At 44.6% G+C, this 61,528-nt stretch overlaps 3 protein-coding genes across 5 annotated transcripts; 2 read left to right on the top strand and 1 right to left on the bottom strand.

Moving 5' to 3' along the window:
• The first annotated feature begins 3,268 nt into the window (after window positions 1-3,268).
• On the top strand, window positions 3,269-10,799 carry OVOL2 (ovo like zinc finger 2). The gene is made up of 4 exons (XM_018085445.2): window positions 3,269-3,371; window positions 4,033-4,223; window positions 6,404-6,593; window positions 10,307-10,799. Exons 1-4 carry the CDS (start codon window positions 3,272-3,274, stop codon window positions 10,615-10,617), a joined length of 792 nt encoding a protein of 263 aa, XP_017940934.1. The 5' UTR covers window positions 3,269-3,271; the 3' UTR covers window positions 10,618-10,799.
• A 3,136-nt stretch (window positions 10,800-13,935) lies between these two features.
• Window positions 13,936-23,764, bottom strand: MGME1 (mitochondrial genome maintenance exonuclease 1). The gene is made up of 8 exons (XM_008922724.2): window positions 23,703-23,764; window positions 22,780-22,831; window positions 22,431-22,594; window positions 20,952-20,998; window positions 18,490-19,090; window positions 17,147-17,369; window positions 16,556-16,688; window positions 13,936-15,366 (listed from the first exon to the last, which is right to left on the bottom strand). Exons 5-8 carry the CDS (start codon window positions 19,010-19,012, stop codon window positions 15,232-15,234), a joined length of 1,014 nt encoding a protein of 337 aa, XP_008920972.1. The 5' UTR covers window positions 19,013-19,090; window positions 20,952-20,998; window positions 22,431-22,594; window positions 22,780-22,831; window positions 23,703-23,764; the 3' UTR covers window positions 13,936-15,231.
• A 298-nt stretch (window positions 23,765-24,062) lies between these two features.
• Window positions 24,063-42,771, top strand: SNX5 (sorting nexin 5). 3 transcript variants are annotated; one of them, XM_008922917.3, is made up of 13 exons: window positions 24,063-24,193; window positions 32,129-32,233; window positions 32,723-32,833; window positions 33,418-33,539; window positions 33,859-33,982; window positions 37,213-37,308; window positions 38,164-38,269; window positions 38,348-38,423; window positions 39,172-39,211; window positions 39,306-39,392; window positions 40,470-40,629; window positions 41,385-41,470; window positions 42,474-42,771. In XM_008922917.3, exons 1-13 carry the CDS (start codon window positions 24,107-24,109, stop codon window positions 42,519-42,521), a joined length of 1,248 nt encoding a protein of 415 aa, XP_008921165.3. In that variant the 5' UTR covers window positions 24,063-24,106; the 3' UTR covers window positions 42,522-42,771. The 3 variants fall into 3 exon arrangements, with proteins under 3 accessions (XP_008921165.3, XP_017940969.1, XP_017940968.1); XM_018085480.2 differs by lacking the exon at window positions 24,063-24,193 and adding an exon at window positions 25,062-25,080; XM_018085479.2 differs by lacking the exon at window positions 24,063-24,193 and adding an exon at window positions 25,878-25,897.
• Window positions 42,772-61,528: the final 18,757 nt, after the last annotated feature.

Raw genomic sequence — 61,528 nt, 5'->3', positions numbered from 1 at the left:
GTGATGGCTGGGGGCAAGATCCCACTGGGGGCTGAGCGTGAAGGTCCCTTTGCTGGATTCCATGCTCTAAGACATCGCCATGGCATTGCTGAGGGACTGTGCCTTTCAACAGTGTTCATCTCTGCTGGGCTGTGCAATCAAACCCACGTTCCTGCCCAGGCCATGTCCCTCTGCAGCTGCATCATGCTGATCATGATGAAAAGTAGCCCAGGCAAGAAGAAGAAAGGACAGGACTTCTCAGGATCACAGCTAAAATATTCATTACACCTCTTTTACTGAACATCTCTCCTCTGCTCTTCTCAAGCCTCCTTCTCTTGCTCCCTGCACCCAGGTCCTTGCCCCCAAGCATGCTTTCCCCACTTCTTTCTAGGTGCCGTATCAATAGGGGTGAGGCTGGCAGTGAGATGGGGTCCTACAGAAGGGACAAGTCCCCCTGCTCCTCGCACATGGCCATCAATTCAATCTCCCCACAGGGTTAGCTTGGTAAGGAGTGGGGTTTGATTGTGACTGCAACACATGGCTGATTCATTGTTTGATTCCATCTCTCTCTCCTCACTCACAAATTATTTGAGTGAAATGAAATAAATTTTAGTAGTCAAATCTGTAAGGGGGGGTGTGTCCCACTGTGCTTTGACTCTACAGGACGTTCTGTACGCTTAATTTGATTTACATCCATCACTTCAGTGGGTGCATGGAGAAGGACACCAGCAGCCCACAGACACAGATAGTGACATGTCCGTGGGCTGCCTTGCCGAAGACAGTGTGGCCCCAAGGATTCCACTTCATGCTGCTGCATGTGGCTCCCTGCAATAGTGTTGGTGGGGTCGAGCTGTGAGCATGCTCCCCAGGCTCTTCCAGGTTAGAAAATACCAAGGAATGGTACTTTTAGGAAAGGCAGTATGGTTTTCTTATGGGCTCTGGCCAAGCAACAACAAGGCTTGGTCAACAGTCTGTATTTCTACCTGCTAGCTCAGGGGGAAGGCAGCCTACCACCACTGAGATGCTCTACTTCATGTAGCTGATGTCTCTCCATCCAGCTCTTCTTGCCTTGCCAGAGGCTGCAAGACTTTCTCCACTCTGTGTCTACAGTGGTGGTGGGCACACCTCAGCACTGACCACTCATGTCAAGGCTCCAGAGCTCATAATAATAATTTAGTTCCTGATTCAGCTGTGCTTGTGAGTGCACATCTGAATTGTAAGTGAAGTGTGTCTTCCAGGACCTCATTAAATAGGAACCTCAAAGCAGGATTTGAGAAAGCCCAGATGGCAGCGAAGTTGTCTCTTGGTTTGGGAGCATTGTGATTAATGTCATTTACTCCCTCTTTTGCCTTAAAAGACAAGGAATCATTAAAATAAAAGAAATCTCAAGTTGAAAGCATTGCAAAAAATCAATTAAACCCCACATAGCTGCATTTTGTCCTGGAGCAAAATCTCAGACATAACAGAGAAATTACACAGCCTTCAAGAGAAAGAAAGAGAAGGTTTTACTTGTGGTATTGCTGAGGTATTGCTGGAAGGCATGCTGAGGTGGCTTCTTACTGGTACCTGCAGAGACTGTAACTCCCTGCAAGGAGTAGGGGCAGCAAGTAAGTGCCCCCAGTCCTTGCCGCCACTCCCAGGGCCTATCTCGTGGGTCAGCGGTCAGGGCTTAAAAGCCTTTCTAGAGGACAAAGTGCTGAGCGGTGGGGTAACTCCTCTGCTGGGATAAAGATGTCTGTGCCTGTGTGTTGCTCAATTAGACCTTATCAAAACAGTGGGTAGGGCTGATGTGGCTCATGGCTGAGATTTCCTGGCTGGAAATACCAATTGTTGGAGGAGATCTCTGACAATGTGTCAGCTGATGCGGCACTCGGGGCTGGAGCTAGGGCTTCTCCAGCTCTGGCGGTCCAGCCAGTCCCACACCCCCATGTCTCAGACCCACACAAGAGCTCACACCTCTTTGCCCCTGGAGCCCAAAAGAGTAATGAGGACCTGAGTCAAGCTGAAGTCTTTCACTTGGCTTCGACATTTGAAGGTGTGTCCTTTCCAGAGGCTCCAGGTCCAGCCCCTGAAGTTAAACTTTTGTCTGGAGGAAACAAATGGTGAAACTCCCATCAATTCCCCCTGGCCTGTGCTTTGCCCTTAGGGAGGAGAGCCGAAACCTTAAAGAAGAGCGACCAAGTTTGAAGGGAAACCAAGCTGGGGAAACAGCTCTTGGTGCTCAGTCCCACCAGCCTCAACTGCTCCATCCCTGTGCTGGCTTTGCTGCAAAGATGTGCTTGGGGAGGAAGGCACCAAGTGTGTTTCCACTGCATTTAATTAAAAAGCAGATTGAATATTAGGCAGGAGAAGGTACTCCTGTTAAATACCCAAGGCCACACCAGGCATAGGATTTGCTACGCTTGCAGACTTTTCAGTGCAGTTTTGTGGGTTTTCTTCTGCTTCTTTTGCTTCCTTCCCCAACCCCCAGCCTCTTGTCTTTATTTCATTTCCACTTCGGGAAGAGGGGTAGAGGACAAGAGGCAAATAAAAAAACAAGGGGGGGGGAGACATTTTTAATTTTAAATCAATGACTGAAAAAGAATAAAACTTTTTTTTAACAGAAGAAGGGCTTGTCATTAAGAAAAATAGTAACAACTTTCTCTTCCGGCTGCTGCCCCGAGGGCCTCTTCCCCGGCGCCCTCGGGAGTCTTCCCCTCGACGGGCTGTCCCGGGGGCTCTCAGCGCAGCCCCCCGTGGACGGCGGGACCCGCACACGATAGTGGTGAGCACTCTAGGCTTCCCGCGGCATCCCAGTGCGGGGGGTTGGCAGTGGGTCCGACTCCATGGGGTCCCCGCCGGCAGGGTGGCAAGCAAGCGGCAGCGGCGGGGCTCCCCTCCTCGTGTGTTTGGTTTTTTTTGTTTTTTTTTTTTTTAATTTTCAGACGTTAAATTCTTTTGCAAACATTCATGCCTTAGGAAGGGCTGGAACAAAGCTCAACGCTTGCTCCACCGTCGGACCAGTAAGCAGACTTGTGAACATCGGTTATGTTTGCAGGCACGCATGCTCCCTTCCCAAGTTTTCCTGGTGGCATTTTTTCTAATTCACTTATGAAACTTTCCTCCCCCCCCGCCCACCTCTCCCCTCTCCTCTCCTCCCTTCCGCCTCCCCGTGCCTCGGCGGCTCCTGCCGGTGCGTGGGTCCCGCTCCCTCGACGGCAGCGCAGCTCCCTGCGCCCTGCCGGGCTGCGGGCCGGCGCAAGGTGAACGCCGCCGCTTCGCTCCGTGCCGGCCGTGCCCCCTTGCCCTCACTATGCCCAGAGCCTTCTTGGTGAAGCGCCGGAGCCCGCAGCCGGCAGTGCGCAGCTGGGATGGGCTGCCCGACGAGGAGAGAGCCGACACCTACATCCCAGGTACGGCGCCGGCGGGCTGCCTGCCCGCACCCGTCGCTGCCGGGAGGAACGGAGGGAGCGGGGTCCTCGCCAGCCCCCGCGGGCTGCGGACGGTTAGAGTTGGGGAGAGGGCTTTGCTGGGACGAGGGAGCCACGAAGGAGCGGGCGTGCGGGCGGGCGGTGGCTTGGAGAGAAACTGTACTAAACGCGGGAGGGGGGGAAGTGGCCAACACTTGGGGGAAAACTCCCCTCCCATCGGCAGGGGGGCTGCCCCCGCCGGGAGATGCCTCCCCTATGACTGGCACCGTCTCCAACCCCGGGGATGGCGGGGCGGGGGGAATGTGTGTGTGCCTGGGAAGGTGGGAAACTTCGTTTGCATGAGAAAGGTGGCGGGGGGAGGACAAGGACGGACCCAGGGCGGCGGGGGTGATGTACTCTAGGCCTCCTCCTCCTGCCCTTGTCCGGGGTATAACGGGAAGGCGGCGGAGCTGGCTTGTTTGAACTTTGGGACCGTTCGTGTTTGAGTTTCCGATTGCAGCGTGAGCCTCGGATCCTCCCCCGCCGCTCGCGGGCCCGCCCGCAGGTTAAACACCGGGGCCCGGCGGCTCCCGCCTTCTGCGTCCCCTCCCCTGCCCCTGGCTCCGTGGTCCCCCCTCTTTATCGCGTCCTCACCTCGCTGCAGGGGGGATCGGCTGCGTGATGCTGGGCTATGAGGACAGCTGCAGCCTGGAGAGCAGCGGGAGCAGCGGGACCCGGGATGCTGAGCCCAGCGACCCCCCGACGCCCCAGCCTACCTGCGGCGACCTGGGCATGGCCGGAGGGATGCTGCTGGACCTGGCCGTCAAGCGCCCCGTGGTCAGGTCGAAAATCAAGGTAACCTCCTGCAACCCAACCATCTTACCACCCGTGATGGGGTGACCACAGTTCAAGGTCAAGGCTTCTGCTGATCGGGGACACCAGGTGCCAGCAGTCCCTTGGGCTGTCTCTGCAAGAGATGACAGCAAGAGGTCCGTGAACATGCTGGCCATAAGATGGCAGCTGCAGGGCAAGCTTCATAAGTGATATACTGTAATCTTCCAGTGCCCTTTGCCTTCTCTTATCCTTGCCTGGGACATGCTGCCCCTGACCTGCTTGGCTCGGGTCCCGCAGGAGCTCTGAACCCAGCCAGGAAGGACCAGCCCTGGCAGCTAGGAGTCATGCCCCATGGTGCGTGGGTGGATCTCATTCCTTAACATGGGGCCTCCTTAAAGACTGCCTTCTAGGTTGTAGTCAAGCCTTCACCAAGGGGGGCTGGGGTGAAGCTTCACACTGCTCCCCTACCCTCTTAACTTATCAAGATAGCAGCTAGTTAAAGGTTCTCCTCTGAAGCTGTGAAAGGCTGTTTCCACCCTGAGGTCGACTGGTGGCCTAGGGTGAAATGAAGCAATTATCTATCCACTGACTTTGTTGAAGAGCCGCTCTGCTGCAAGGGCAGGATCTCTGGGTGTCCCTTGGACAGAACCAGGAGAACAGAGCCGTGATTTCCCTCCCAAGGCTGAGAAGGCAAATTACTCATGGTGCCTCAGGTCCCCATGGTACTGAGAACTTAACACTGACCTCCCAAACAGCACTGAACATCCAGGGTCCCCTCAGCAGAAGTGGAGACAGGCCAACCCAGCCTAGGAAGGAGATGTGTTCACCGCTGGTAGTTAACGCCTCCTTAAACCCTGGCTATTGCTTCGCTGGACAGAGCTGTAAAAATTCCCATTGTCTCTGTGAGATGACAGACTTTCAATCATCATATTCTCATGATTAACATTATGTTTTCACCCTGGTTATATGCAGCTGCTTGAGGAGGAGTTATACCCCTGTTGCCCAACAGATTCTTCCCAGATGGCTCCTCCTCTAGTTTCACACCTCATGGTTTCACAGCTGCCGTTTTTTACAATTTCAAGTAGCACTGCTTCAGTAGTAAGCAAAGGAGGAGGACTAGGAAAAATAATTGGCTCTTCAGGAAAAAAAAACAACCAAATGTATTCCTGTCTTTGTGAAGAGCTTGCCCTGCTGCTGTTTGATTTTAACCTACTCTGTATAATTTAACCTGGGCTACGAGTAACTGTCACAGCATTCAACCCATTTCAGCAGAGTTGGGTTTTTCTCAGAGTTTCACAGAAACTCCTCAAAAGCACCATGAGGGCTGATGGATGTGTGTGCATGGTGCTGCCTGCTCTGCTGGCTTTCTCACATCCTGAGTGTCTATCAGTGAGCATGTCTCTATGTTCTCTCATGAATGGGTAAACTAGCAGCGAAGTATTTGCAACTTCCAGAAATTGAGCTTTCCCTCTGAGGAACGATCTTCCCCAGAGCTGAATCATCAATGTCTGCCTTCGTCAAGTTAGGTCATGGTGTTGGCACAATACTTTTGGTGCTAGGAGCGGGAATGAGATTACCCCTTAATGTCACTCTGCTGTTAATTAACGAGCCAGGGAGACCAACGGAAGGAAATTAGTGCCATTGTTTCAGTCTCTATTGAGTTAGCACAAGGTGCCTTAGGTTTATCTCTCCAACCCACTCTTTTTATCACTGCTGGGACCCATAGCAGCTGGAAGCATGATTAGCAAAGGCATTGCATGATACAACTTTCTCATACCTTGGAGGACTTCCCATCTCCATCCGGGATATTAGCTGAGTGCAGGAGCAAACATACAGGCGGCCCCACAGAAAGATGCTTGTAGCCTAAGCCCTTGTGCTTATGGATGTGACTGGACAAAGGTTGTTGCCTCTGGAAGGTATCCACTACACAGGCTTTGTTTTAATCACTGATTCTGAGCTGGTGAGCGTTGCATCAGTCCCACTGCACATTGATTGCAAATACCCCACTTGATTGCAAGGAAAATGTGAATGTTTCGTCCAGCAGGAATCTCCTGAATACTTTCACTTTTCATTTTTAATATATCCCAAGATTTTTTTTAATGCCACAACAAGCCATCCCTCCTTATTTTGGTTTTTTTCTTCTGCTGGTCTTCTGTTGTTCATCTCGATGCCCACTCACCCAGTCATCTTCCATTCCTCAGTTTACCACTGGCACCTGTAACGATGCTGCACTGCATAGCTGCGAGCTGTGTGGCAAAGGCTTTCGCTTGCAGCGAATGCTCAACCGTCACATCAAGTGCCACAGCCAAGTGAAGAGACACTTGTGCACCTTCTGTGGAAAAGGCTTCAATGACACCTTTGATCTGAAAAGACATGTCCGGACCCATACTGGTGAGAATGCGTTCCCTGGGGACTCACGGGAGGCTCTGAGGAGTAGGAGGTGGGAGAAGGGGTGAGATGGAATAAGGACAAGGAGAGGGTGAGGGTAAGCTATCAAGACCATGATACAAAGCCCAGGTTGACAACGTTTGCAAAAAATAGTGGAGTTGCAGTGGAGGAAAGGGGAAGACATGAGTGTGGACAGAGAAAAATCCTGGGAATGATGAAATCTGAGAACAGCTAGTGAAATCTATGTGAAGTAGTGCGGGTGTACGCCTGACATCCAGACTCAATGCAGACACAGCCACATGCTGCAATGCCTGGGTCAGCAAGAGTGGGATAACCCACTGAGGATAACCTGCCTGGGATAACACGCCCGGGATAGCAAATCACCACACGTTATTGTGAGACCAGTGCACAAAGACAAGCAGAGGCAAGAGGTGGATGAAAGTGCTTTGCCCTCTAGAGGCAGTGAGCAGCAGTTTCCTGGTTATTTTTTTTTTTTGCTGTTGAGAACTTTCCCCGCTGGCTATTCCACAGGATGGGGTTGTGGCTTGCTTTTGGCACTGTCTGGAGAAACCAGAGTGTTGGTCATGCTGTGCCTGCAGCTTCTTTAGGGAAACTAGGCAACACACCTGACTTCTGCTAACCCTATATGCTGCATCCCTTCCTGATTTGGGCTACCAGCTCCTCCAACTCCCTTTTGGAGCTGTTTCCTTCTGCACGTCATGCTGTCCAGATCACTTTGACCACTGGCCTAAACCGTTTTTATTCACTTGTCATGTGGGGTCACAGCATGCATTAAAAATCAGGAGCAGTTGGTTGAAAATCACCTGACAGTGGTTCCTGCTCTTGCTCTTGTATTGCTCTCTCAGGCTGGAGGGATATGCTTTCTGTGGCCACTCTGCTGTGGATTGAGCTCCCGAGTCCATCCCAAATAGTGGTGGTTGTGTTTCTTTGAACCGGATCTGTTGCCTCAAATCCAGCTCACTGCTACAGGAGTGCTTATCCCAGCCTGGGGCAGGGAGAAGGCTGCCATTTTGATTTGCTTCCTTTTTCTTGGTGGAAGCAATGGCTTAAATAAATGTCAACCCCCATCCTCACCAAGGGTGCTGCTTTCTGGCAGGTCAGGTTGGCTGTGCTCAGCAGGCTTAGACTTTGCACTGCTGGGCACCCAGAAGGTGCATCCACCACATCTCACAGGCACATTCCATCTTTCCAGATATGTGGTTACCCAATGGGAGCTGGAGACTATGTGGGCTTGCTCTGCAGTGCCCTTTCTTTGGCTTAGACACCATTAACCAGGTGTCTAAACTGCTAGAGGTGGCACAAGTATAGTTAGTAGGTAGGAGCTGTTTCTTAGCAGTAGAACAATAGAACTCATAAAAATTATGCCCATTTCAATGGGAAGGCGTTGGCTAGAAGCCAATGTTTTGGGCTGTTTTGGTTTGTTTGCAAAGCTTTCATTTGGAAAGTAAAGCTGCTGGGTGTGAGCAGGGAACTACCACTGGGATATGGCTGAAGTGGGGAGTCAGTGCTTCTAAAAGAAGTGATTTTTTGATCTGTATCCTCATCCTTTGAGGCTAAGAAACTTAATCCAAGACAGTCTCTGTTCAGAAGCTGTGGTAGGTAAAGTAAAAATCTCTTTGCAGGATTAGAACCAATTTTGTGAAACACTGGAAGGGGAGAAGGATCCTTTTACTGGACAGGAGTGAAAACCCTGGAAATGTGAATCTTTTAGTTAGATTGTCCCCAAATTTACTAGAAGAAATCTGCTGTCACTATTTCTCCTCTCCATCTTAAAACTAGGATGAATGCACACATACACCGTATTTGCCTGGTGCCTTGGGTGATGGCAGGGGTGAGGGCTGGCTGCAGCAGTGGTACCAATACTGTATTGATGTGTATCTTTTCCAGGCTGAGATATGGCATCTCTGAAAGCAGTGACCTTCTTCATATCAAAATTGGTTGTTGTTCAGGAAAGCTGGGCTATATTTGAATATTAAAAAGAAGGCAAATGGACTGGAAGTGGTAGTTTGGGCTTTATTGTGTAGCTACAGGTGATCATCTACATGTGCTTTACTGGGTGTGGGTGTTTTCAGTGGAAACTGTAATGTAGCATTTGAAATGAGACTGTGCAACAGTAGTGTCAGAGAGAGTAAAGGCATCCCAGTCTAGCTTCAAGGTATGAGCAGACTTAAACATTAAAAAGCATCTAAGATACATGGTAAAAGAAAATTTTAAAATGATTCCTAATTGATGAAGAGGTTCCCACAGTCCCGATGGGCTGTGCCATCCTGGCACTATCTTTTTTGTGCTTGTATGCATGCCTGTGGAGCACTGGAGCAGGCACCAAGGATGGTGCCTGCAGTTTAAACCTAATTGCCTTCAGAGGAGCATAAAACTGCACCCAGACTACCGTTTGTAAAAAATACATTTTTGTGTGTGAATCCTAATGAAGGTTTGGGCTTTCTCTCCAATTGCAGTTTAATGTAACTGAAGCAGTCTTACAGCAGTAGGCATTAGGAAACTTCAGTGTTGATAGTTAAATCCGGTGCACTGGGATGACCTCTTTTTACAAGACTTGCAAAAATGCAGTTGAGATGCTGCTTACTGGAACTTCTGTTTAGCTTGGATTTTTGGTAGAAGCATCAGCAACTGAGCGGTAACACAGTGCAATCACAAAGTTACATCTGTCTGAATGGACACACGTGCTTTGCCCATTTCTGCCTGGCTCACCATAGGTCTGATCTTCCAGATCGTCATGTATCACCTTCCATGGGGAAAAAAGGAGGTTAGGTAACTCCTTATATCAGTTTTAAGGCTGGTCTTTGCTTGAAAACTTACTGAGTCTACTAAGTCTACTAAGTAAAATTCCAGCTGGTTTAGGTTCTCTCAAGTATTGCTTAATCCTCAGCTATTTAAGTACTGGAGGGTTGTTGTTAAATCAGTGTTGATTGGTGGTAAAATGGATGTCCTTTACTGCTCAGTATTTCTGTAATGTTGGTTGTTTGTACTGAACGAAATTGCCCAGGCATTCAAATCACAAGCCAGCTCCTTCTGCCTCCTCTGGACACACACAGATTTATTTCACAGATTTATTTTGCAGAACATGCTGAGTTGGAAGGGACCCACTAGGATGATTGAGTCCAACCCTTCTTTCAACTTACTGAGTTTCTCTTCTAGAATTTGAGCTTGTAGTCTCAGTCATTGTACTTATTGTACAAAAGTGCTCTCACTCCTTTGAAGCACTGCAATAGCTGGGCATTCACAGTAGGCTGCCATTCACTGAAGCCTCAGTAAGTTTTGCTCACTAAAAGAGAAAAATCAAAATCTTACCAAGATAGAAGTTTTCATTCATTATAAAACCCAAAATGACAGGTTAGCTGAAATTTTTACCTAATCACAGGACTTCAAAAAGTCAAGAGGTCTAAGAGTAAGTTTTGCAAGAGCTGTAATGGCGTCCTTAGGACCAAAGCACAGTTGGGACCCTGTTATCATCAGCATCTGCCTACACCTTTTCAAAACATTTCTAGGTTTTCTATACCTAAATATGTCAACCCATTTCTGAAAATCTTAGCCTGAAAGTAGGATGTTTTATTTAGATAGGTAGTTCCTTGGGCTAGTAGCTCCCCGCTGCTACATATGTGCTCAGTAGCTGCCAGAGCCTTGCTCCTAAGCCAGTTTTAAGAAACGTAAATCAGAACAATCTTTTACTGTTGCAGGAATTCGTCCTTACAAATGTGAGGTTTGCAACAAAGCCTTCACCCAGCGCTGTTCCCTGGAGTCCCACCTCAAGAAGATTCACGGTGTGCAGCAGCAATATGCCTACAAACAGAGGCGAGATAAACTTTACGTGTGCGAAGACTGCGGCTACACAGGCCCCACGCAAGAGGACCTATACCTGCACGTTAGTAACGTTCATCCTGGAAGTGCTTTCCTGAAAAAAACCTCAAAAAAACTTGCAGCAGTTTTGCAAAACAAACTGAGCCCTGTCCTGCAGAGGAACTCCAAGGATGATGACAAAGATGAGTAATGCAGTGGATTACAGTGGTCTACAGGAATGAAGTTTACATGTAGGATGAGATATATATATATATTATTTTTTTAAAAACAATTCTGAAAAAAGTACCTGCAATTAAAGGGATGCTTTAGTTAATGGGACTCTCTTGTTGCTAGTAGAACCTCAACTGGAAAGAAATATTCCCATTTATGATGGAAACATCAAACTTTTTTTATCTGGTCAATAAAAATGGAAAGCTTGGAAGAGGCTGTCTGTCACCTCTCAGATGGAGTATTTACTGAACTGACATTTGGGCAATCTGTCTTCCGTTTCAGCTCTACCACACATCAGCTGCCACTAAGTTCACCTTTCCCCAGTGTATTTTGTAAAGTTAATTTCTGTTACCTCCTGTACCAATTACTTTTGAGAGGTTTGAGTGAAAAGTGCCAGGTAAGAACAGCTACTAGTACATTGTTCTATGCAAATTTAATTAAAGTGTCTTAAGAACAGGAGTACATTGTATTGGTAAATAAGTTAAAATGTGCAAATAACCTTAACTCTGCCCCCTGTGCAGTAGCTAACAATTTATGGAAGGGTGATCCAAGGTGAGTTGAAACTCTTCTGAAAGGATGCAGAACTTTTCCTCCCAAACTTTCTCTGCTGGCAAATTACATTATTCCAGGGCAGACTTTTGGTTTTGATTTAGGTATTTTAAGCCATGAACTTACTATTATGTTTAGATGCAAGTGGAACCTTAACTCTGATGTTCCTGGTCTTGTCTTGCTTTGAGGATTATTACCACATCCTTTTAACATACATCAATATCGACCTAGAAACCCAAAGAAAACTTGAAGATAAGTATTTTCTGTCATGATGAAATGCAGTTTTGTCTCTATTTTGTGGGGGGGGGAGGGATGTTTGGGGATTTTTTTTGTTTTATAATCAAATGCTTCTTCACTAATACAACAGAGCAGTGCAATGCAGTGAAAAGGGGGACTTAGCCTGTCTCTGCTTCACGAGATCACTGCAAAACTGCAGGCATGAATCTGGCTGGTCATCTGTATCCACTGTCAGTTTAGAAGGGTCCTAGTGAGACTGATGCTACCAGGGAAGGATATGATGATGATGAGGGACTGGTACTACCTCTCTGTGCTTTTGGATTTCTGTAGTCCCACTCCAGCTCCTATTGACCCAGGACAGTTAGGGTAGCCTGTGGGGACTATTGAGTGTGAATTTAGAGATTTAAAAAAAAAAATAAAGCTGTACATTTGGGGAGGATATGCTGTATTCTATATATGTTGAAACAACAGCTGAAATTAAGCCACGTAAAATACAGAGTCCAGCATAGCCAGTACTTTCATAGTCATTACTGCTAAAATGAGAGATTCTGAGCAATTTTGCAAGAATTTTAAAAAGCTTTTCCATTTGCTTCAGTTTTCTAAGGCATCTGCTTGGGTTTTTGTGGGGAAAAGATTCTAAGGGTTTTAAAGCATTCCTAATGATATTAATACTTTATTCAGCACAACTGTTGGTGCCTGGGACCTTGAAAGCAAGGATAATAAAGTGATGCTACTGTGTTAAGAACAAACTTGTCATTCTATGTAGCAGGAAAGTTCACAGGATAATAAATGAGAAGTTGCTGGGAAAAAAAGCATCTGAGGTAAAGTAGAAGATCCTGACTTTGCAAAAAGCTTATGCACTGATCCCCAGTTCTTTGGATATCATGCCATTACAACTGAACAGTATAAAGAGAAGGTTGCTCGCTCTGAACAAAGCTTGCTTGATGGCAAATAGTCACAAAACTGCTGGGCTAAGGAAAGCATTAACAGCTAGTTCAGCCAGTTGTGCTGGTGGGACTCCTCCATAACCTGCTCAGTGAGGCCTCAGTCATGAAACTGCTGAGTTCTGCTCCAGGGCAGGACTGTTTAGGACAGTCCCTCTGAGCAAAGAGACTAGTGTTCACCTAACTGCACAGGATTTGTGTGCTCAGCTCTGCTGAAACCTCAGTCCTTACACTGGTGCAGTGGAGCCAGGGCTGAAACTCTCCCTTTGCAACTAGAGACACATTTTGTGTGTGTACGTATGTGCATGGGTTGTTTTTTAACCCCTCCTGTAGCACATACTGGTTTTGGTCTCCCTCCTGTATCACTGCCAGGGCAAATCCCTGTGGAAAGAACCACAGGCACACTGAGGTGGCCACAGAAAGCACTCACAGTAACAGAGAAAGGGAGAAGTTAAAAAAGTAAAAAAACCCTCTCTGGATGGAGAGCAAAGCTCTGAAAAGCTGCATGTTGTAGCTGAAGTAACTGCCCTGATTGCCTGGCAAGTTTTTCTGCAGAGGATAATGCCCTGTGCACATCAATTTAACAGTCTGGCAAGTCAGTTTAAACTGATCACAAAGTGGGTTTGGGTTTGCGTGACACTTGCAATGGCCACCTGCCAGTTCTGTTACGGGACAAACCAGTGCTAGCCTGTGCCACTACAGAAATGCTCCAGAGCTTACCCAGGGATGCCTGAGGCAGCCACGCTTTCAGAAGTGCCTGACACGAGTGACTTCGACCACTGCTGTCTTTGAAGACTGCCTGCCTTCTCCTGGGTCTCTGAGGGTATAGACTCAGCCAAGACTTGATAGGTTTACAAACCAACACTGCTGGCAGCCTTCCACAGACAAGGCTTTTGTTAAACAAACAAACACAGACGAAGCCAACAGGTGCCCACACTGCCCAGGCTCCAGACTTGTCCTTATTTGTTAGGGGGCAGGATGAGTTTGAACATTTACATGGTTCAGAGACATCTAACGGCTGTATGACACACTGACAGAGAAAGCAATCCCACCCAAACATTGCCCAACTGTTCCCTACTAGCCTGATCTATCAAATCTCAATCAACACAGGGATTTCAGCCCATTTTATCACCTCCTGCTACTGCCCAGGGATCTTATCTCTTGCTTAAACCCACCCTCTTTGTATCTATGGAGCTATCTTTCACAGAAAACTGGCAGTGTTCGGTGACACTGAACCATCCACTTGCTAAAATTCTGTGATCTGGGAAGACACTTGTAAAACAGGTAGAACTTCTGAGAGCTTGTGCTGTGTCTTCCTGGTTAGTCATCTCTGAACCCAGTTTTTCCATCCCCATGGTTTGACTTTTTAGATAGAAATCTAATTAAGCACAGAGTAATCATAACATCACTAGACCAGGTTTGAATAAGTAAGTACCACTATAAGTTTCATTGACACATTTCCCTGGATCAGTAGTATGGAGGAGCACCAGATCACTATAGCTATTTAAGTTTCTTCAGCAGCAAGCCTGTCCATTTTTTTTTTAGGTATCATTCTGGCTGATTTTTTTGAAGCTTATGGGTTGGTCATATTTTTATTTGTAATCTGCAGTGGTATTGTGAAAACTCATACATACAATTTGGATAAAACAATGAGAATGAGGGAAAAAGCTTTCCAGGTGTATAACACACAAAGCAATACTGCCTGACATCATCAAGGCTTATTCTATGTCTTACAGACTTGATTTTATAAGCTTAAAAATTAACTTCTGTTTCAAAATATTTATTCAGAAACTTATCTGAAAAAAAAAACAAAACAACAAACACAAACCCACAAAAAAACCACCCTCCAAAAACCAACCAGCAGCTCTTCATCCCTCAGAATGCCTGGCTTCACAGCCACAAGCCTGCTTTTATACAAAAACCCATGTGCACTGGCGTACACACTCACTTGACACTGGAGATCCTTCCACCTGGGTGGGCTCATTGTCGGCTCAGACCCACACAAAGTCAGGAGAGCTCAAGGCAGTTGCAGCCTCGGCCTGCACAGAGCTCACAAGCCTAAGTACAGAGCCCATTTCTTCTGTGGGCTGCACAGGCTGTACGTTAAGAAACCTGTAGGAGGAGCCACTACGAATAGCCAAACTCCCCACCTTTCAGAAAACTTGCTGGAAATTTCTAAGAGTATTGTTTACAATTCTGCTCCTCTCTTACTGAGCCACTTCTGTTAAATTATCATTTTGCTGTAGTATATTAAACAAGACTTAATGAGAACTTTCATTATAATTCTTAGCACAGGTCTTCCAGTTGTGGTTGTAAGAAAATCCACAAATAGTAACAAGCCTGTTAATAGAGACCTTTGACATGAGCAAGAACTAAACTGACTGAAATCCAGTCTACTATATCAATTCTTTATCATTTGCATTTCCCTCAGCTCAGACAATGCAGATGTCCTTTTGCTTTAGTTCACCAACACTTTCCAAAGTTTTAGTTCTGCAACAATTTTTTTCTCAAAAATTACCAAAGAAGGATGACTTCATTGAACAGTTTTACTTGATAATAAAAACTTTTCTATAAACCTTAGATTGTATAAACTGTGGGGGGGGGAAAACACAGGCTAAGTAAGTTGACTTTGTCCTGCACGGACCATTGAAGTCACCTACAACATAAGCAAATACATATTCTCCATTCGAAATTCACACATGGATTTTTTTTGGTTTTTGGTTTTCTTTATGGTGGAAAAATTTCTTACCCCTGATGGTAAGAAATTAGCCAAAGTTATTAAAAAAAGAATAAAAGTGGTATACATAAACAAAAGTCTTGTTTTGTCTCTGTGCTCAGACCACTTGCTGCTTCTTCGTTTCTTCTCAGTTTCTGTCCATGTACTCTTCAAGGCGCAAAAGCCACTTATTCCAGTACTGTGAGCACAGATCAGGATCCATGAAGTGTGGATGCGCAGGGGAGCCATTCTTATAGGCAACCACGATGAGTCCACAGCGAACCTACATTCAAAAACAGAGTGCTGTCAGAAATTCAACATTCAGATAACATTCTAAGAACTAAACCTAACTACAAAACATAACAACACATACATTTGTTTCTTAAATAAGAAATGGGGAATAAAAAAGGGCAATAATTCACCATAAAATACTTGGAGACTAACAGTCAAATGCTCCAAAAACCCAGAGACCAAAGCTCCAACCAGAGGACATGAACTTTGACTATGAATGATATTTAAACCTTGTAGATGGTGGTAAAATCCCCAGTGACTGATGAGGTTTTGCCTGGGGCCACATAACCAGACTGATGCAGTCTCCGGCATCAGTCTGAATGGAAACAGGTACTTAGGTATGTTCAGACATTCTTCATACCTGACAAATCCAAAATCCCAAATCAATCCCAAACAGCCAGTGCTAGTGGGGGGGCAGGAGGCTAATAGCAGAATTCCAGAATTACTGCCCACACTTCCCTCTGTTAAGTGCTTGTGTTTACTGACCTCTGCACTATTCTAGAAAGTCTTTTGCACAACCTATGAATTAACCTGCTCTCTTCTGCTTCATATTTTCCCTCTTCAATGTTTGTATTGAATCCTTCAGGCCAAGCAGGCTAGAATTGCATTTGGAGTCTTTAAAAACATTATTCCACTGTCTTCTGATTAAGTGATTCACAACACACTGCTTTCCCCAGATGAAACACGGTACAGCTTCCAAAGACCAAGTCCATCATTTAGTCCCTCATTTGTTAGTGCGATACAGCAACACATGATGCAAGCAAGGCCCTCCCACACCATTTTCCTGTTTGCAGGCTCTTTTGCTTTATTACTTCTCCTGCCCCTTCCTACTCTTGACACAAGTAAAAACCACACAGAACAAAGCACAGGGGACTGCCCACATGCCAAGTCACTGTGAGTTCATCTGACCTCCTAAGACTCTGAGCTTCCCTTGGTCCCACTGAGCAGGTCCTTAAAATCACTGAAAATACACTGCTGACAGCCAAAGGCAGCAGAATTAGCAGGAGTAGCAGAATTATTTCACAGTATGTCAGCTTAACCTGATCTAAGACTGGGCTCCTTTGTCACAAATCCTACCAACAATTCCATGATGGACAGCAGGTTCTAAAGGCAGTAGGCAGGGACAAATGAAGATGACGTGGGTGCTGCTACTTGTCTTGGGAGGTAGTAGGCCTACTGACCTGGAAGTCATAGTTGGCATCATGATTTATGGCTCCAATATATGCTGCAACCTGTAATGGGTTGTCATAAGTATTCTTCAGAAACGGCTTTGGTTTCTCTGAAGTTTTCCAGTCAATCACACACAATTGGCCTCTGCATAAGAGAACAAGATAGGACAATGTTTTAAACTTAAGTAGTCACAAGTAAGAAATGAGGGATGAGACAGCACATAAAGACCTATCACACTCAGCCTGTTTCACCCTGATGTCATGTTGCTCATTCTTATGTCTAAATATTTCTCTTCACACTGGCAGTTTAGATCTCAAAAACTAACACTTACTAATATCTGCTGCAGTTCCTGGCAAATGCTGACAATCAATTAACCCTGTCCCACTCACACCCTACTCCAGTAAGGAACTCTCCACAAGAAAAAACCAGCACTTCTGGTACTTCTGTCATCAGGTTCATCCAGGGGAGTTAATCTGTTTTGCTGGTCCTGGAGATCTGCCAAGCTTCCCCCCAGCCATTCAACAACATACCAGCTGCAGCCTGGGACATGGCTTCCCATACACCACAGACATTACAGGTGCCTTAGGGTAGAGGAACCTCACCGATACTTCGCCACGCAGTCTACCAGGCCCAGATACTGAAGGGTCCCGTGATGAACTCCACTTTCCAGAGCTTTCACTTCGCTGATATCTTCTAAGACATGTTCCACACTTGATAAGTAACCAGAAATAACACCATCTTCGCTCTTCTCCTTAACTGCCATCTCTTCAGACAGGAATATAGATTCCAAAGCTGAATGAAAGAGTTCTCCTTGGAGGAAAAGATCTGAGAAAAATAGGAAAAAACACATTTTAGACACTACTTTAGATTCATATTCTACATATTATACAATGAAGCTCTTAAATCAGTCCTGTTTTTTGTGCTGAAAGCTTGAGGATGTGGGGAGAAGGGAGACAAAATAAATTGTCAACAGTGAAATTAGTATCTCTTATATTAATATTACTTTACTTTTTTAGTCTCACTAATTACTCAGAAACAAAATACGAGTTTTAATTTATTGTATACAAAAGCATTTGTGAATTTCTAGGAATTAAAAACATTCTTGGCTGCTTTTGCTGCACTTGCTTATTCTGCTGTATCAGTTCATTTGAATGGAACTGATCTCATGAAACGAGTGGGCACAGTTCTAGGAGTAAGGGCTTATCTCAGAAAGATAAATTTTCAACTGTTATATAAGGTTTGTTATGCCACCTTATCCATTGACGTGCTTAGTAATTAAAAAAGCATAATCACAGGATATTAGTTTTAAAAAGCAAAAAGCATAATAATTCATGTAAGGAGCACTTGGGTACTTATCAACCTCACTACTTACTATCCCCTAGGTCCTCCCAGATCCCTTTCAGTCCTGTAGCTTGGAGGAAATCACCTTTGTATGTCTTATGAAATGAAAACCTCTAAATGCATGGAAATTTCATGGAAGAGGCTGCGCAGACTGGATGAACTAAACAGGTAATGAAAAACTTCACCATAAATAGCAGGATATATTGGTTTTTAAACACTCAAGATATAATTTCAAAATGCCTATTTCCATCTTGTTACAAAGTAGCTTTGTATCTGCAAAGAGGCTCAGTAATATCAGCTGGAAAATATCTACTTGTAAATAGGTATTGGCAAATAGAGAAACAGAGGCAGACAGGATCGAGTCTACAGTCTAATACTCATTTCCCACAGATTTCTAAATCCATTTTAATGGTTTTAGAACAAAGACCAGAGTTTAGGCTCATTGGTAACAGGTACACTCACAACATGCTCTCATGAAATGGAAACAACTTAAAGAATTTCCAAAATGCTTGACCTGTAGGGCCTGATACTGCCACTGTTAGAATATACCTGCCAGTTAAATTCTAATGCTTCTACTTTGCAATGGCACTGTGGTTAGACTTACTTTTGGTATACTTTTCAAAACCATCTTTTCCAAGTTCCACTATCATTTTCTGCTTCCATCTTTCTAGATAAAAGACTTGCTGTGGAGAGAGAGTTTGTTGAAGAATATGGGTAACACTGGGCATTTTCATTTTTTGTAACATGATTTTCCTGGGCAGGTTTGAATCACTGTTGAGAGGGGAAATTCTCTTGTCGGTGTTTATTAAAGGAACCCAGTTCTTGGGAGTCTTTGTTCCAGCTTTAGCTGGAGGTCTGTGTTTATCCGGTGGCCCATATAACAAATTGTCTTCTTCAAATATTGTCTCTGGTGTTTGGGCGCTGGTTTTGTAAGATGTAACAGAGTAGACCAAGTTTTTGTACTTTTCTTGGTCAACTTGTTCATAACTGTTTGCTTTTTTCTTTTTACTACAAATACATGCAGAAGTAGCCAGACATGAATATGGGAATTGCTTTTGACAAAATGGTATTTGAAAAAGCATTTCCAGTTTCCCTGGTTTCCTGGACAGTATCTGTAGGAATTGCATTCTGACAAGAAGTGTTTGTGAATGGTTAGAGTTTTCTTTCTTCTGTCAGGAACATCTGGAGGTTACAATATTTTCCCCCTGTAGAAAAAGACATATTTGATTTCCAGAATCATAAAACTTTACCACCATCTTATTTTTGCCCTTGGCCAAACAAAGAATTGCTACAGTCAAAGTGTCCTCATATACTTCATGCCACCAAAACATCTTCAGATAAATAAGAGAAAGAACCAATAAGCAATGAAAAGAGGAAACAGTCCTGAAAAGAACAGGTACTGGTCTGCAAAATCTGAAACGGGGCAAGCACATAAGGATGTTGCAAGTAGCAAAAGCTGCAGCAGAGTGCATTCCGACAGGAACCGTATCATAACTGCCATGAAAGTAAATACAAAAACCAGATCTGCCACAAACAACCCCTCAAAAGAGGGAGAGTGAAATTAAAAAAAAACTACACAGAAGAGAATGAAGCAAATCTATTGCTATGAGGTTTAAAAACTTTTACATTTATAGTGAATGCCCAGCTTAAGGGGACTGTGGGGACAAGGTACCTTATGGAGAATAAAACCATGTTTTTCTTTTGTAGGAGAAAGCAGACAGCAGCAGTACATACAATTGTGAGACCTGAGACTAAGAAAGCCAAAAGAGAAACCATATGTACTTCAAATATCTTCAGACTCAAAGAAATCTTTTAAAGTTCAGAATAAAATACAAAAGTATTTTTCTAAAGTGAGTTTCAAATATAGTTCTGTTTTGAGACACTTAGGAAATTTAAAGGCAAGAACAGTATACCAGCAATACTGTACTGCATGGTAACTGCAGTGCTAAGTCCTAGGAAAGTTTTTGCACATGGCTAAAATATAACACCTGCATAGTGGCATTTCACTCAACATTAAATATATGCAGAACTGAGGCCCTACTCTCCTACTGAAAGTTATCTGCTTACCATTAGAAAGCTCCCTCCACCCACTGCAAAGAAAGAATCTGCCAGCTACCATCAGCATTCTGTTCCAGACAATACTTTCACGTTATTCTTTACCTTCCCCACACTCCTTAAACAGCACTTCACACACTGCCCGAGCTGTGCATGCCACAGAAAACAAAAATGCACTATGGGGAGTTATTTTGTATGGACAGATCCCATGCTCATGCACAACTGCTGTGGGGGTGTACGCATCTGTCACACAGAACAGTTTCCAAAAATGGGTTTGTACTGGCTGCAGCTGATTAGATCAAAGCATCTCATAGCAAGAGGTTGAGACTTTGGACTTGGTTTCCATAAATATTGTTGTTCATCTGTAAAGGACAAAACCATCCAGCTGAACAAATTTAATCAGGAGTAGGCAGATACACTGCTCTTTTTCTTCACTGGCTTTACATTTTCACACTGACCTAGTATGATCCAGGCAAATCAAAACTGTTCTGTAACCTGATGGCATGCAACCTGATACAAAAGTAACCTCTCAAAAGCAAATCCAAACCAGGAAAACACAATAAGAACTTTGTCTCCTGTAGCCCTAGCATTTGTGACCCAGTACCAGGTGCCCTGTAGGCAAATTTGCCATCCTGTTGTCAAACGGTCTCACTCAGTCTTTAGTAAGGGCTTCCTGTAATTACAATGCATATCAATCAAAACAGTTAATGATTTTAAAACTGCATCAAGGTCCATAAGAGAATAATAGAGGAAAATAATGAAAGTACCAACTAGTTAGTTCTGCTACTGACTTTTTACAGTCTGATTAGGCATAAAGCAAGCCACCTCACAAGGGAAACCTTACCAGTTAAGATACTTTGAATATATCACTTCCCTTTTTTAATAATTACATTATATTTAATATCAAAGAAATTCTAAAACTGCTTTCCTTATCCAGCAGAACTGGGTTGGGTAGAGTTGCACTTGTTCTCTCATTTTTCAATATTCAACAGCAAGAATGGATATGATCACCTGAGCATCCTCTGACCTTCAGATTCCTGTAAAAACTACTCTCCTGCCTGCACAACAGAAAAGCATAGTTAGGTGCACTATGAAAGGACAAACGAGACAATTAAAACCATTTTACTGCCACAAAAGTATGCAAGTTCTGCCAAAAAATAGAAATACCTGCTTTAGACAGTTTACACAGCAGTAAGAAATTGGACTATGTGTTTTGTAACTGAAGTCCTGCCCTGCTTCATTTTATGGACATGTGAGGAAGTTTTACAAATTTTTGTGAAACATAACCAAATATCATGTTTCCTGTAATTTCTTAAATGATGTCATAAACTGTTTCTACAGCTCAGCTTGCTAAAAATTTGTAACAGCATAAAGAGGTAGTTTTTACATTATACATGTCTCAGTTCTTCAGTTCACCCTGGCTTTTCAGTCAGTGAATTTTGTGTGTCTTCACTATTACTGCCAATTGATTCAAAAAATATAAGAAGCTCCCCATGTTTTGTCATTTCACTATCATGAAGCAGCTCTCTTCTGCAAACCTGCTACACCAGGATTTGCAGCAACTCATTCTTCTCAGAGACTATCACATTTTTAATAGATTTTTCAGTGTTGGAATGGGATTGGTTACCTGGCAGAATGTGCCCTTTGCTAAAAAAGAAATAATGAATGATGGTATCACATTTCAACAGGTGTCAGTTTGCTGTAGGAGGTAACAAAAAACAGTAGAAGCAGCAAAGAGATATATAAAGGTGAGGCTTTAATACTGTAAGAATATTGCTTCACTGTATTTTTTAATCATAAAAAGCAGTGCAAAAAAATTAATCTCTCCTCTCCTGAGATTTACCTCTAAATAAAGCTTTGATTTAAAATAAACCAGGAAAAATATACTCTTTTTCCAATGTAATAGTGTCCAAGCTTGTAGTTTCTTGGGCTATTGTTTGAAGACCATTAACATGTGCATTAATGGTCATTGTGTATGTGCATTAATCAGAACAGAACACATGTTGGGCCAATGACTGTGTATTTGTTACATCAGCCAGAGCACAAAAAAAAAAGTTTATTCTGGCTTTTTGTCAGCTGCAGGAAGCAAGATGATACCTGATTTAGCATAAAGTTCATTTGCAGTAAGCTGCCCCCTCAACATTTTTTAAGGAATACATTTATACCAGCTCAGTGTTTTGAACCATGGGGCTATTGAAATATGGAATATTATGAGCTCTACAGCTAATTAACTGCAACACTGATGCAGTGCCTCAGTGATTAGTATAAATTTTGATTTAACAGCATATATTACACTGGAGTAATACCTGTGGAAATGTTTGTGCACTCTATGAACTGAACCACCAGGAGAGTCTGTCTGCTGCTGTCCTGTTTTACAAAAAGAAAGAGGTTCTAGGATTGCTAAGAAATAAGGAACACTTGTGTCCAGCTAAATAAAAAATCATGTGCTTTTCAATAAATCACAGTGGCATTTCTGTGCAAATAACTTACATTTACAAGAAAGAAATGGAGTTGGAGTGGTTTGGATCTACTCTTGCCCCTGAAGAACAGAATTTAATTGATATTTCCCTCTGGGGAAGTGTCTCCCTTCTCTCTGAAAGGGTTTGTGGTTGAAGCCTGGCAGAATTACTTCAAGTGTTGCATGATGAGCCACACTGGAGGAAAGAAAAGAGGAAAAAAAAAGCAGGACTTAACTTTCCCAAGCAAGTTGACTTTGCAGCTCCAACAATAACTGAGCTAACAAAACTGAGGAAATTTTTCCCCGGATAGGAATGAGTGGCTTAACAGAAGAAAATAAAAAAGATTATTTAAGAAAAATTTCACATCTATAAAAACCTACCTCTAATTATGGTTTCGGAAAATAACCACCATGGTTTTCTCTCCACAGCCACCTGTCCAGCAAACAAAAGCACTAGCTTACTTCAGAGATAAGAAAGAGCCCCACTAAACGCAGCTACAGATCTGTTGCCCTGTGTCCCTAACTCCAGGAGAACAGATGCACTGATGAAGGTATAACTTTAAGTTAACATCACAGGCTTTTCTCTTGAAGAAGTATTACTAAGTCATGTAGAAAGGCAACAGTACCCTACATTCTCTTTCTCTTTTTTTCTGGCTACAACTTAATAAGGCAGGGCTTTGACAGTTGTATCACTTTTAGAACCTTACACACTTGCCCAGTCCCTGCCCCCAACCTCTTCTCCTTGGTTCCCTGCAGTTTGTAAACTAAATTATTGAACCTATCCAGGTTAAAAATACACCTCCCTCTTTTGGGACGTTTAAAGCATGGAGAGAGAAAATTTAGCAACCCAGTTTAAAGCACAAGCCCACAGAGCTACACCGAAAAAAGTTCAAGCTTCATTCCCAGCTCAGCACTGGGAATGGAATTAGTGGGAAACAGGGCTGTAACACGACGTCAGCGTTTCTGGCGATCTGTGAGAGCTGAGCTAACACCGGTGACCACCGGCAACGTTTCTACATGGGCACCAGACGTCCGGAAACGCGACAGGGCCAGATAGCCCACTCTTGTGCAGGGCTTCTCTCTCGGACAAGTCACTCGGGACAAGAATTCCCGCTGAACGCGGGCATACCCACCTAGCCACGGCAGCCCGGCCATGCGGCCCCCTCGGTGAAAGACCCGGGGGCAGGGCGAGCAGGGTTCACCCGCCAGGGGTGCAGGGTGGGCTAGGCTCGCCTTCCTTTCACTCGCTCTCATGACCCCCCGGCCCAGCCCCAAGGCGCTCACGACCCACGGACCCGCGTTACCTCAGACACACTTCCCGCCACCGCCGCGGGAAGCAGCACGCAGGCGCGCTCCGCCCGACGCCGCCGTCGCGCTCACCGCGCACTGCGCCGCCCTCCGCCTCATGGGAATTGTAGTTCTCCTGCGCCCCCGGCCCCTTCCCCTTCGCTGGAGCACCTCGAAAAGGCACCTGCGAGAGAGGCATGCCTGCTCTGTCTCGATCTCTTTGGGTGTTATTTGAAAGGCTCTGAAGAAAACAACCCAAATCTCTAAATGCAAGGAAAAAATATAGCGTTTTGCCGCCATCTTGGATGAAGGCAAGCAGCGCCCTGCCCTCACCCCAGATGGCGGCCCCCCGGGGGTGTGGCGCGGCGGCGCGGGAGGCGGTGGCGGCGGCGGGGGCGGTGGCGGCTCCGCCTCGGGGTATATGACGAAGCGGCGGCGGGGAGGAGACGGGCAGTGCTTGTTCGTGATCGGAGACATGGCTCTGCGCGGCGGGGACGCGCAGGACAAGGTAGGCGGCCCGGCTGGGGCAGGCCGCGGGGGCGCAGCCGGGCTGGCCCCGTGGGGTGAGAGGGAGCTCCCCGCTCCCTTTGCCCCCGACAGCGCTGGGACAGTGACAGGTTTTTATTTCTGCTCCGTTTAGAGTTTGTTTTTTAAATATTAGTTACCTTAGTCGCACTGAGCTCTCCTGAGGGCAGGTGGTCAGGGTGCCCAGGGTGAACGCGGGGTGTAGCTCCTGAAGGAAGAGGCCCAGGGGGAGATAAGTGGGTGGGGCAGGCTTAAAGCCGGAGTGGGAAGGAGGAGGATGGAGGGAAGGGCTGTGCAGCTGCCGTGAGGCGGTACGGGCTGCACTCCTGGGCTGTGGCAGGAGCAGGATGACAGCCAGGGCTCTGGACCTGCAGGAACGGGGCCTGGCAAGGAAAGCAGGAGCAGGACCTGCTCATGAGGACCTGTCTCTGGGCACTAGCGGCGAAGTGCTGTAGGCAATTGTGCTGCCGAGGGTTCAACTTGCTCTTTCTCAATGGGTCAGCTGCCTAGTGTGTCTGTGACCAGCCTTCCTGGTTATGTGCTCTAGGTCAGCTGTCACATCAGCTGCTGTGCCTCTTTCCCTTGGCTGTCACATCAGCAGCTGACTTAGTTTTCCTTTCTCTGTAGTAGCGTTCGAACCTTTAAGTGCCAAGGAGCCTTTAAAGCAGTGTGGGGTGTTACCTAATGTTCTAAGACTCTCAACTTCTCTGAGGAAATACAAGTTAAATGCTAAAACAGAAACTTTGTGAATTAATGTGTATGTAATGTAGACAGTGATTGAAATTATTTCTCCTACTGGGCAAACTACCTGGCTTAATCTACCTAAACTACCTGATTTAATAACTATCCTCAACACACCTTGAATAGAAGGTAAGGCAGCCCTGTAACAGTCAGTGAATTGCCTATTTGTCTTTCATGTTGTTGCATCTTAATGCAGTTTTGCATTGTGATTAAGCTTAATTCACTTTCAGGAAGATGACTTTGTTTCAAACTGTTAGGTGTGCTTAAGTCTCTTCAGTCTGTGTTTTCTCCAGCTTTTTGCAACATATATATTAGCTGACTTAAAGGCTAGAAATATGCCAGGCTTGTTTACTAGTTTAGTAACTTCCTATAGATACTTTCTTTTCATGTCTTTCCCTTCCATATGAATCTCATTTTGAAACAATCCTGACAAAGTAGAACAGGCAAAAGTTTGCAGAGCAAGTGTTCTCTAGTAGTTTGCTGTGAGCTGGCCAGTGCTTTAACTGTTTTCTGGTGCATGTGAAACTATTTGTATTAAAATGTCTGCACTTTGAGAATAGTGAGTCTTTATAGTCTTGCACGATCTGCAGGTGATGGGGTGGAGGGGGAAGGTCAAATATCAACTCTCTTGCAGCAACTGGTAACTTTTGATGTGCCTTTTTAACTTAGCAGGCAGGAATATTGGGGGAGGGGAAAACGTTCCCATGGTGAGGGTTGGAGTAGCTTTAAACTCTGATGTTCAGTGGACATATATTAACTAGTTTGTTTCAGGTTTTAGGGCTGTCTTGGGATTCCAGCAGCACGGGGGAGGATAGAAATACTCCTGTCTTGTCTGTTCCTGTCTAGGTAAAGAAACACCAACAGGGAACTGGTATGTGGCCAGTAGATAAAGCCTGTGCCTGTAAAGAAAGCTTCGTTAGGTATTAACCTTGAATAGGAACCACTGGTAAGTATAAACTAAAAACTGACCCTGAGGTGGCAAAGCAGCAGAGGATCAGGATATGTAGGAAGAGGAAGGGAGGGTAGGATAAGGGTGATTGGAAGTGCAGTGGGAAAGAAGGTGTAATTGGTCATGGGGGAGGAAAAGGCACTTCAGAATGTGAAACAAGTAGTGGGACTGCCAAGATAAGCTTGAGTAAATACCCTGGTATTTCCTAACGTTGGTGGCTTGATAGTATTTTAAGGCTTTGGTCTGCAGTTAAAATGTTCTAGATCAAAATACTGAGAGCAAGTATTTGTCTTCACTGACTCCTTCTCAAAGCAGTCAGTGAAGACAAAATGTTGTGTCATAGCCTGAGACTTGCTGTTATAACTCACAAATGGTGATTCTGTGTGCTGGACGGATTCTGCTACATGGTCTGAAGGAATGAGGGCATACTAGGTCTTGCCTATGCTTAGCAAAACAACTACTTCTGCATACTGCTGGGCCCAAAATCAAATAGGGAGATGAACTGCTAGCAAGGCGAAAGTTACTGGATAAGGATAATGTACTGTCAAGGACATACAGCCTCCATGAAGCTGGCCCAGCGGTTTGGGCTAATGACACAAGTTCAAGTCCGTGGAAGGTGAAGCCGGTGTGGTGAGGCAGTATTTCTGAGACTCCCGAAGGCCAGCTCTGGCCTCACTGCTGGAGGGCAGCAAAACAATCTTGTGGATGCTGACTGTGGCTTAGGAGTTTGCTGCCTTTGCACCATTTCCATTTTAGTCTGCCACAGGCCATGCTCTACAGGCACACTACTGCAGCAGAGTGGATTTGGCCTGCATGGCCAAAGCTGTTGCTTGAACCCTCAAGCTGAGGAATCAGTGTGTTGGGTGGAGGTGTCCTATGTGCTGCTGGGTGGATCAGGGTGAGCTAGCAAGGCTTTTGCTTGGAATATGTGGTCCTTGAAGTTTTATAAACATTACTCCCTCTGTGTTCTTCCTTCTGTAAGGAGCCGTATGACCGCTTGGTTTCTGTAGAGAGTGATGCAGGGATCCTGCTGACAGGAGAGCTAAGTGATCAGGCACAGCCTGATTATTGCACAACCAGAGGCAACAGGTGCTCTGCCTGCAGAGGCTGCTTTCTGCTTACTTGACAAGCATTGTACTTGGTGAGGAATGCCATTTCAGTGTGACTAAATTGAACTGTTTTTCCCCATTTATTGGTGCTTTAAGCAAAATAATGAAAACCTTTACATCACTGGAGTTCTGCAGTCCAAGTCACAATGTGGGAAGGCATTTTTTGTAGCATAAGTAGCAACATGAAGACTGGTTCAATTTTTCCTGGCTGTTTGCAACCCAGACTACTTCAGGACTGTTCAGTTCAATGTCAGAGATAAGAGCAAACCTGTCATGAAGGCTGCAAAATCAAAACTTCACGTACACTGTGAAGTGTTATGTTGGCTCTTTACGCTGCATGTGTGCAGATGTCTTTTTAGTATCTTGACTGAAAGGAAACTTGAGGTACGTGTGCTGAATATGACTGAAATGTAGTTCCAGCAACCAATGCTGTTAATATCTGCTGGCCAGATACTCTGCAAGTCTGCTGGTTAACTCCTGGGTGTCGAAAAAGGCCCTCTAGAACTGATTGCTCTGATTAAACTGCCAGAAAACATCATGATCTCTTAGTGCTCTCTGGAGAGCACTTAAACTGGATTAATTAAAATGACTGTTCTGTAAAAAGTAATGAATTCTGGGTAGTGGCAGATGTAATTACTACTGAAGTCTTGTTTGTGGGCTATTGCTTGAATGATAGCAGGAGGTGATCAGTAAGGGGAGAGGGTTTTTGTAAGGTATCTGACAATAAGCAGAAAGCTCTGACGTGGGAGCCCTTGTGGAAGGGCTCCTTGCTCTTTCCAAGAACCTGGCTATGTGGAAAATCCCTGAATTCACCTGTCTTTGAGAACAAATACATATTCTTATTTCACTAACAGTCAGATGTTGTACACAGTTGCTTGCAGTGGCAGATTCTTTTGTTAGAATGCAGAAGTAACATCGAGTCATCCAGAACCACGCTAAAACTGCAAAGGGTGTAATTTGAAAAGCAACAGTTCAGGCCACTCAACAGAACTAAATGGCTTCAGTGGCTGAGGGCATTTCTTTCCAGGGATGCCTGCAGGGTCAAGATGTGTTTGCATTTGGGTGAGGCCTGATCAGAAACTAAATGTCTGTCAAGTAGAAGCCTGGGTAGCTGATGGCCCTCACTGAGTTGTACTTAAATGATGCAACTCTTTTTTGTTTGGTTGGTTTTGGGGGATTGTTTGTTTTTTGGTTGGGTTTTTGAGCGGGTTTTATTTGTTTGGGTGTTGGGGTTTTTTGTTTTGTTTTGTTTCGTTTCCCCCTCCCTAGCATCTCTAACCAATAGAAAAAAAGTAAGTGCTTTAAAACTCTTTCTGGATTGGGCAAGTAATGCTCCTTGCTGTTTCCTGGACTTTAGATCAGATGTTGATCATGATGTCCTAATTAGTACCATAATATCTAGATTTAGTCTTCTGGTCCTGAAACCTAGAAATGTTAATAATCAGTATGATGACTATATGTTCTTCTGGAGGGCTCTGCTTGATGTCTTGTTTTAATTTCCAGGTTAGATAGTTGTGGTGGACAGTATCTGTACTGAACAGGGAAAGTTTTTCTTGAATCCTCAAGAAAGCCCAGGGATCCTGAAACAGGTCACTAAGAAGACTGAGCCTAGTAGTGGGAGATGTCGACTTCTGTAGTCACTACAAACCAGAAGTGGTTTCTGAGAAAGAGAAATGAAAGTGGGAATACTGTACTGGGTTTGGGTGAATGTTTGTTTGCAGTCCAACCCAGCTGTTTCCTCTCTGTGTGTGCTCTGTACCTCTTTGGTCATGTGCTGCAAGTAAGGAATAACCCCTTCACACTCTCTGGGAGCTATAATTATAATCCAAGCTCGGCAACTGGGAAGTGACAGACTGGTTTCTGGTAGCTGGGGTGGGGAAACTTCAGTTCTCTTGCCCGCTGCGTGGAGTGCAGGGAAGAAACAGTGACGTCCTACAATGATGCCTCTGGATACAAAGGACCTGCCAAACATGGTAGGCTAGAGAGCTAAGGTGGAGTGATATCCTGGGAAGGCCTTGGGTTGGATGCCTGCTATGGTAAAAGAACAAGCCTGGGACCTGGAGATTACAGTTTAATTCTCTGCATAGCCTTCACGTGACCATAAGCAAATTGGTTCTCATTCTTGTAGGATGGGTGTAGGATAGATGATGGCAGGAAAGGTCCTGAATGCAAAGCTGTTAATGCTGCAGAAGCTGATGTTTACATTGATCGAGGGTTGATGTGGAACATCTGCTTTAGGTGCTCACTGAGTTAGAGCTGTGGTGACAGGAGGGGGGCCTCTTGCTTTCTGTTCAGTGCAGAAGTGCTACTCCAGCACTTTTTGTAGGGAAACAAGCACTCACTCCTCCTGAAGTCAGGCAGTGTGAATGCTTCCTTTGTAGTCTGAGCCTTGCTGCCATGATTGTGTAATCCTAAAGGTCTCTGGCCTGGAGTTAGGAGCTCACAGGACCTTCACAGGACTAGAGTAGACCAGTGGTCTTATGATCCTCAGCTTCACATAGCTCCGGGTTCTTTACTGAAGACCAACTCCTGAAGGGTAGAGGTCAATAATCCTGTGCCGTCTTCATATATTTCAGACTGCAGTGGCCTTTAAGCCTGGGTTGTGTACATTTACAGCAGATGTTTAAGGCAGTAGAAGTACAAGATTTTTTTAGCAAATGGCTTCATGCTGTTCTGAGCGGCAGAATCCCACCAATGTATATAGGGGTGTTCTTGACCCTTGTCCTGTATTTGAGCTGGTCTCTCACTTTGGGCCCCATGCGTAGTACATATTGCTCTGGAGTGCATAGCTGAACACTGCTGCTGACTCCCAGTTGATTCTGTGTAAATAAGGCCCTGCTGTGAGCATAAACTCACCTGCAGTATTATTCCTGGGAATTGTTGAAGCTGCAGATTATGTGTTCTTGCCCCATTGTCTCTGCAGCTTGTGCAGAGTGATGGGGAGACATACCCGTGACATGTGAACTGCTTTAATCTGACAAAGCAGTACCACCTTGTGTCCGTACCTGTCCATCTCTTGTGTAGGCAACTACTAGGCATGGAAGGGTGTGCAGACAGCATCTAATCACAGGTTACCTTCTCCACAAGACAATAAGAAAGCTTGCAAATTCAGGACTGACTGATTTGTGTAATCCTTTCCTTAGTTTAGCTGAGAGGAAACCGTTTCCTTTGGCTTATAATACTTTCCAAACTCAGCAGTTCATATTGTTATCGCTGCTGATCCTGTTTGGACACTAAAGATAAGTAAGCAGAATGTAAAACACTGAGATCTGTATGTCGCTGCTTTGCCTGCTGGTGTTATCTGGCTGGGAAACACTGACCAGCTTGCCTTTCGTTCATTTGGCAACACGCAGTGAACTGCGCTCCCAGTGAAATTAATGCCTGACTACCTGTCTTTCCTGTAGTGCTTTAACGGGATGGCTTCTGCCCAAACCAGTGTGCTGTTTGGCCTGTGCCTTTCTAGAAAGTTTTAGAATTGCATGCCTGTATGGGAACATAATAGTCTGTCCAAAGGTGTGACTGTACTGTTGGAATCCCTCTAGAGTTTGGAGTCCCACCATGTCCATTTGGATGTGAGCAGTGCTTGGGACTGCTAGGAACTGTGTTCCAGGGCATGTTCTGTAAGCATGCTTCTTGCCAAGGCAGTACCCAGGATGGGCTTAAAGTCTCATGTCCTACAGGAGTCAGAATGGAAATGTGCTGCATACAAAGTCATTCCATAGTCATAAGGTTTAAAAGGTTTATCTCATCTAATTCTAGCTAACAGTGGGGATGCAACAGATAAGTCTTTCTAATGTGGCTGAGCAGATGAGGGTACAGTGACTGGGATATCCCTCATTTACACATGGCAGTCTGATCATAGAGAGTAGCAGTAACCATCGGGGGCAGGCTGGATAGAGGCAAATGCACGCCGGCCTAGCAGCTGTGTCCTCTGCAGGCAGCCAGGGAGAATTGTTATCTACCAGATCTGGGCTGCAGATGGCCAGCCTGGGGGGGAGGGAGTTTCCAGAGCCTTTTGGAAGCAAAGCTTTACCTTATAAAGGGCAACCTATCAACAGTTCTTAGCAGCTTTACAGAGGCTTAAGGCAATATTCAAGCAATCTGTGATATGACAGGATTGCTCAGATGCTGTCTGCCATTTGTTTGTGGGCTTTGGTGTTGTGTGCACTAGTGTGCTGCAGAGTGGTGCAACAACATCAGTCATGGTCCAGTTCTCCAGCTTGCTTTTCTGGGAAGGCCTTCAGAGTTGTCTCCAAAGGATAACCTCAGGATTCATCCTGACTCTGACGGACACTCTTCAGCAAGCTTCCTGTGTTGTGACCTTGATCTCTGGTTGTTTCTCCCTTATGCAGAAAACAAGAAAGATTTGTTAGGCCACAGCCCTTAAGGGAGGGCCTCTTAGAAGACAGGCTAGAGGATCCTCAACTGAAAAGGCTATTCCACTGCTCTGGAAGTTTCAGTATAGTTGAAATTATGTTCTGGGTCTAGGCTGTTGGAATGAAGAAATAAACCCCCAAAGGAAGATGCTGGCTCAGTTTAAGGCCTGTTTGAAGCACTTGGAAGGCAAGTCAGATCTTTATCGAACCAAGTGGGCTCTGAGGTCTCCTGTAAATGGTGCCTCACATGGCAAGCTCAGAAACCTCAATAACTCTCTGATCTAAGGGTGAGGAAAGAGATCATAAGGCTAGACTCTTAAGAGCTAATGTTCTACAATCCTGTGGAGGCACAGGATAATGAAGAGAACTATTAGGGTTGTTGCTGTCTTTTGAATGACATAATAGGCTTTGGCTTGGTGGGCTCCAAGTAAACAAGTTGGAGAAGTACTGGAAGGAGGATGTTGTTTTCAAGAAGAGACTTCCCAAATACCTCTAGTGTGAACTCCAATAATCATTTCTTCAGACTTTAGGCTAACAAGCCCTTTTCTTTCCTGTGCTTGGAAGGGAAGGCTTGTTACAGTGATGTGCAGGTAGTGTCAAGTCTGTCATGCTTGGCCATATGTGCTGTTTCTGAAGGCAGTGCTGTAGTGCAGAGTGGTTCTCATTGACAGCTGATGATCAGTCTAGCTTCATTAAGCCTACCTGATGCTTGACCAAGGCTTATACTGTGAATTCTGTTGCAGCTGAGGTCTGTATCTGTAGACCTGAATATTGATCCTTCTCTCCAAATTGATATCCCTGATGCCCTAAGTGAAAAGGACAGAGTGAAGTTCACTGTGCATACTAAGGTAAGGTCGTGGGGAAAGAGAGGTTATGCAAGTAATATGTGTATTTGCAGTACACCTACCTGTAAAGATGGCAATGAAGGAAATCTAATTAGATGGAGACTTTCCACTTAAAGGTGGCTTGAAGGTGTGTATATATAAAACTTCAGATTCCCTAAGACTTGAACGCTCTAAACAGAGACAAGGTTAGCTGATCATTAAGTTGGCTTTGCTAAGGAATCCTAGCTAGACACCAGAAGGCTGTGGATAAGAAAGCAGCTACTGGGAAATGTCACAAAATAAACTGTATTAATGCTGTTCCACAACAGTGCCTTTTATCTAACAGTCTGCTTAGTGGTACGGCACTCGGCTCTCGAGTGAGTGCCAGCTCAGCTAAAAGGAATTGGGCAAGGCTCTTACTAGGCAGAATAGCTTCCTTTTGGAAATGGACAGAGCTGTTTCTAAAAGCACTGATTTACAAAACAGTAGGGGCTTGTCTATCTTCTCTTCCAGACTACACTGCCAGCGTTTCAAAGCCCTGAGTTTTCAGTTACACGACAGCATGAAGACTTTGTGTGGTTGCATGATACGCTCACTGAAACTGAAGAGTATGCAGGTCTCATTGTAAGTACTTCCTAAAAAATGTAATTCTAACTGAAAAACTATAGCAATCTAAAGTGCATACTAGTAAAGGTGTGAAATATGTTTTATCAATGCTAGTAGTGTGTCATGGCCTGGGTATTCCCTATGCTTCCTGTTGCCTTAATTCCCAGACAACTTGAGTGGTGTGGCATTTATGTTAACTTTGCATATAACTTGGAGCAGCAAAAAAGACTTGATGCTCCGAGAGTCCCTGGCTCCATGGTGGTATTAATATCTGCCTGAAGATGACAGTGAAATAATCTATTAAATATGGTCTGTCCTTCCTATCATGATTCTTTAGGAGGCCATGTGGGCCACAGAAGATGGCTGGCTATGAGGTGGATTATAGAGGCTGTTCTTGTGGGTTGGTTTCCCTCCTGGGGCAGGGATAGCACAGAACTGGGAAGGGCAGACAGGCTGTCAACACGCTCTAGAATTCCTGGTTCATGCACTCTTTACCACACTTTTCCATGATGAGGCAAAAGAGCCTCCTTCCAGAGAAGGCTAGAAGTAATTTTGGAAAACTGTATTTGCTAGTATCTATCACTAACCATTTCCTTGGCTAGATACCTCCAGCACCTTCAAAGCCTGACTTTGATGGTCCCAGAGAGAAGATGCAGAAGCTAGGAGAAGGAGAAGTGTCTATGACAAAAGAAGAATTTGCCAAAATGAAGCAAGAACTAGAAGCGTAAGTAAAATGACTCTACTGCCAAAAGCTGCACTTAGAGAAGCCTCCTAGGAGAGCAACTTTATTTTATTTGGTAATAACTGATCTTGAGTGTGACTGATTTGAAGAGTGTCTTGAAAATCCTGGAGCTGAGGACTTGACAAAAGTTTCTTTCAAACTAGAAAGCTTCCTGGCTAAAGAGGTTGAAAATAGCTTCACTATCACTAGCTAGCTATTTCAGAAGCCTGCTGTCAAATATTTTCACTGGATAACAAAGTAATTCTTTGTATATTGAAGAAGGCAGTACAAGAGAGGATCTCAATCTGTTCTTTCCTTTCAGTGAATACCTTGCTGTCTTCAAGAAGACTGTATCGTCACATGAAATTTTCCTTCAGCGGATTTCTTCTCATTCTGTGCTCAGCAAAGATCGCAATTTTCATGTTTTCCTGGAGTATGACCAGGATGTAAGATTTCTTTATTTTTTCCTCTCTGCTTTCCAAGTGAGGCAAATTGTTAAGAGTGCTGTTGTTTTTTTTCTGGGCACAGTCAAAATGTTATGTGAATCTATATGCAGCATCAACAAGTAGATATTGTAAGTACTTCTGTGAGATGAAAGGATGAAAGCCTGACCTTTAGACCTTTTTCTGTTATAAATCTCAGTGTTTATAAATCCTTGTCAAATTGGTTAGGAAGCCAACTTTGCATGCCTTTATCTTGGGAACAACCAGCAGGTTCAGGTGTACCTGTGCTGTGCTGTGTTGCATAGTCCTAAAATTGAAGAATGGAGGTATATTAAAGTTAGTCCTGCATCTGTTTTATCACACCTAATTATGAGTGCTGGATGCTGATCCAAGATGTATGTCCTGGTTTTGGCTAGGACAGACTTAATTTTCTTGTGGTAGCAGTGAGGGAGAGCAAGAAAGGGGCTGGGCTGGGGGAGGTTCCATATGGGGCACCTAGGTTGTATTCCATACCACCCACATCATTACTGGGGGGTGAAAGTGTAAAGGATTCTCTCTTTTGTGGAAAAAAGGGGGCATTAGGTTGCGGCTGGTAGCAAAAAGGGCCATGTGGAGGGTCCATGGCCATTTTCATCTGTCTTGGGCCTCGAAGGGCCTTGGTCAGTGAACACCTTGTTTGTATGTAAATTACCCTCTTTTTGCATACCTTTTGTTATTAACATTTTAATGATGATCTTGGTGATCATCAGGAATTGGCCTGAAGGTGAAAATTTCAGACTATCATCAGAAGAGGAAGAGGAGCAGGTGACACTTGCTGAGGAGGCCCCACCATATAGTCAGCTACCCAAAAATGAAAAGTGACACGCTCTCTTCACTGATGGTTCCTGCCATATCGTAGGGACAAATTGAAAATGGAAAGCTGCCATATGGAGTCCTATGCAGAAGCTATCAAGGGACACGGTGGATCGAGTCAGGCTGCAGAGCTGAAAGGCGTCCAACTAGCTTTAGATATCACTGAAGGAGAGAAATGACCAACACTCTACACTGACTCATGGATGGTAGCAAATGCTCTCAGGGAATGGCTAGACCAATGGAAAAAGACCAATTGGCAGAACAGAGGTAAATCCATCTGGGCTGCTGAATTGCGACAAGACTTTGCTGCCTGGGTAGCGAAGTTGACTGTGAAAGTCCATCATGTAGATGCACATATACCTGAGAGTTAGGTTGCTGAGGAGCATTGCAATAATGGTCAGGTAGATCAAGCTGCCAAGATTAAAGTGTCTCAGGTAGATCTGGACTAGCAACACGAGGGTGAATTATTTCTGGTGCAGTGGGCCTGTGTTGCCTCAGGTCATCAAGGGAGAGATGCAACATACAGATGTGCTCATGATCGAGGGGTGGACTTAACCATGGACACTACCTCCTAGGTTATCCATAACTGTGAAACATGTGCTGCCATCAAGCGGGTCAAGCCCCTGTGGTATGGGGGACAATGGTTGAAATATAAATATGGGAAGGCCTGGCAGATCAATTACATTACTCTCCCGCAAACCTGCCAAGGCAAGTGCTATGTGCTTACAATGATGGAAACAGCCACTGGATTGTTGGAGACTTACCCTGTGCCTTACACCACTGCCTGTAACACCATCTCTGGCCTTGAAAAGCAAGTCCTGTGGCAGCATGGCACCCCGGAAAGAATATAGTCAGACAATGGGACTCATTTCAAAACCAGCCTCATAGATACCTGGGACAGAGAACATGATATTGAGTGGGTATATCGTATTCCCTATCATACACTAGCCTCTGGGAAAGTTGAAGGGTACAGTGGACTGTTAAAAACCACATTGAAAGCAATGGGTGGTGGAACCTACAAACATTGGGATGTACATTTAGCAGGGGCCACCTGGTTAGTTAGCACCTGAGGCTCCACTGGTCGAGCTGGCTCTGCCCAATCAGAACTGCTATGTACTGTATCAGGAGATAAAGTCCTTGTGGTGCATATGAGAAATGTGTCAGGGAAGACAGCTTGGATTAGTCCTGCCTCAAGCAAGGGCTTGTATTTGCTCAAGGACTTGGATGCACTTAGTGGATAATGCGAAGAGACAGGGAAACACTATGTGTACCTCAAGGGATTTGATTTTTGTGGAAGAACCACCTGTAATATTGAATTGTATGTTATATTGGTTACTGAATAACAGTGCCACTGTGTGCCATAACTACCATGGACAATGAGGATGGACTGCCCCCAGTACACCAGTTGGGAGCTCGTGATGCAGCTTATAACCAGCTGACAACACACCAGCTCTCCTGACCTGGAAGACAAATAGGATAGATAGAACCCACAGTCATAGACTAAATGAACTCAACAGATATCTTGTGGGGATGGCCATTGACTATGGGAATAATATCTGTGCTTGACTATGTTTATATATGTGTATGTAGTTGGAAGGTGTCAGATTTGGGCATGACATAGATGGTATAGAATAAGGGGTGGATAATGTCCTGGTTTAGGCTAGGACAGAGTTAATTTTCTTGTGGTAGCAGTGGGGGAGAGCAGGGAAGGGGCTGGGCTGGTAGAGGTCTGCATGGGGCACCTAGGTTGTATTCTATACCACCCATATCATTGCTGGGGGGTGAAAGTAAGGGATTCTCACTTTTGTAGAAAAAGGAGCATTGGCTTGGGGTTGATAGAAAAAGGGGACCGTGTGGAGGGTCTGTGACCATTTCTGTCTGTCTTGGGCCATGCAGAGCCTCAGTCAGGGAGCATCTTGTTTGTATAGAAATCTTTTTGTGTATCTTTTGTTATTAATATAGTTACTGTTACTATTTGTTATTTCACTGCTACTTTTCAAGTAAATTTGTCCTATCTCAACTCAAAAAATCTCTGGTTTTTATCTCCCTCTCACCAGGAGAGGTATTGGGGGGCAGAAAGGGAGCAGCTTGACTGGGATTTAATTTTCTAACTGGTTTTTAAAACCAGCACAATATGTAAGGAGGAACCGAGCTGTTTTTGGGAATGAGAACGAATCTGTGGCACAGGATAATTGAAGTTCTTCTAGCCAATCTTTTTGTTACCTGTTACATTCATTATGCTGTTACTGTGGAGGACTTGGAAATCAACCTGCTCTGATATATACTAGGTGTAAATGATGTTATTACATTTCAAGAGTCAAAACAGTCACTTTTTCACCACTGGGGATGACTTTAAAGATATTTTTGCCTCTCTGTTGCAGCTGAGTGTTCGGAGGAAAAACACTAAAGAGATGTTTGGTGGCTTTTTAAAAAGTGTAGTAAAGAGTGCTGATGAGGTCCTTTTCTCTGGAGTCAAGGTAAGGTTGTTGATTAACCTCTTACAGTCTTGATTGTTTTGTGCTTTCTGCTCCAGGGAAGTTACTCATGTCTGCTTCAGGCTTGATGTGCATGAGGCTCAGTTACTAATGTCAGCCTGCCTTGTTACTGCTGTCCTAGCCTGTATTAATTTTGACTTCTCTAAAAATAAGACATTGGAGCTACAGGCTGTTAAATTTCAGTGTATACTTCAGGTTTCTGGTGGATGCAAAAGAGTTGCCTTAACACCTGATTCTGGTGGGGAGGAAGGAATTACACCTTCAGCAAACATGCTTGTGGCTTTTGTCTACTTTGGAGCTCTGAATTTATGGGTTTCTGCTTGCACTAGACAAGATCAAATACTAAAAACTGTAACTGGTCCAGGTTCAGCTTATTCTGTCACATTGCCATGGTAGCTCTTCCCAATAGGCTTGCTGTCCTAAAGACAATGTCACGAAATGTTACAATATGTATCATATTTGATGTGGATGTGAAGCAAGCTTGTAAACTGTTTACTCCTGAGCTGCTGTGTTGCAGCAGGCCTAGGAAATAAAATTCCAACAGTTGGTAGCCCTGAGGACTGTCTGATAGTAACTTACTGGTTGCTTCAGACAGTCTGCATCAGTGAATACTTGAGTGTCAACTTCATTTTCACCACACGGTGTAAAAGAAACTTGCCAAATGGCTTGGTGTGTTAAACCCTTTTCTCAGGATCTTGCTCTGAACTCAGTTTTTCAATAGCCATTTGGTGGGCCTATGCTCAGGTCCAGGCTATGGTTGTCTGTTTGGCCCTTCCCAAAATAGGGAAGAGTTTGTATTCTGCAGGAACTAACTTAACAGGTCATACTCTTTTTCAGGAAGTAGAAGATTTTTTTGAGCAAGAGAAGACTTTTCTTGTGAACTACTACAACAGAATCAAGGATGCGTGTGCAAAAGCAGATAAGATGACAAGATCTCATAAAAGTGAATTTTTTCAAAGACCTTTGAGAAATCATGCAGTTTTGCTGATTTCAGCCTGAAAACCTTGTCTTGTTCTTGCAGATGTTGCAGATGATTATATTTATACTTCGGCTTGCTTGAACAGCCTGGCATTGGAAGAACCTACAGCTATCAAAAAGTAAGTAATTCAAACTGTTCATAAACATATCCTGAGCATTAAAACTCTTTCCTCTAGCACTCCTGGTGCGGCAGACCTAATGTTATCAATTGCAACTTAACTAGTTGATCTCTTGCCAGTTGTGCCCTGGAGCGGAATTGTGCTGGTTGTCAAAACTTCTTCTTAGCAGAAATTTCCTTGCATTTTTTCAGGTCATAAACTCCCAGAGACTATTGGAGAAAGGGTTTATGCATATGTGTTCTGATGTGCTGTTAAATATAACCACAGCTTACACTAAGTCTGTACTATCTTCTAGACCTTTGCAGTTCCAGCATAGTAGGGATTTTTTTAAGCTGTAGAAACCTAGTTACCTTTTCTGAGGTGAATTCCACCTTTCAACTTTGCTGTCAATTTACCAAGACCTTGTTAAAACAGAGTGTATAGCTGAACAAACAAGCTGGTTCATCCCTCTTGGAGGATAGCAGCAAGGAAATTCTCCACAAGACCTTTATGCTCTGAAGATTAGCATTGTTACTTTAAGTGATGTCTAGCCGCTCAGCTGTTAGGCTGGAATCCAGCACATTGAACCTTTTGTCCAGGTCTTTGCCTAGACCTAAATTCTTTTCAAACACTTGTCTGGATCTGTATGCAGGAGAAAACTCTAGCCTTCAGCTTTTTGGTCTCCTGGCAATTGATCCTGGCGTTTTTCAGACTAAGAAGTATCTAAGCCTTACTTATGCTTTTTTTTATTTTCCCTCTCCCCACTTAGGTACTTGTTGAAAGTTGCAGAGCTCTTTGAGAAACTCAGGGTAAGGAAAACTTTGGCAGGGGGTGGGGTAGCGGGAAAGAATATGTATGTTGCTGTTACCTGTTCTATAGCAACTATTTTTATTTCTTCTGCAGAAGGTAGAGAGCAGAGTTTCATCTGATGAAGACTTAAAGCTTTCTGAACTGTTGAGATACTACATGCTCAATATAGAAGCTGCTAAGGTGAGAACAGTTTTCTTTTTGAAGCTGTTTTGTTATAGGCATCATGACTCACACATGATATTCTTTGTGCTTTAAGAAGACAGGAAGACGAGCCATTATTTTGCCTAAGAAACCTGACACTCTTGAACCACAGCAGAATGTAGAAACTATATATTATCTGGAGTCCAGCCACTTACAGGAGATCTTGGCCCAGTTTTTGTAGTGGAAGAACTCTTAAATTTCTGTAAGTTAGAGCAAACTGAATTTAAGTCTGCAGCAACGTTCTTTCCCATCCCCTGCCTGAATACTCATGGACTTGTCATAAAATCAATGATGACTGATTAGTACTTGGGATGTGCTTCAGGATTTTTAAAGTACCTTAGCACAAATATGCTGTAACATGTGAAGGCTGTTGGAACCTGGACTTCCAAGAACACTGTGGTAGATTGATTAACTGCAAAAGCCTTGCCAGCAACTCTTTTCTAATCAATACTTCATTTGACATGGGGGTGTCTATGCTGAAAAAAGGTATCCAGGTATAACTTATTGGGCTTCTTCATCTAGTGTCTTACCTTTTAATGTCAGAAATCCTAGAACATTCACTACAGGCTCTCACCGTGTGCTGTACTGTTATTTAGATATCAAGACTACACTGCTGCTAGATTAGAAAGGAATTGACTCAGACCTGTACTATGTCTCATGTCTAGGTTAGTATAGTGCTTCAGTCAAACTGTCAGATCTCCAACAAATTAAATGTCTACCGGAAGTAGACTGAGGGAATTCAGAAAATGCTGTTCCTTCTTAGTGGGGTAACTCACCTTGTAGCAAGATAAACTACTTTAAGGGAAAAAACTATGCCTACAGTAGCCATCAGAATTCCTTGGCGAAGGCATAAGTGGCTGTCCTGAAAATTTAGTACTACACTGGTGAAAGGCGCCTATTGCTATGCCAAGAGTGTGGCAGGCTGTAATAGCTTATTGAAGGAAGCAGAATCTGGTGCTGAAAGAAATGAAACCTCTTGCTGCTAAGGTAGTTGTAACCTCAGTTTGGGAAGTATTCCTCTTAAGGCTTTGGTGTGCTATTTCTATCTACATTCAGGATCTTCTGTACAGACGAACAAGGGCTCTTGTTGACTATGAAAACTCGAACAAAGCTCTAGATAAAGCCAGACTAAAGAGCAAGGATGTTGGGCTGGCCGAGGCACATCAACAGGATTGTTGTCAGAAGTTTGAGAAGATTTCAGAATCTGCAAAACAAGGTAAAGCAGGCATTGCTGTATTTATGCTTAAAAGGAGATCTTAGTGCAGTCTGGGTCTCCATCTGACCTTCAACTGCTGCAGGCTTCTGAACACTCTCCTGAAACAAGTAGTACCTTGCAGGGCAGTATAGATGCCTGTAAAACTAAAACAGCTAAACATTTTTTAAAACCATTCTCTTTAGCAGAGCAGTGTCAGTACTAGACCAGCCTTATTTATAAGCCCCTAGTATTTGCTTTCTAGGTTGAACTCCTGATCTCGGCCTCCACCTGAAGGTAACTGCTAAGGCTTCTAATTGTCTCAGTCAGAACTGTGCAAACAGGCTTTTGCTCTGTCCCAGTATAACTGAGTGACTTTTACAGAGTTTCAAACATTGGTTCTTCGTAGAAGAATATATATATATGGACAATATAAAGCAGAGGAAACATACTTTCATGGCACACGTGCTCTTCCTTCAGTGTATTTGGCTTCTAAATGCTCTGTGTTCTCACAGAGCTTGTGTGGCTTATTACTGTTTTACTCCAGTTGTCTTCCTACAAAGCTTTTCTCTCTTAGGCTGCCTGTTTCCTCACCAAGATGTTGGTGTCATGTGATGAATGAATCTCTGTCTAGAAAACAGCAGGACTAACTCTTGAACCTTTTTTTTCTTTTGTCAAATATTCTAACTAGAGCTGCATATCAGAACTCGTGAAACATAAGGGGCATTACTGAAACTTGTCACATTTTCTATATGTCTTACCTATGTTCTTCTCTACAGAACTGATGAGCTTCAAGCAGAAGAGAATAGCAGCATTCCGCAAAAACTTAATTGAAATGGCAGAACTGGAAATAAAACATGCAAAGGTGTGTTCTATTTGGAATTTAACAGGCATAGGTTCAGAGAAGTAAGTACTGTGTAACTTGGATGATTTGCTGGGTTCCCTTTAAAACTAGGAAGTGTGAAATAGAACAGCTAGGCTCTTCAGCTGAGATCTTAAGAGGAGAAGCTGTAGGCATAGTGTGTACAAAGTGCATAGAAAGAACAAATGCTGACAGTTTTATCTGTCCCATGCAGAAAGTCTGCATTCAAGCTGTCACTCCTAGGACACTAACCTACTGCAGTGAGAAGTCTCAGTTTTGCTGGTAGTACACAACAGGTCACCTGACTTCCCATCAGGCAACCTCGTCTATGGGTTTGACTGTGTCTGGAGGCAGCTGCTGTTTCCAGTGCTCCTGAGCGCTGTGAGAGCACATCCTGTAGCTTATGATCCAGCTGTCAATCATTCTCACTTTGGCTTGTCACTGAAAGGGGACACTGGCTTTGTAGTAGCCTCTATTAAGCTTAACTGAGCAGGCTTGAAGGTTGCTGCAGGGACCACAGCTTAATCTAGGAAAGTATACACAAGTTATGGGGTTTGTTAACTTAGTGTAGGGAACAAAGCAGGAAGAGGTAACTGTGCATCCTCAGCTTCTTTTGAAGAACGAAAGTCTAATGTCTCACTCCCTAAGAGTACTGGACTTTACCACAGGTAACTACTTCAGTGCTGAACTGGAATGTGACACCAACGACTTGACGTTACTGCTCAGTTTGGCCCACTTTAAAAGCTTACTGCTGCCTCTTGCCCCTCTCCTTATCACAAGCTGAGTCATGGTTGAAGGCCTGCAGGAAGAGGTAGATTGCAAACTATCATCTGGTTTTGATTTTTTTACTGCTTGAACGCTTGTCTTTGCAGTAGAAGATCTTTAGCATTGGCACAGGCTACAAAATCCTGGGATGGACCTGCTATTTCAGAAGCATCTTCATTGTGAAAGGCAGGATTTAAATTATTAATTATACTCATCTGAAACTAATTCTCTTCCTTTCCAGAATAATGTTTCTCTCCTGCAAAGCTGTATTGACTTGTTCAAGAGCTAAGGCGCCTTATTCTGAAAATGTGACAAAAGCATCAATTGCACTCAATGGCCAGGGGCAACTTATTGGCTTGACTTCATTAGCTTAAAATAAATATTGTCACTGAGATTCTGTTTGACTAATACTTAAATATGTTGATAGCAATACACTGACTTTATAAATGAGAGCTGAATTATGTATGAATTGTCTGGATGTAGCTAACATCCTGTTGGCTGATAACTCAAAATGAGTCAAATATAAGAAATTAATTTGCTGTTGACTGACTTCATCTAGCAGAAAAAGTGTACTGTGAACTTTTTTTTGTTTTGTTTTGGGTCATTATCTGCCTCTTCATGGCCCTGATATATTTGAAACTTGCAAATGGAAGTGACTTAAGTGTAGTAATTTTTTAAAGTAAATATCTTAACATTCCACTTCCCAGACAGATTTCTACTACAATATATTTTGAATTTCTATAACTGCGTTCACTATTTGTACACTTGGGCAATACAGCAAATAAAGATGTCTGATACAACAAGCCGTTGTTGTATGGCAAGAATTTGTGTGGGATCTAAAATGACAAAACAGGCTTCAGACACAGAACTACCAGAAATTGCTCATCAATTGGAGCTCTTAGGATAACTAGAGATAAATATTTGACCCAATAGGATTGTTCTTAGAATGAGTGTTGACATGAAATGTGTGGACTTCCAGTAATGTTGCTGTTTGAGTGGGTGTCTGTAGCTTTTACTTCCAGTATGCTGCACACGAGGAAACCAAGCCTTTCAAAAGTACTGATACATATAGATAGCTTGAACTCCTTCACATTGACAAAAGATGAAGTATTGTATAGTAGTCTTTACACCTCCTGCTAGCACCAGGAGGCTGTTTAAAACTTCAGGGCTTCTGGAAGCACAGCCTTAGACAGTCATCCATAAGATAAATCTCTTGAAATGTTGCATGGCCAAATGGGTGCACACTGCCATAGCAGAGGCAGCTCAGGCTGTAAGCCCCAGGGTCATCTTTTGACAGTTTACTATCATTTGCATATGTAGCTATAGGTCAGTGAGTCATATCCTTCTAAAGGCAACTTTTGGAGTTACATGAGTGTCTCAGCCTTGCTTAGTTTCATGTGAAAGTAGGCTCTGTACTTGTGCTCTGGGCAGACTGCCTGAAGCAGCTTCAACCAGAGAAGCTCTGAGAATGGGCACCTCAGTGGCAGTATCTAAGGATTGTTCAATAGTTTACTTTCTTCTGACCTATTGCTTTTTCTTCTTGGTATCCCATGAAAACTGAGCAACTCTTACCAGCCACACCATCCTGCAGAGGTCTAGCTGAAAAATGTCTGAAATGTCTCCTTTTACCTTTGTTTGGCAGGAACAGTTTCAACTTGTGGTTGCTTGCCATAAACACATTGCTTGTGCATATGTGACCTCTATATAGCTGATAGCTGACAGATCTCTTATAAGCTCCTAGCCACTTGTCTTGGGGCAATTACTGGACCCAAACCGAACGATTTATGCTGGCAAAACTTTGGCTTTCCTAAAGAGGCATGCTGTCCCTCACACTCTCACTTCTGACTGCTTTACCCTATGCTCCAGCTGTACCAGGATAAATTTCTCCTAGCATGCTGTAACTGTTTGGAGTCATGGTTGCTTCATGTCCTCTTGTACTTACTGCCTATTACATGGGAGAAGTAACACCTTGCTTATGCTGTTTTTTAGTAAAATATTGGTCTATACTGGGTCTTTCTGAACCAGCTCCAGTAGCTGGGTGATCTTAGTGAATCAGTCAGTAGCCTATGCACCTAACTGTCTTCAACTTAAGAAGCTGAGCTCTGAGTTTATCCTAAACTACTTCAACTTGGTTCAAAGGCTTTTCTTACTTCTCCCAGAGAAAGGCTGCAACTGGTTTTGACATGGCAAGCAATACTTTGTCCTTACTCCAGAAGCAGTCCAGGTTATGTTGGGCTTCATGCACTGCCATTACCAGGGTGTTTGAAGCTGAGACACCCTTTTTCTCTTTCAAATATCCTTTTAGAGCTTTTTCATGAGATGTTTGTTCTTGTGTGGTTTGCATTCTAAATTCTTGACATATCTCAATTAGAACATTAGTCTGAACAGATTGAAAATATGTAAAATAGTTTGAGTGGATGTAATTATGGCTTTATACTGATGTTGTGGTTATTGTAGTTATAGGTAATTTACAATAACTGCAAGAAACGGTAGCTATAAAGCAGTCTGTGACAATACTGCTGTTGTTCTGAAGGAAGCTGTTATGTGTCAGCTATTGCTAGCAGAGTGCATTGCAGTGACCTTCAGTGTGTTGATTTGGAAAATAAGTCAGCACAGATCACACTTCTGGAGGCCAGTGGGTGGCAGGCTGCAACAACCACTGGTAACCTACTCTCAACATTTACCCTCAGACTGAGTTGTAAGGAAGTCCTGGAAAGGCTGCTGCATAAGTGTTTCTTACCTGGTAGATGGACATATGTTGATACATAAGAGAAATTAGCTGCCTATGTGGGCAGTCTGCTCATAGGAAAGGACAGAAATCTTCCTTTAACTGATATCACTAGACCTGACTTTTCTTATAGCAGGGCCTTGAATAAAGCCTTAGCAGAACAAAAATCAGCATGGGCAGATCAGTGTGATAAGACAGATTATCGTCAATATGAAAGTAAGTTTTTTTTAGAAATGTTGCTGAGACTTAATTTAAAAGGCTGGTTGGGGTGGATGAGAGCAGAGTTTCATAGATGTCCCAAACAAAGGCTGACTAGTGTACCTTTACTGATCCCATCTCTAAAGCAGCATACCCTTACAAGCTTGTTGCTTTAATTTATGGGTTGCAAACTGCCTTTTGAGAACAGGCATAAGCCTTGCTGCTCTGGTGGTAACTGATGTGAAGAGCCACACACCACAGATGTCAATTCTTCTTCCTCTGTTTGAATGAGGTCAGAAGAAAATCTACTGTTTGGTCTAGGTTACTAAGGTTTGTTTGACATTCATCAATGGTGTTGGTGATGAAGGCAGATGCTGCTACTGTCTAGAGCTCAGCATGCCATGGCCTGCAGCACTAGTGCTTGTTTTAGTTCTGTGCAATCCCTTCCAGCCGTGTTCCCTCCAATAAGTAGCAGGTCTCTGCTAAGTCAGCTTGCCTTGCCTGAAATGGGCTAGGAGTTCTCCCAGTAGCAGCACAGAAGGTACAAACCTCCATCCTGGAGACAAGAAGATATAATCTTTAACGCAGCTGGTAGCAGAGGTGCATCCCCCTGCACTTTGGTGCTATCCTTGAGGCCTGTGTTACAGGAAATGGCATAGAGAAACTGCCCTCCAAGGGAGAATGCTCCTGCTGGCATGCAGCTGCTGGGCTGTAGAGGGTATTAGAGCATACTGTGCTCCCTTCTCCACAGGATGAGTTTGGAGTCTAGCTTTTTCTCTTCCATCTTGGGGAGGAGGAAATACTTTTTGTCCTCCCAACAGAAGCATGGATCCTGAGGAATCACTTCTGTGCTCAGCATTAGAGAATAAGGAGATGATTTGTGTCTCTGGACAGCAGTAGCATATATCTACTTTCAGAGAGGCAATGATGACTGTTGTGATGGTTCAGACAAGACGGGCTGGAACCGAGCTGCAGGTATCTGGCTGCCTGTCTCCAGCGGAGCAGAGCTAGCAGTTAAGATGGGCGTAGAGCAGTAGATCTGGGTTGCAGTGCAAACCCAGGAGAGAGTAGCAGCATGATAGCTGGATGCAGAAGGCTGCAGTCTTGGTTTGATGCTTGTAGTGGGTCAGGTGTACTAAAGCAAGAGCATTTTGGGGGTGTGTGAAACAGGTGTTGATTGTACTTAGGGATATTGATTGTACTTAGGGATATTGAAAAATTGCAGATGGGAAACCAACCCGATCACATAAGAGAGGCTCATAAATGTGTTCTATTGCACAAAACTGATTCCAGGTGGTGGAATAAAACAGGTTTGTAGCCATAGAAAGGGAATTATTAAGGATTGAGTGTACTTCAATAAAGAATTGGTCTGCCCTGCTTTATGAAAGTACTTGGTTCTAGGAAGACACATCCCTGATGCAAGACAAAACAAAGAACATTTTGTGTGTCTTTGAGATACAGAAAGCCTGAAAGAGCTGTGGGCATGTACTGTTTATGCTAGTTGCTGCTTGGTCTGTGCTTCCCACAGTGTTTTTGCAGCTAAGACTGGCTTTACAAGCCTGAGAAACTCTGCTAGCACTCTGGCCAGACTGAGGGCAGAAATTCAGCTGCCATCCAAATAATCATTGGGATGATTATGAATGTTTTAATTAGAAATTCACATGACTAGTTGTTTGGGGGGGTTCTTTATTTGTTTTTGTTTTTCACATACTCCCAATTTATTCTGCTCCTCTCCATTCCACCCTGTTTCTTTTGGACTGCACACTCTGTAGGGGAGCTCTGATCTGAGGCCCTGCCTTGTGCTACGCTTCTGATAACAAATGTGAATTTCTCAAAACATGGAGTTGGGAAAGTTTTCTCAGCAGGTATTGATAGTTTCTCACTTGCCATCTCCTTTGAAAGATTGGGAGAAACTGCTTCTTTATGCTGTGAAGCAGAGAGCTCTGCAGAATTCCTATTCTTGGATGTAATTTTCAGTACTTTCCTGCACTCCCTGCACTTGATGCTATGGTTGAGAGCACAGTTACAAGTTATTTTAATTTGTACTCCTAAACACCTGCATCATCACTTGGTGGAGTATCTGAAATGGATTTGAAATATGTCCATTTGCAGCTCACTAGTCACTAGTGAAGGAGTGCAGGCACTGGTGATTCATTTTAATCCCTCAGATTGTTGCCTGGCTCCATCTTTGGACCTGCAGCTCACTGTTTCCCAAAAATTATGGTTCATCTGCTACCAAAATGCTGTCCAGTGGCTGAATTATGGTGTAGGCTCAGCCTTGCTTTTTACTTTATAATATTACAAAGCCAATGAGAAGGTCCAGCTGAGATCAGAGTTCAGCTCAGCTGGGTTTATGTGCTTGCATTCTTAAAGTAATCCCTGACAGGAGTGCTTTGTAACTTAAATAGACAAGTAGGAACAGTGTCTGTTTTACAGGGGAGGGGATTCAGGTAGTGTGTGGAAAAGGTGACTTGCCTGTCATTCCACAGGGAGTTTTTCTCAGAGCCGGTAATTTAACTTTAATCTGAAATTCCACTCCAGGGCTCCTGCTGTCTTGATCAGGTGCTGTTGAAAGCAATCGAATGAGTGCTTGTGATTTTTAGTTTGGCTGTCCCTTGGCTGTGGTTTACTGCTCTTCTATGGAGATGTAACTGCCAGTGTGACCGTTTTGTCTTTGCTCCAGTGCAGTAAAACATGTAGTTTTAAATGACTTTTAGTGTTCTCTTCTGTGGGTCTGTTTTACTTGGCAGAATTGCAAGTTCACTTTCTGCAAGAGAGGGTGGTGAAGTCCTAGGCAGGTAGAAATGCGTTGTGAGAGCTGCTGTGCTGGCGCTTTGGCTTCTTGTCAGCACTCAAAGGTAGAGTGCAGTGGCTGGATCGCATGAAGCGCTTTAACTTCTTTTAGGTAAGACTGTAGAATTCTTCCCTATCAGTTAAGAGATTCTTATTCCCTTTTCATTCCTTGTGCTCAGAAACTTTCCTAAGCCCGTTCTGTGTGGGGAAATGCCCTTTGGAGTCTGACTCAGTGATAAGAGTAAAAAAGAACTACTGCCTGCTTTGAAAACAACATACTGCTTTATTATGTCTGGTTTAGTTATGATCAACTTTGTTCTGCTCCCTCTCTGAGGGATTTTAAAAGAAAAAAGTAGAAAGAAGAAAGCCTGACTCTGAAACAGCACAGATTTAGATTGCACCTGTGGCTCAGCTTGAAAATTTACCTCAGGTTAGTATAATTTAGTCAGGGGCTTCTGGTTCTTTTTGAACTGCTCCTCCTTGAAAGCTTTGCTGAACAAAACCTCTTTAAGCATAAGAGGTTAATGAGTGGGTTAGCAGTAATGTTCTAGTAAAGTAAAATTTGAGACAGCAGTGGATGTAGTTTCATCACAAGCCTTCTGCCACTGAAAGGGGATGGCCTCACTTCCCCTCCTATTTTGTTCTTATTACATCCCTTGGGCTGGTCCTGATGTTCATGTGACCTTGTGCCAAACTGATATAACTCACTAAAATGGCATGAAATGGGCCAAAACAGAGGTGGGCCAAAACAAAAAAAAAGGCTTTTTGCCAAGTCAGTGCACTGAATCTGTGTTCGTGGAGTTGAGAAGCATACCAACCTGTGCAAGGGTGACTCAGAGGGGATGGAGAGGGGACACATTGCTGGGGACACTGAGCTTAGCTCAGCTGTGGCTTGGAACTGTTGGACCAGCGCTGGTCCAGTGAGTGCTTCCCTTTCAGGAAAGAGCAGCAGTCATTACTTCTAAATCTGCAGCAGGAAGACCTGGGACATCTAAATCCAGGGCTGTCTGCATGACAGGGACTGTCTTTGAACTGGGAACTGTTACTTGTTGGAAAAGACAAAAAGCTTGTCCTTTGGAAGGTGCATAGACAGCTCTTGCTGGAAGGTGCTGGTGGTTAATGACTTCTTCAGAAAGACTTGTATCACTAGCGCTTGAGAAATTTCCCTTTCGTGGGCAGTGCAAGCACAGGAGATTTACCCCCACTTGCAAACCTTTTAAGGAGGGTAGCAGAGTGGATTTGGACCACGAGCGTGGGAAACATCAGCAAGTCAAAGCTGGGAGCTAACAGGCAGTGCCACTTTAAAATTTTTCATTCTGCTCTGGAGATTACTGGCACAGCCTCCTTCAGTAAATGCGAGGTTGTTGCCATGGAGGACAGGAAATCCCTCGTCTGCACAGAGTAAGAAAACATTGGAAACTGTCCTACTGAAAAGCACAGCTGCCTCTGTGCTGGGAGAAGTGAGCTTGCTTCTATGGGGTGTTTTCCAAAGGACTCTATTTTGGTCTGCAAATCTTTGCACATATTTGCTCTGTTTCTTAGTGGGCTGCTTGTGGGTTTAAGAAGAGCTGGACAAAGGAAGTTGAAGCATCTGGTTAGGACTAGTTTTAAATGCCTTGATTAATGTGAGAAGCAGGAGTGACTTTCATTTGGAAGTAAGATACTTTGCAAACTTTCAGTATATGCCTCTCCTTTTAACTCCGTAGCTCCTCTTATTCCTGTTTCCCTCTACTGTTTGCAGAGGTACTTGTCTGCCTTTTCTTCCCTCGGGCCTCCTGGAGCAGCAGGCCTCTGTTGTGCTGGTCTGTGTTCTCTACCTGATAATCTTTAATATACCCTGGCTGCTCTTGCTGGAGGTGGGAACACCAGTTCAGGCCATGTGTGCAGATCTAGCAGCTGGCCAACTGTTCCTGCAAATACCTAGATGCTTAGAGCTGTCTGCCCTTATGAGATGGGGAAGAGGTAAGACTTGAGGAAGATCTTTCAGGACATGTTGGTGCCATCTTTTCACTGCAGGCTCTGTGAGAGGATCCAGTTCCCCCAGGACCTGAGTCCAGACAAGCCTGTGGTGGGTTACACAGCTTTGTCAAGCCATCATCAAGCTGTATAAAGGCTAAGTCATGTCTGACTTGGCAAGCTTTAGCCTCTGCTTGGCAATTTTTCTGGGCCAAATTTTTGAGCTGACGCTTATGAAACTGAACTTGTTTCAAGGCTCCAGAGGATATTCCTACAAGTGGTGTTCTGGCTGGAGAGGAAAGGGAGCTGTGGTCTTCAGCTTCTCATTGTACACAAGTCATTGCTTTCAACATGATGTGGTACTTTCTTTATGTTTAATTGAGCTATGTTGTTCCTAAAACCGTGTGCTGTTAAATCAGCAGCAAAGTCTCTGGGGATACCTCTTGGAATTGCTCACAGGGATATTGTGGGTGAATTTAAGGTACCTTTGGCACCCAGTGTGATGGGAACGGTTTCAAAATCCCAGAACTTCTGGATCCTTCCTGAAGTTACTCCAGGATTTCCCTTGCAGCTGTTCCCAGACTTGCCACAGTGTAGCTTTTATACAGCAGAGAATGTTCAAACAGGTCTCTTGCACTGTTTCTTCTCATGTTGGGAGGCTACCTTCTGATGTAACCTGGCATCACTGTGTTGACTTGCGTGAATGCAAGGCTGATTTACACCAACAGGACTCTCTGGCTGTGTTTGCCTAGCCCTGAATATGGCAGAGTATGACGTCTGTCTGGAGTCAACATACAGCAACAATGACGATCTGATCCATGTCTCCCTTTTATGAGTGACCACAAAGTGCCACGTCCTCCTTTCTATCACCAGCCCTCCCTAGGTATATTTGCACAAGTGAAGTCCCACCCTCTGTATTGCTTTATTTTCCCATCAGTAGCTGATCGTGTGTGTTTTAGATGTCTTCACCTTGATGTGAGGTTGTATTGACCTCTGCCTCTGTGAGGCTGGGCCTTTTAAACTTCACATCCATCTGTTGCAGAAAGCCTGCTTAACCCTGGGTCTGGCATTCTTGGTCTGGACTGGCACTGTTTGGCCCATTGGTGTAGGACCCGGCTGGGTTTCTTAAAGGCTACCTGGTTCTCATGGTGTTTCTAGTCTTGTGGTCTATAAAACATGCAAGGTGACATGGAAACCACTTACTGATGTCAACAAGACAATGTGAAAAAGAAAACCCCTGCCTTTACCTCATGTGTGTGCAAAAAGAGGACTTAAAGGCAATAAATGAAAACAAAGATAGTCTCGCTGGTCTTCAATTTGGTTGTCAGTGACAACCATTCTGGCAACTGTGTGTTGCATGGAACCTGTCTTTTATTTTTAGAGGACCCGGCAATCCTTTCTTTAAAAGAAGTGGCCTCAGAACATGGCTCAGGGATAAACAAATCTCTCACATCAGACCCTAGGACAGCGTCTTCTTCCTGTGTGGCAAGGATTGGCAAAAAGAATATCCAGAGCTTGGTATTCTGCAGGAGAAAGGTGGGAGGTGCAATGCTCCAAAAAAGGGACTGAATGGTTGTGTGTCTGCCTATCTTTTGTATTATGGATACACACACCATCTCTTTATATCAGACACTTTGAGGGGCTCTGGAGAGGGTGACGTAGAAAATCCTTTGGACTGCATTAAATCAAGTGCAAAATGTAACATGGCATCTGGATGCTGTGTGGCTCAACCTTCAGTAGAGAGGTAGAAGAGGTGAAAATGCATATTTATTTACTATATTTGGAACTGTGCATGTAATGTTGGTCTGCTTGAGTGAAATGACAAGCTGGAGAATGTGCACTGAAGGAAGAAGCGTGATGCTTGGCTGAAAAACTTCTCTCAGGCAAGATAATTTAGTCTAAAAAAACTGGTTAATCATAGAAACCATGTGGTGTGTGAGTACACAAGCCTTAAACTGCCAAAGCTTCCTTGGTGCACACAACAGCCAGAGGGAGGTACAATGCAAATAAGGAGTGCTCTGTAGGAGACAAGCATCCCGTGTCTTAGTGGTGAAATCTTTGTAGATAAACCACCTGTCTCTTTGCTTACAGAGGAGCTAAAAAAGGAGCAAGGACACTGGGAGGATAGGCATCCTATCTGACAGCTGGTGAGAGATAGATTGCTTTGGTGAAAGATGGAGGTGGTGACATCTTCCTCCCCTCTTTCCTCTCCCAGCTTCACCCATGGCAGGAAGTATGTAGGAATTGTTATTCCATGTTAGCATTGTGCTATTGAATATTCCTGCTTGGTGTTCAGTAACCCACTCTAGGGCAGGTTTTGCAGATAAGAAGAGGCCTGCAGCATGGCTTGGGGAACAGGCACAGCAGATAGCCCATCTATGTCCTTGGCCCTGGAGCAATGGATCTGGGATCTTCTGGCAGCTCCCCTGTGGGCTGAACAGGTAGGGCACTTCTGGGGACATTGCAGGAGGCATAAAAAGGGACCAATTCTTTTGAAAGAAGGAAAATGAGAGAAGGAAATGAGAGCCTTGAGGGCACCTCCTGCCTTCTGTCTGCCCCTTTGTGCCACTGTGCACCTCCTGTGCCTACAAAAGCCACAACATAAGGCAGTCCTGCAAGGAGATTTGTTTGCTGAGTGAGTGACTCTGAGCTTCAGGCTGAAATTACACAATCCTTGTTTAAGTGGCTGTCCCGCAGCTCTGCAAAGGTGTGACAAAGCAGGTAGGGTAGAGGTGTGCAGGTGTCTGTGCTGCAGGTAGTTGCGGGGGGGTGGGGGGCAGCATGGCAGTGCCATGACGTGGGGTGCTCATTTCTCACTGATTTGGCTGGAGGTGTGGCAGTACCCCCTCAGTGTCAGCAGTCTCTAGCAGCATAGTACTGTGACTTTACAATGGTGATAGATGGTGTCCCTTGCTGTCCCAAGGAGGTGAGGAACATCCTGTATTGGACATGTGTTTGAGCTACTTTGCCTAGGGCATGCCATGGGGAGTTGGTCAACAAGTCAGTCAATGCCCCGGGCTGCACTGTGGGTTTGGGAGCAGGTTGAATCCTGCTGAGCTCTATGGAAGAGACATTTTCTGTCCCTGTAATGTCAGCTGGATGCACTACACAACATGGATACATCATGGGTACTCTGGCTTTACAGAAAGCTCTGTTTTTCACTCAACATTGTCAGCTCTCCATAACTGTGACTGTCGTGTTTGCCAATGAGGAGTGCACACATGCCAGCCGCTTGGTTCCCATGTGGAGGACAAGCTTGTGTTGCTTGGTGGGAGGAGAGAGTAAAGAAAACCTTTACTCTGCCTTGAACTTCCTCATGGGTTCCATCATGGCCTGTATCCCTGCCTGGCCGCTTGATTAGGCCTCCTGTGCCTCCTGGTTGGGCTGTGCAAGATGTGTTCTTGCCGTATGGTTTTTGTTGCCATGAGTGAGTGAGTCCAGAAATCTGATACATGAAAGCAATATCACAGCTGATTTCCTGGAACCAGTAAGGACAGGAATTGGAAAAATAACTTGGCGTGTTTCAACGAGGTGCTTCTTGTAACATAGCTTTAGGCTGGGAAATGAAAAGCAGAAAGTAGAGGGTGATGAGCTATGATAAGGACACTGCAGCAGGTAGGAGGGGTTTTTTATAATGTGCATGTTTTTAATGTGAGGGGCCCTGCTATAAATTTGAGAGGAATATGCTCCTTTACTGAGGCAAGTCTAAGTGAAATTCTCCCTGTTAAGCATCAAAGTCAGGCTCTGATTCTGTGGCCAGCATTGCCCTGATAAGCGTAACTTGCTTTCCAGCCAAGTAAAAAGGAGAAACCCCAGGAAACTGGCCTCATGCTTTGGATGGCTGTGAAGGTCAGATCAAAGAGGAATTCATAAATGAACCTGCAAAAACTGGAATGAAAGAGAGTCCACCCACCCTAGCTTGTCCTTAGGTTTCCAAATGGGGAAATGAGCATCCACGGGGCTATGTTGTTATAAAGAAGTTAAAGATATGCAGGGTTTTTTGTGGCCAGGTTTGGGCAAATCTGTATGTTATTACGTTACCTCCAGAACAGGGTAACCATGTCCATGCTGCTGCTGGAAGTGCTGTCTGGCCTATGCTGAATCTTGGATACCTGCAAAATGAAGCTACTTGGCATGGACTGAAGCCATACCAAGGACCATCCTAATAGTGATGGTTCCAATTCTCAGTCAACCCAGAAACTGCCTCCTCCTTACTTTAATCCAGTTGATCTATATGAGGACAGGAGGAATGTTCAAGCTCCGTGGCCACCTGGACAGGAAAAGACTGAATTTACCTAATGGAGTGTCTTTTGGGCATTTGGTGGTGTCTGAGAGATGATGGTAAGGGGTTCCTCTGGCTGCTCATCTTTCCTGCAGCAGTGCCAGCCTTTCCTGCTGGGGAGCAGGCTTATTGTCACACCAAAGCCTGATGTGGGGTGCTGTGCTGAGGCTGGTGTGCCGGAGAACCTCGTGTGTTGCTATGGCCTATGATTGCTTGGCAGGTTAATAGGATCGATTTCTCACCCCTACTTCAGCTTTGTTTGGATCAACATCTCAGCTTTAAACCAAATGTTTTGAAATCAGTCTAAGAAAAAGTTATTTGCTGCTGAAATGGGATTTGCCAGGTCTGTGTCTGCAGCAAGCACATGCCACAGCTACCCTGTCAGCTTCATTTGCTGCCCAGCAGCACCCACAAGCACAATGTCTGGCAGAGCTCCCACCTTCACCTTGTCTGTAAATATTTGTATCCTTTCCTTGTCAATCACCAGCCTGGTATTTGCACAGAGAGAAGATAACAGATGTTTGAAGAATTAATTTTCTGTGCAGCCCATTTCCAGGAGCTGTGTTGGAAGGCTTCTGGGTGGGACTATGGTGTAATAAAGCAGAGGAAGCAGCATCGATTCTTTCTGCTGTGTAATTCTGCCAAGGGGCACGGTCTCAGCAATGTTCCTCTGGGGATTTATGCACTGAGCCTATCTAGCACCTGCCTGCAAAACAGGAGGTCCTTTCAGCTTGAAGCACTGGTGTTTGTGGGCAGGTACAAAGAACAGTGCTCTTTGTATACTAATGACATGTCTAATCTCTCATCTTTTAGTGCTTTCCTGAGTCAAGCTGGTTACAGGTTTACAGTTTCTTTTTTCTAAGTCTCACCATGGGTCTGCAGTAGCCCAGTTGCCCAGCAGTAGGACAAGGTGGGCAGGCATCCCTTGCCAGCACTTCTGCAGAGCCACGGCCCCTCTGGGATCAGCAACATTCCACTCCCAGTGCAGGTTTCTGCTGCCACGTGGAGCAAAGGGACATGGTGGGGCTCTGATTTGAGCCTCCTTCTGGGATCTCAGCAGCCTTAACTTCCTGGGGCCTAGCTTGGCAGTTCCTGCCTGAACACCACAGATTCATCAACACTGAATGTATGGATTCATCTACATTGCCTTGATCCACAGCATGAGGGTTGTCACCCATGTGATTTCTGCCTAGCCTTGTCCCATCAATGGCTGTGTGGTGGATTGGACCATGTGTCTGCTCCAGCTTAAAACCCTCTTCTCTCCTGATGGATTCTTCATCATCCTCCCAAAACCCAGACATACCTTGTTCCATCATACCAAAAAAGTGGCTGATAGTTTTCAAACTCTCATGTTGTCTTGATCCCACTCTTAGGGGCAGTAAAAGGAAGAAGGATGAGGAGACAAGCCAGGCACAGTGAAAGTCATTAGCTTAATTTTTTCATCTCTAAACTGCTGTAATTGCTGTAGAAGATGTAACTTGCACCTTTAGGGCACATCTACATTGCAGTCTTTGGACAAAGCTGGTTTGTGGATTGGTGTGTGGACTGCTAATACCACCCTTGCAGCAGCCTGGAGCATGTCAAGCATCCGAAGCAGGATGGCTGTTCCCATGCTGATGCTGGGGAAGGCTCTCTGTTACCGCATTCTTCTGAAGCAAAAGGAAGCATCCCTGGGTGTTAATGTACTGCTAAGTCTGCTAGGGTCTGCTTGACAAGATTTCATTTCCAGCGTTTTTCTTGATGCTATTCAGGAACACCCACCCTCTCCCTGCTCAAACAAAAGAAGCTTTTGGGGAAACATTTGCCAAATGTTTCTCTTTGCAGGAACACAGGCTTAACTAACACTCCCTGTTCTTGCCTCCTCCTTTATCAACAACTCCGGAAGTAAAACAGAACTGATCCAGGATAAAAATAACCTTGTAAAACTGATTGCTTAAGTGTCACTGCTGACACCACATGTAGCCATGGTCAGAGACGTTAGTTAGGTGGACTTCTCAAGAACTGCTCTAGGATTTTGGGTACAGGCATGTTTTGTCTGAATAGCTACAAAGGCTGGTGTCAGAGAAGGGTTTTGAGAAATGTGCAGCTGCTTCTGCTGGCATGCAGCTTTTGAAGGTAATGACAGGGCAAGGAAGCCCACCAGAATTGGCCTAAATGAGTGTGAATGATGCACCAGGCAGGTTCTAATGTTGTTCCATTTTCTGATTGTCTTGCTGGGGAGATGTTTGCCCTTATTAGAGGGGTATAACACTGTCCCAGAGTCAGAAACTCTTTTATTTTGACCTAGTGAAGGGGAAGACAGGAGCAGAAGGGGTTAGCCGGCATTAGCCCCTGAGGAGGCAAGAAGGCAGCTGGCATTTTTACTGGTAAATCTCTGCCTCCTCCACTTGCACATTTTCACACTGTATATTCCCACTTCCTGAGGAAGTGCTCATTTCTTTGAGTGTAATAGCAGTTTCATTAATAGCTTTGTTGGGTTGAATGGAAAAATACTTGCTTTTTCAGAAATGGGTTGTTGCTTTTTTTTGCTCAGTGCAGAACAGCTCATGGCCCTGTCTTGGCAAGTCCAGCCATGGTCTGTCCATATTTTTTGCCTTTCTCAAGGCACTGGAAGGAAGATTTTTTAAATACTTTCTTTTGTTTTATTTCCTCTCATTTCTCACCTTCCTTGTGGGTTCAGCTTGGGGCAACCTGGGTGAGAAACTGGCTCTTCTTGTTTGCCTGAATGTAAGGACAAACTGGTCTGCGTGAGAAAGGTCCGGTCTGCTTTCCTGCTAAATGAGACAAGGCCAGTCTGTCTGTAGCCTGGTTGCACATGTGGTTTGGTTCGTGGCCTAGTGAAACTGAGCAGTGCTCTCCCAGTGACAGCTGGGCCATGGCTGGAGGTGGTGGCATGCAGCAAGTTGCTTAGGGAATGGTACGTGTGTGACTGCCGCAGGGTTGGCTCCTTCAACCACCTCCATGCCAGGGCAGTAAAACCTGTTTGCAAGAAAGGCTGTAGCCTTCATATGATTTAAGGAATGGGTAATTAGGGCCACAACAGCATAGTGTGGGGCTCAGGGGAATTCCTGCCTGCTGTAACATGGCAGAGCTAAGCCACATCTCTGCCTCAGCCAGAGGTTGTCTCCAGCCTCTCTATTTAGAACCAAAGAAAGTGTGGAAACCCCTGGGAAGAGCTGGAAGTGATATTGCTGTTCCCTAGCAGGTTATCCTCTTCCAGAGGAGAGTCCAGAGTATACTGGAGGTAATCTTTCCTCCTCTTGTTCTCCTTGGTTGCTCTGCATCCATCCTTGAAAAATGGTGGGGACCGGGAAGGTACAAGTCTCTAGGCTACTTGCATCTCACATCAGCACGTCAGTACTTCAGTGTTTACAGGGACTCCTGAAAAGGAGAGTGCTGGGAAAGCCCCCTCCCTCAGCATACTACACTTCAGCGTCTCTTCAGAGGAGAGAGCTGGGTTTTTCTGAGGACTAGAGGGGAGTTAGGTGCCTGAGCCTGACCAACAGGGACATAATGTCTGCTTCCCTTTGACCTATTTCTGTAGCTCATCCATTTGGTCTGTGATATATTGGGGAAACTAGGCCTGTAGCATGGGTGGAAATTCACTTCTGACCTTTGTGGGTTTTGCATGTAGCCAGTGATCCACCAGAAATGTTCCTCAGTTACAGGTCAGGAGTAAATTGCTTTGTGTTTTCTGCCCTAGTAGGTGTTTGGTGAATGTGTGAATGAGTGTTCTTCAACAAATGACAACACAGTTGACTTCTGGGCTGAAACATCCTTGGTTTCTTGGGGTGTGGTAGCATCTTGCTATAAGCTGCCACCACCTTTCCCAGCTGTGGCTGTGCCTAAGATCCCTGCAGAAGCATCTGCCATGCTCCTCCCTGGAGGCAGAAGTATTTCATTGCTGGGCAAAAAAACTGTCAACAGCTGCCATGCTTGATTCTCCTCCAAAGGCTACCAATTAATTCCTTACAACACAAACCATCTGTTCTCAGTCTCTAAGCTGCTTGAGTTAGGGGCTGTCTTTGCACTGTGTGCTTGAGCAGTGCTGCAGAAAGGAGTCCTGGCCTTGAGCATGGTCATGGTGACAAGAAGAACATTAAACTTTTGGTGAAGTGGCTGTGAGTCCTGGTGCTACTATAGGCTGATGAAGCTGTCACCGGAAATGGCCTATTCTTGTCCTTTTGACCACCTGCAGAAACCATCACAATTGCAGAAGTATGTCTGGTCAGTTTAGAAGTGTTTTGCTCTCCCTTGTACAGCTGCTGTCCTACCATTCTGTGTACTGCTAAACCATGTAGGTCTTTTTTCATGCTGTTCTTTTACTGTCATGTTTTAAGTTCTTAGGCTCTTCTGGAAGCATGTTAGAGTAGCTGAGATTTGTCTCTTCACATGTATGGTCCTCACATAACTGTATTTCAAGGCCCTGTTCTCCAGAATGAAGTGAGGGCAACAGTTCTGCTCGTCACATGCAGAACTGCTGTCACATGCTGCCTTCTGTCCTTTGCAATGTTTGTTCCCTGGGCTGCAGGCTGTGGTTTCAAAGCTCCTGGTAACAACATCAAAAAATATCCCAGCCCCATGATGCAAGGACCCATGCAAACTCACTTTTCTGGTTCAGATTCATTAAATACTTTTGGCAGGCTGATGGGAGAGCCTTGTGCCACATCAGGAGCTGCCTGTCTCTGTGTCCCACTAACTGTGTGTTGGACCACATAGTGCCTGTTTTGCTGCACAGAGACAACATAAACTCTATCGACCATGGCTAATTGGGTAAGAATTAGATGTTCTACTCATGCAAAACTGAGATGAAGTGTATGCTGTTGAGTGGTCTGGGGCACAGATGCTATATTCCTGATGGTGAATGTTTAGCCCTAGCACTTGGATGCTCTCCCTGTGTCTTGCCACAGCCTACTGGAGTAAGAGACCAGTTGTAATCATGTCTCGGTAGACAGTGCTGCTTCATCACTTGGTCTTTTACACTGCTGGGAGTGCAGGTGTGGATGCTGACATGGCTGAGCTGAGATGTGATAATTCTTTAAGTCCCCATAGGTTTTAGCACTTGAAATCAGTTGTTTCTTTCACTGTAAAATTGTTGCTACATGACTTCACTTTGCAGCTTTTCAAATAGGCACATCTGTCAGACTTTGTTTTCAGTGTTTTATCATGTGGTATTTTCTTTTTATTAAGAGTGGGGCTTTTACCCAAAAAAAACATCTTAATCACCATCTCAGTTAAAACAGTACATCTGAAGGTCAGCTTACCTGAAGTCATCTTGGGGACTGTTTTATCTTAAGGACAGCATATAAAAAAACCCAGCATCCGTGATTGTAAAATCTGAACAGCTTTTGTCATTCTCCAGGCACTGGCAGAGAGAAGATGTGATCTGCTTCGTTTTCATCCTTGACTTTGCCTATATGGGTAACGTAATGTCTATTCAAACACTAGGAAAAAAATTATATAGGACACCTTCTGTGTATACATGGAATTGGAGTCCCACAACTGATGCTCTGACCTTCCCTGTGCTTTCCAAGCCAGAGTGTGACATGCCACATCATCCCATGGGAGCGTGAGGAGAAGAGGGCAAGGGAATCTTTTCGTAATTGTTATGGTCATCAAAAAGTCAGTCCCTACAGCAACACTTATCCTAGGGAGCTCGTTGCCAGCTTAAAGGCTGGGTCATGTGATGTGGATGCAAATTCAGTGCAATTGAAAACTGAGTTAAGCCAGAGGGCTGTTCAGTAAGCCTGTGGAGAACAGCTGTTGTGGCAGCAAGTAAATGAGTGGGAAGGGAAAAACACTCTTTTCTTGTTTCAGAGAGAGAAGAATCTCTGCCTGGGGCCCTGCTATGTAAGGAGCCGTGGGGCTGCATGTCAGGCTGGGGTTTGTATTGCAGGATCAAGATGGGAACAACTATCTTGGCTATAGACCTGAAAGGATGGAAAACCCCACACTTTTGTTTCCCAGAGTACCTAATATGTGTCCAAGGGAGTAGGCAAAGTGATAGTGAGAGGCTCCAATGCCACCAGAGGAGCAGCTGAGGACCGCTTGGATATCGGAAGGGTTAAGCAGTCTGGACTTAAGGAATGAGCTGTGGTGTTCCTTCTGTGATTCAAAGAGGGGAAAAATGTGCTCTCCCTCTTAGATGCTTCCTTCTGTCCAAAAAAGGCTAAATAGGCTCAGTGAAAAACCAGCAGAGGCATTCCTCATATTCTCTGGAGTAACTGTATGTAAAAGCCCAGATTTAAAGGGCTAGCTTGCAGCAAATTAAATGCAACTCTGAAAGGAATTCACCTTCTGTAGGAAAGCTGACTGTGATTTCGTTAAGGAAGGACAAGCTGGGGGCTAACTAGAGAAAGATGAGATGGATATTAACAAACACAGATGATTCATAAGTCATCACAGATTATTAAACACAGGAGGCCTGTTCATCTTCTTTACTTTATTAAGGACAGTTTACATGCACAATCATAACCCCAGGACTCAACTGGGTTCAGCAGGTTAACAGGCTCAGCACCCAGGTTAACAGTGTTAACCCTGATGCAAAACCTGCTCATGTCAATGGGGGACTCTCTTCTGACTTTCAACATGCTTTGGAGCACAACCAAAGTGAGTTTAATGAGCTCTTAATATATTCTGTGATCCTTCTGCAGCCAAACAGACTGTATTTTGTTCTCTTGGCCAGGATTGCAGGCACTTACTACACCATTTGCTGGTGGCTGGCTGCCTGTTGCGAAACACGTGAGGGCTGGTTTGCAAAATCACTTTCACGCAGAGAAAAGCCACCTCTGCCAGCCAGCAATGAGTCACAGAGACAACCTGGGGCCTGAAGGAGAGGTGAGGGGCAGACAAATCTTTAAAAGTGAAAGGAAAACTAAGTAAGTAGGAGAAAGGGAGGGTGAGGATGATTGCCAGTGTGATGGAGAAGGGAAGAATCTCTGGCAGACAGGTACTGTGTTGTGATCCTTCCTTCTCATCTCCAGCCAGCAAGAGATGAGAGGACATTTTCACGGTGGGTAAATAGCTGCCTTGCCCTCCCATCTGGACCAGAGCTGGAGAGAGGTCCGCTCCACTCTGCTTGTTGCCCAAAAGCAGAATTTCAAGGAGGCTGGGCTATGAACCATCCTTGTCCTTGGGCCATCCTTGTCCTAGGGGATGAGCAGGAAGGTCTCTGTAGGCCGAGGAACCTTGTCAGGTGGCACATACCACCTACTCTGGAAAAGAGTAGGGTGAGGTCTACTACACAACAGGCTTTGCTACTGGAGAGACATTGGATGCTTGTTCCATCAGCCTCCACACCTCTGGAGGAGGGGTTGGTGGCTTCTTTTTAGGTCCCAGT

Source organism: Manacus vitellinus, unplaced genomic scaffold (genome assembly GCF_001715985.3).
Source record: "Manacus vitellinus isolate BGI_N305 unplaced genomic scaffold, ASM171598v3 scaffold_81_pilon, whole genome shotgun sequence".
Classification (NCBI taxonomy): Eukaryota; Metazoa; Chordata; class Aves; order Passeriformes; family Pipridae; genus Manacus; species Manacus vitellinus.
The sequence above is the reverse complement of the archived record's forward strand: the minus strand, read 5'-3'. Positions and strand labels throughout refer to the sequence as shown.

Bases quoted from the DNA above. Each gene is read 5' to 3' on its own strand.
- SNX5 (XM_008922917.3), top strand. From the start codon at position 24,107: ATGACGAAGCGGCGGCGGGGAGGAGACGGGCAGTGCTTGTTCGTGATC. The intron at 24,194-32,128 runs GTAGGCGGCCCG...ATTCTGTTGCAG, and splicing joins GCGGGGACGCGCAGGACAAG to CTGAGGTCTGTATCTGTAGA. The intron at 33,983-37,212 runs GTAAGATTTCTT...TCTCTGTTGCAG, and splicing joins TCCTGGAGTATGACCAGGAT to CTGAGTGTTCGGAGGAAAAA.
- MGME1 (XM_008922724.2), bottom strand. From the start codon at position 19,012: ATGCAATTCCTACAGATACTGTCCAGGAAACCAGGGAAACTGGAAATG. The intron at 17,370-18,489 runs GTAAGTCTAACC...TATTTTTCTCAG, and splicing joins TTTTGAAAAGTATACCAAAA to ATCTTTTCCTCCAAGGAGAA. The intron at 16,689-17,146 runs GTGAGGTTCCTC...TCTCTTATGCAG, and splicing joins GACTGCGTGGCGAAGTATCG to AGGCCAATTGTGTGTGATTG.
- OVOL2 (XM_018085445.2), top strand. From the start codon at position 3,272: ATGCCCAGAGCCTTCTTGGTGAAGCGCCGGAGCCCGCAGCCGGCAGTG. The intron at 3,372-4,032 runs GTACGGCGCCGG...ACCTCGCTGCAG, and splicing joins AGCCGACACCTACATCCCAG to GGGGGATCGGCTGCGTGATG. The intron at 6,594-10,306 runs GTGAGAATGCGT...TTACTGTTGCAG, and splicing joins ACATGTCCGGACCCATACTG to GAATTCGTCCTTACAAATGT.